Source organism: Haliotis rubra, unplaced genomic scaffold (genome assembly GCF_003918875.1).
Source record: "Haliotis rubra isolate DU_JTF1 unplaced genomic scaffold, ASM391887v1 Scf167, whole genome shotgun sequence".
NCBI lineage: Eukaryota > Metazoa > Mollusca > Gastropoda > Lepetellida > Haliotidae > Haliotis > Haliotis rubra.
Window position 1 is genome coordinate 637,834 of NW_025765636.1, and position 72,089 is coordinate 709,922.

General features: G+C 39.9%; 2 protein-coding genes and 1 pseudogene across 2 annotated transcripts in view; 2 read left to right on the forward strand and 1 right to left on the reverse strand.

The window, feature by feature from the left end:
- Positions 1–6,339: 6,339 nt before the first annotated feature.
- Positions 6,340–20,476, forward strand: LOC124272158 (annotated as a pseudogene).
- Positions 20,477–26,289: 5,813 nt separating this feature from the next.
- Positions 26,290–42,445, forward strand: LOC124272159. The gene is made up of 11 exons (XM_046707298.1): positions 26,290–26,406; positions 28,189–29,159; positions 30,164–30,470; positions 31,522–31,632; positions 33,863–34,057; positions 34,747–35,013; positions 35,693–35,916; positions 37,574–37,743; positions 40,024–40,084; positions 40,846–42,004; positions 42,160–42,445. Exons 2-10 carry the CDS (start codon positions 28,224–28,226, stop codon positions 40,945–40,947), a joined length of 2,373 nt encoding a protein of 790 aa, XP_046563254.1. The 5' UTR covers positions 26,290–26,406; positions 28,189–28,223; the 3' UTR covers positions 40,948–42,004; positions 42,160–42,445.
- A 21,084-nt stretch (positions 42,446–63,529) lies between these two features.
- LOC124272184 (sigma intracellular receptor 2-like) overlaps positions 63,530–72,089 on the reverse strand; it is a 17,591-nt gene continuing 9,031 nt past the window's right edge. Inside the window, exons 2-3 of the mRNA XM_046707325.1 lie at positions 65,785–65,935; positions 63,530–63,957 (exon numbers count right to left, since the gene is read on the reverse strand). Of these exons, the coding sequence (XP_046563281.1) occupies positions 63,707–63,957; positions 65,785–65,935 (402 nt within the window). The 3' untranslated portion in view covers positions 63,530–63,706. The remainder of the gene's footprint in view (positions 63,958–65,784; positions 65,936–72,089) is intronic.

The following is a 72,089-nucleotide window of genomic DNA, read 5'->3' on the forward strand; positions in this document are numbered from 1 at the left end:
TGCAATTTGAACTTTAAACGTATCAGGCTATACACCATAAATAAAACACATTGATTTATGGCTCGTGCACCTGAGCTCTGTCTCTGTCACATTATGTAATTACACAGACAGGCAGGTGTGATACTTGTACACATGACATGTTATTATGCCTGTGAGTTGCAAACAAACTGCATCCATTTTTCTCGGATGACTGGATCGGACGGAAACCAGTGCAAACTCAGATTGTCAGTTTCAAGTCCTGCTTTGTACTTGGACGAACGACAGTTTCCAGCCACGCAGTAGTTCACCATCTCAGTATTTGTTGATTGGATCGAACGCAAATGCAGAAAAAATGAGCATGTATTTACAAAACCCAACATCTCTATATACACACACACACAATGAGCCATCAGCGTATCCGCAAATGAACCAGCCAATGAAAGTTTTCGTTACACTTGAGTGCAATCCCACCCGCTCTGACTGAGTTCGGTCTCCCGGGTGCTTCGTTTCGAGGGAAGTAAACCCAAGTACAAAATATTGCACTTTTTATTTGCGATTGTACACTTATAATTTTGTTTATTTGTATTTTCATAATTAGCAATGTATATTATATGTCATGAATAAGTGATAATTGTGCTTTAATTATGTTTGGTTATTTTTGGTTGCATGTGACCTTTAAGCATTTACTTTAAACTCGATTATTTAATGTGTTTGATTTTATTGTATTTGGTGAATAATGTGTACGTTGTCGAAAGTGTTCGAAGTGTACCGCTTGTAATAAAATGTATTAAAAGCTGTTCTCTGTTCTATGGATACTGACCCCATTTTCTACGTGAAAAGGAATAACGTATGACCACATTTAGATATAGTACGTGTGTTAGCTGGGTCAAGTGTCACTTTGAATTCTGTCTTAAATTGTACTGTGTAAGTTTTCTGTGGACGTTTAATGTCAAAAGTGACATAAGGTGTAGGCGTTAACCACTTGTAAAGTACACCATGAACCAATAATGATATCTGGGATTCGAACCCATACTCACCAGATTTGCAGAGGGGATTGTGCCACGTAAAGGCGAAGGTCTACTGATATTTTCATCATGTAACATCCAAGATGTCTGTGTACGAGTAAGGTATAATGTCTGTGTACAAGTATTTAGTAAGGTATGATGTCTGTATGAGTAGGGTATGATGTTGGTGTACAAGTAGGGCATGATGTCTGTACGAGTAGGGTATGATGTCTGTACGAGTAGGGTATGATGTCTGTACGAGTAGGGTATGATGTCTGTACGAGAGTAGGGTATATGATGTCTGTACGAGTAGGCTCTGATGTTGGCGGACAAGTAGGGAATGATGTCTGGGTACAAGTAGAATTTATGATGTTGGTGTACAAGTAGGGTATGATGTCTGTGTACGAGGGCGGTGGGGTAGCCAAGTGGTTAAAGCGTTCGCTCGTCACGCCGAAGACCCTCGTTCGATTCCTCACATGGGTACAATGTGGGATACCCATTTCTGGTGTCCCCCACCGTGATATTACTGGCATATTGCTAAAGGCGGCGTAAAACTAATTTTACTCACTCACTGTGTACGAGTAGGGTATGATGTCTGTGTACAAGTAGGGTACTAGTATGTTATCTGTGTACGAGTAGGGTATGATGTATGTGTACGAGTTGGGTATGATGTCTGTGTACGAGTAGCTATGATGTCTGTGTACTTGTAGGGTATGATGTATGTGTACGTGTAGGTTGTGATGTCTGTGTACGGGTAGATTATGTTGTCTGTGTACGAGTAGGGCATGATGTCTGTGTACGGGTAGATTATGATGTCTGTGTACGAGTAGGATATGATGTTTGTGTACGAGTAGGATATGATGTCTGTGTACGAGTAGGATATGATGTGTACGAGTAGGATATGGTGTCGGTGTCTTAGTAGGGTATGCTGCTGATGAAGGTATAGTTAAGTATGACGCTAATATACATACCTTGCAAAACCGAACATGAGACATGGACAGAGACAGAAAAGTTAAAAACAACCTAGAACAGGATCTTCTAGACTAACATTAAGTGTCTCTGAAAAGAACAAATTGTAGTTTTTATATCATTTCAATAAAATTGAATAAGCACTAAAACTAAACTCGACTTGCCATATGTTGTAGACTTGCATGGTTTGCATTGAGTATATTAGTTCCAGGGTATGTATGGCTGACCAAGGATTTTGGAATTGGAAGCGCTACAAACGACACTGCTATTGCCTTTCCAAAGATTTGCCCAAAGCGCTCGATAGTGTACAGTGTCACTTGTTAAAAGTATGTTTTATAACATCTTTGTACATCTAACTTACATCTTGTTGTTTTGTTAATAAGTTTTCACTGTAAGAGTATTTGGAATGTTTAATGGGACCTAGACAAGGAGGAATTATTTGTCCTCTGTTGTTCACGTTTTTTTTAATTATTAATTTGGTAGATTGTTTTAAAATTAAGAACTGTTGAGGTTGTTGTCAAGGATTATGTTGAAAACATTTCATGATTATTGTTTACAGATGATGTGAGAGACTCAAAAAGAAATTTGTGGTCGCCTTCTGACTTGCCTGTGTCAAGACGACCCCACAGTTGTTAATGGGGTTCATAGAATAGAAGCGACAAAAACTCTTTCCCACATTCATAAGAAATCTCTGCCAGAAGCACAGTCGATTGTACAGTTGTGATAATATCATGAGCAGATGTTTGTTTCAGCAGTATTACATCTGTATGATGTTGTTTGTAAACACACCGGGTCTGAACCAGACAATCCAATGATTGTCACCATGCGATAGGATGATAGAGCATGTGTTTATGCATCACTATGAAATAGTGATGATACCAGGTGTTCGCGAAAAGGTGAGCATATCCTGCCCCACTGGTGGCACCCGTCCGAAACACATGCTAAGTCTAGTCAAGTGTTCACCTGAAATAATTCGTATGATATAAGTCAAAATAGGGAATTGCATCGGACATAATTTTTGTCACTGATGCATCAAATTTGGATACCCGTGAAAGTCCGGGTTAAAATATTGATCTTCAGTAACCAATGATGTCGTAAGAGGCGACTAACGGGATTGGGTGGTCAGGCTCGCTGACTTGGTTGACACGTGTCATCGTATCTCAATTGCGCAGATCGATGCTCATGCTGTTGATCACTAGATTGTCTGGTCCAGACTCGACTATTTACAGACCGCCGCCATATAGCTAGAATATTGCTGAGTGTGGCATAAAACTAAACTCACTCACTCACTCAAATTTGGAAATTTCCTCCACATGTCTACCATAAAACGTCTTGAAAGCATTACTGAGGCCTTGAATGGCATTAGTTAATGGGGTTCTGGTCGGGAGAACACGCCGCCCGTTTCAATACAATTAACCTTCGTTTTCCAGTGTCTTGTTTAACTATGTACGCTTAATGGTATCGTGAGGGAAGACTTTACCGTTAAACAGCATGGGGAATCAAAATATATGAAAAAAGCATTCAAGTTTGATATTCTGATCAAAATGAGCACAGAGGCAAAATCGCCTTGTACCTTATACAATCACTTCTGGGTCGCAATGAGGAAAATAGCGTCAGACAATATTGTATTTGAAAACTGTGTGATCAAATTGCAGCATTGAATTGTAATGAATGCAATCAGCCATCGCGTTCGTGTCGAGATGGAAAATATTTTGAAGGATATAGGATGTTCTTTTTTGATAGAAAAAAATATGTTCTTGGTCTCGTGGTATTTCTTCCTTGTTCGAACACTGATAGACCCGTGAAGATGACGGTTAGAACTGGTCTTCAGTAACCCATGCCTGTCGTAAGAGGCAACTAACGGGATCGGGTGGTCATTCTCGTTGTCTTGGTTGACACATGTCATCGCATCCCAGTTGCGTACATCGATGTCCATGTTGGTCAAGACTCAATTATGTACAGACCACCACCATATAGCTGGAATATTGCTGAGTGGGGCGTTAAACAACAAACAAACAAATACTGATATGATTACTGAACTACTGTCGGAACATATAAATTCGAAAAACCACATGTCGGAGTACCTCCTAGTGTGTTGTATTCACGCTATGAAAGCCAGGGGCCATGAGTTAACATCTCGTATTCACGATTTGTTCAATGGGAGTTGCAACGTAACACCTCCTATTGTCCAAGATTCACGGGATAGAATAAAGGTTTCCTTTTTAAGTTACACTGCGCTAGACACATGTTGTTGTGTAGACTAAGGCTTAGTCTCTGAATATATATAATTTTGATAGTAACAAACAAGCCCATTTAAATTGAAAAGGAGCCCTAGGGAAACCTGGGGAAATCTAGACTTGCTTCGTTTAGGGCTTTAGCACTACATGGAAGGCTAGGCTGTAGGGAAAATAATGTGGTTCAGGGACTGTGAGACAGACTAGTTGTTGTGTCGCGGGTTCACGAGTAGCTGAGCCGCCCTGGGGTGACGCAAGTGACTGTGCAGTGTTGCATCCAAAGGGCACGCCACAACCTACACAGTGGGTTCGAATGAATGAGTAGTTTTACGCTGCTTTTAGCAGTATTCCAGCAATATCACGGCGGGGGACACCAGAAATGGGCTTCACACATTGTACCCATGTGGGGAATCGAACACAGGTCTTCGGCGTGACGAGCGAACGCTTTAACCACTAGGCTACCCCACCGCCCCACAGTGGATTCGAACACAAGGTGGCAGCAAATGTGTTTCTGTGTCAGTCAGCGTAATACCCGTGTTTTACACAAAGGCGGTTAACGTATGAGGCCTGCATCACTCTGGACGTCCTTCCACAATACGCCGACACGCTGCAGTCGATAACCTCCGTCTGATCTAACGTGGGGGCACTAAAGACAATAATCAAAGTAGATAAACCAAACAGATCTAATACGATTAAACCTATAAATTCAAACCTGTACCACTGTAAGTAAATATAGGGGAAAGAGGCAGTCAGACCTTTCCTGAAAATGACAACCTACCGTCAGTGCAATCCTAATCTACTATACAGCTTGTCGCAATGTCGAGCTTTATTATCATTAAAGCCCCTTTTTCTTGATCTTCCTAATCCACAATGTGTGAAAATATCACCCACAGAACCAATATTCATGTTCTGTTCCGTTATGTCCATGAACAAACTTCAGTAAACAATTGTGTTAAAATATCCTGTTAGCGGGAACAAGGTCGCTACAGAGAAATTAAATCGACATAGTCATCAGTACCGACACTAATACTTGACCTTCTGTAGTACGTATCGTGCTTTCCTGTCTGGTATAACTTTACCCTCTGATACCTTTAGTGTCATGGTGTGCTGTGTTTCTGCTTTTATAATAATAATAAAAGACTTAGTGCATTTGTAATGCGCACAATCCAGACATAAGGCCTGCTCATGGGGCTACAAAATAACATTAAGAGTCTAGAAGTCAGCAGAAAAATGAGATGCATTGAGAGAACAGTTTGAGTCTTGATTTGAACAGTTTGAACGTGGGACAAAGTTTGACATCAGATGGGAGAGTATTCCACAGCACTGGGGCGATGTGAGAGAACGTTCTGTAGTCAAAGGATTTTGGTCTGTAGGAAGGAACTGTGAGTGAGTTGCTGTCACTGGAGCGAAGTTGTCGAGCTGGTACATATGGAGTAAGTAAGTATGGCTAGGGGGGTGGGGGTGGTGTGATGATGATTTTCATGGAGAAGCTCGTACAATGTGAATGACCCCCCACCTAAAATTTATGTACAAAGTAAGTGACCCCCCTGCATGTCATGTACAAAGTCAATAACCCCCTTCCCCCTTTCCATATTTTTAAAGCATAATTTTAAAATATGTTTATGTACAAAATTGCTGACCCCCCAAGAAACATGTGTACAAAATTGATGACACCCTCCCCCTACTTCCCCAGAACAAAATGGGTGCCCAGGTTACGTAAGCGGTCCAGGAGCTGAGTTGAGAGGCAAATGGGTCCATGGCCTGTCTGATCTTGAACAATAGTGATCAATCTATGCCGGCTGTAGCTTATTGTCATTGTCCCTTATTGAGCATGCATCCAATTTAAACTGAATTTTCAAACCAATTGCACACAAAATTGTTAAAAAAAAGTCAGCATAACACAGATATTTTCAGCTGAAAAGTGGATACAACATTGCAAGAAGTATCTTCCAATAGTGTGCCAAAATTCAGAATGGTAAGGCAATTGAAAACTGTGAAAATAGGCAAAAAGCAAGAGAGCTCTAAGTTGCTGCTGTTCAGCTATTTTACATTTGCTGACTAAGTGTTTCGTGCTAATAAACAAAATAGACAACAAAACAAAAAAACAACTGTCGCTTTAATCTGACATTGATTAGGTTTGAACTCATGTTGACTAGGACAGAGCTCAAACCACAAATAAAGAAAAGATGCAATTAGAATTATCTCCCTTTGATTCACTTCCGGGTATGGTTTCCACTGTAAACAATAATAAACAATGTTCACATTGACTGAGTTCCAAGCGTTGGTTTATGCCTACCTCAACATATTTATCTGATTCCCTATAAAACGTTTAACCAAGGAAAACAAATCTGTAATTTTAACACAGCCTATGCAACTGACTAAGGCTATATTATGGACAGAAGAAACAAGATGACGAAGTGACATAGATGGTATTACTAGGTGAGCTTGAGCCTATGCACTCGTTTATAGATATCAGCAACATACGTTTAGCCTTGTTCCCATCTGTCCAGTTGAAACGTCTCCGTACAGTTACCGTTATTAGCAGCACAAAGCACTGGCCTTTTTAATTATATAATTGAGGTACACGTGCAAAATTGTATTTATTCTCATTTTTCGCCTTTTCAGTCCCCAAACCGTGAAGGTTTTTTAAATTTTATGTATACACAAATGTCAAGCTACTCACAATAATAATGATAAAGATTGATATGTAAGTTACCTTGGTTACATTGAAAAAATAGAACAAATATGTCTTAACCTTTCCAGTGATTATGTTGTAAACTAACAAAACCATTAAATACATAAATGACAAGACATTTTCATGGTGAGGTAGATATAAGGCAACTAACTGCCTTAACTGTAAATAGTTGTCTTGTATATTACACTACACTATATATTGTCTGCAGGAATTGTGTTGCAAATTTGTCCCAGAAATTGCTTGAAACATAACAATTATGCTTCATGGTGCTGCAAAATAATTTTTGCCACAAACAATTTGTTGAAATATGTTTTTTAGAAAAATTATTTTGGCTCATAGCTCTAGTTATATTGTAAAAAATATAATGTGTGGTTTTGCAACTGTAGCTGAAAAATATCCATTCTCTATACAAAATTAAAATAGAGTAAACTGTATTAAAACCATGTTGAAATTTAATAGACTTAGTAGAAAATATTTGTTTTTGCAACTAAAACAAATTTACTTTGTATACTAATTTCTATATATTTCTATAATGTTTTAGAATGTCTGTATTTATAAACAATATCAGTGAAAAAAACAGAGAAATACAATATGTAAGAGGTACTTTAGTTTCATGAATCATGATAATTTTCATTCTTTCTGATTTGACCTTTGTACTACTTGTTGTCACCTTGCCTGATGCTCAGTTTATAAGGATTTGGCTTGGAGTTATCCTATTGTGTCCAAGTTGGGTATCCACATGAAAATGTGACATATCTTGGTGGCCAGGCACTACTAACCCAGCCTACCCGTGAAGGTCCGGGTTTGAATATTGATCTTCAGTAACCCATGCTTGTTGTAAGAGGCGACTAATGGGATTGGGTGGTCAGGCTCGCTGACTTTGTTGACACATGTCATCGGTTGCCATTTGCGCAGATTGATGCTCATGCTATTGATCACTGGATTGCCTGGTCCAGACTCAATTATTTACAGACCGCCGCCATATAGCTGGAATATTGCTGAGTGCGGTGTAAAACTAAACTCACTCACTCACTAACCCAGCCTTTAGGAATTTTATAAGCATAATAATAGTAACAAGTACCATAATCTTGAATGAGATGTGAAAAACAATTTCCCTTCATCTTTGCTGTTTTGTCAACGCTGTTCATAAGGATGACTATTCTTCAATTAAGTCTTAGACCCAAACCAAATAATACCGGTAATATATTTCAGACTGTTTTACTTAATCCTTCACGATTATATATTGGACTCAGTTAATTAATGTTCACATTCACCATTAAAAGATATATAATTTGCCACCAGGATACCAGTCAATGTAGAATTTGTAGAACATTTTTTGTCTTCCAGTTTAGTCAAATAGCAACAGGTGCAACTGGCAAATGACGACTTCTTTTGCCTTTAAATAGTTGTCTGTTTTCTGCAGAAATGGACATGAATAAATACAGCAATTGTCTTTTAGCAAATTAGAAACCAAGATGGTAAAAAACTTGAAAGAACTGCATTTTGGATGAAAATCATTCCATCACTCTTGCTTGGTAGACATGGTGAACTAATTTCATGGGTTGAACTAATTTCATGGGTTGGAAAGATAAAGAAATCTGAAATGCGGAGAACAAATATGAAAGACCTTTGGTTCATAAACAATAACATTTGTCGATTTTAAACAAGTTGTAAAATTTCTGCATTACCTGTAATACTGTTTATGTTTTTGAATTGTTTCAACAAGCTATAAATAATAGAGCGATAAATATGATAATCTGTGAGAAATGTCTTTGCTTTAAGGAAATATTATTTGTGAACATATAATCAAACTATTCAGTGAGAATATATATTGCAATGTTCTCACAAGGCTTCTGTACACTTAATACTCGTTTGATTTTAGCACTGGATGTTTGGTATGGTTGCCAGAGGGGTAGGGGGCAGTAAGATCTTAGCAATTTATCATAGTTTGTCTACCACCCCACCCAAAATAATTTTGTGTAGCATTTGTTCATAAACCAAACCCCCTCCTTGTAATATATGACAGCAAGTTAAGATCTGGGTTAGAACTGGTCTTCAGCAACCCATTCTTGTCGTGAGAAGCAACTGGCGGGATCAGGTTGTCAGGCTTGGTCAACATACCTCCAAATTGCCACTGATAAACAGCTCATGCTGTTTATCAGTGGATAGTCTGGTCCAGACTTGATTATTTACAGACTGCCACCATGTAGCTTGAATATTGCTGATTGCAGCATTAAACAATAAACTCTAATATGTGACCAAGTCCAATGTTCAAATGTTCATCTGTAGGTATATGTTATGTGAGACTGATAACTGATGCTATACTATAGAAATAAACCCATTTGTTTCATTTGCAGATGATCAGGCAAAGCACACAGAAAGTATTTTGGCATGGGATGTGGAACTTCCAAAACTTCCATTCATCAGTTCTCCAGGCAAATGTCAACCATTTCCAGGGACAAACAAGTTGCTAACATTGATATGCCCGAAATGAATTCCTCACAAACTGCAAAAAATATGGATCAAAATCAAGAGGCTGTAGGGGAAGTTCTGAATACCCCAGGTCAAGGTGAAAATGTTTCAGACCAAGATAAAAAAGATGCCAGTCAAGGTCAGAATGCTGTAGATCAAGATAAGAAAGGTGGAGGTCAAGGTCAAAATGTTGCAGGTCAAGATGGGAGCAGTCAAGGTCAAAGTTTTGCAGGTCAAGATCCAAATAGTCAAGGTCAAGATGCGAGCAGTCAAGGTCAAAGTGTTGCAGCCAAGATTGCTAAAAAGCAATTGACTGAGAAAGAGATAAAAGAACTATATGAGCGAATGATTGCAAAGACAAAAGGATCAATTTCCATGATTATGAGCAATGACGTATACACTGATGAAAACATTCCAACAGACACATTCAGATCTCACTTGTTGTCAGTGGGAAGGGTCTACTACTCCATGAAAGTAGCACCAAAACAAGATATTGCTAATTTTTAGACAAGAAGTGGCACAAATATTTGTTGACACAAATTTTATCAATTGCTTGTGCAAGTTTATGTTGTGGGCTTTGGCAGAAGAGAAGTATAAGGACTCTGAAGGCAAAGTGGTCCTTACTGTATTCAATCCCTTGAAAACAGGCCTCAGTACTGTGCTCAACTTCACGGACGCTGTGCCGCCTTTCTGTGAAGACGTTTGTAAAGTGGACAGTTTTCTGGGAGGTTTTCGCTCAAGTCTGAAAGACATGCATCCTGCCCATCAAGAACGAGATCAAGACCTGGAAATTGTAATTTGAATATCATTTGGTACCATTTGTATTAAAATGGTAATGTTTCTTGGTTAATCTTAGTAATATCATTGTTTATTTTAGGATCAGCTTTTCCAAAGTACTTTTTATTAGTTCTATTTTGATAGGGGTCATATTTTATATTATTGCAATAATATTATTATTTGATGCACAAAAGGGCAATCTCAGTGGAGTAATGGGTAATGTTGATAATCTGATCATACACATGCAATATAAGATTTCCTTTTGTTTTCTGTGATAATATATTTTCGTACATTCCAATAGATTTTTGCCTGCATGCTCAGTTATCTTCAAGTTGTTGCATGGACTTATTAACTTTTGTCCACTTCGATGTTCAACACGTGTACCTCATTCCGCATGTATATCAATTTGGGTACCCAAAGATATGTACTCAATGATCTCACAAATGAGAGAGGGAGGATTGATTCACTCTTCATTTGAGTAAAAGAAATTTCTTGTTTTAAGGCTCTGACTGAAAAAATATTCTGTCTTAAAAAACCTGTTCTCGATTGTCTGCCCCCACCCATAAATATCAAGTGGATGTTTCCTTGAATGTGATACTTGTAAGCACCTGCTCACAAACATAATTCTTTTCAGGCAAACGAGGATCGCCTGATAAAAACCATGCTGGGTATTGTACATAACATCGGTATGCACGATCCCTGTGTGCCCTACCTACAGAGTCGCAACTACACCCCAGTGCTTTTATTATACATGGACTCAAAACTGGACATGTGTCGGCTGTCGACCATAGCTGCTCTAGCTGACATCCTGGATGAGAAAGAAAGTGACCTGCTTCAGTCTCACAAAGATGGAATCAAGTTCCTCATAGAGATTTTTCGAAAGTCTTTAAAGAATAGAGAACACAAAGAAAAAGGCTGGTCCTCCAAAGAGTTGGGAAGAAGTAAGATCTAAAAAACTATTGGAACAAGCTAAAATAGAAAACACAGATTCAACTGATTTACTTTGCTGTCGTGGAACCTAGATACAGTTCATATCCTGCTTCAAGCATTGTGATACATTTCACACCCTGCATCAAGCATTGTGTTACATTTCATATCCCGCTTCAAGCATTGTGATACATTTCATGTCCTGCTTCAAGCATTGTGATACATTTCATATCCTGCTCCAAGCATTGTGTTACATTTCATATCCCGCTTCAAGCATTGTGATACATTTCATGTCCTGCTTCAAGCATTGTGATACATTTCATATCCTGCTCCAAGCATTGTGATACATTTCATGTCCTGCTTCAAGCATTGTGATATATTTCATAACCTGCTTCAAGCATTGTGATACATTTCATGTCCCACTTCAAGCATTGTGATACAGTTCACGTCCTGCTTCAAGCATTGTGATACATTTCATGTCCTGCTTCAAGCACTGTGATACATTTCATATCCTGCTTCAAGCATTGTGACACATTTCATATCCCGCTTCAAGCATTGTGATACATTTCACATCCTGCTTCAAACATTGTGATACATTTCATGTCCTGCTTCAAGGATTGTGATACATTTCATGTCCTGCTTCATGGATTGTGATACATTTCATATCCTGCTTCAAACATTGTGATACATTTCATGTCCTGCTTCAAACATTGTGATACATTTCATGTCCTGCTTCAAGCATTGTGATACATTTCATGTCCTGCTTCAAGCATTGTGATGCATTTCATGTCCTGCTTCAAGCATTGTGATACATTTCATATCCTGCTTCTAGCATTGTGATACATTTCATGTCCTGCTTCAAGCATTGTGATACATTTCATGTCCTGCTTCAAGCATTGTGATACATTTCACATCCTGCTTCAAACATTGTGATACATTTCATGTCCTGCTTCAAGGATTGTGATACATTTCATGTCCTGCTTCAAACATTGTGATACATTTCATGTCCTGCTTCAAACATTGTGATACATTTCATGTCCTGCTTCAAGCATTGTGATGCATTTCATGTCCTGCTTCAAACATTGTGATACATTTCATGTCCTGCTTCAAGCATTGTGATACATTTCATGTCCTGATTGAAGCATTGTAATGCATTTCATGTCCTGATTCAAGCATTGTGATACATTTCATATCCTGCTTCTAGCATTGTGATACATTTCATGTCCTGCTTCAAGCATTGTGATACATTTCATGTCCTGCTTCAAGCATTGTGATACATTTCATATCCTGCTTCAAGCATATTGTGATACATTTCATATCCTGATTCAAGCATAATGTGATACATTTCATATCCTGATTCAAGCATTGTGATACATTTCATATCCTGATTCAACATGTTCAATTACTGTGATATCCAAGGGTGGAATTAGAATCAAACAGTCTAAATAGTTTTTGTTGTTCTTTCATAGAATGTGTCATCATACAGCCTCAAGTCTGCTACAAGTTGCTTGACAACGGTACAAGAATCTGTATCGAAACGTCACTCTCACAAAATAAAGAAGTTGTTATCCATAAATAACTTGTTCCATAATGATATATTTCAGCTGTGGGAAGACTGGCCAGGAATGATGCCAACAAGAAAATGCTGGTGGAAGAGGGTGCTCTCCCTCTCTTGTTGGAACTCTTCAAATCTGGCGATGAGGAGGAAGAGAGGTGTGTATTCTTTTTCAAACAAACTTTTTCATTAAAAGGCTTGAATGTTGGAAAACACATTTGGCCAAACATGAAATATTGATGTATTTCCTATATTGGCACATGGAAGATTGGAGTAGGTAAATATTTTGTGTGTTTTATCTGAAGCAGTTTGAATTATTAGTTTACTTTATATTCACATGCAGCACCAGTGTCACCATTTATTAGACAAATGTGCAAGAAGTGAAATTACAATTAACACTTATGGTGTTAACACTGCTTGAGTAGAAGTGACATGAGTGGGAGTATTCTGATGATTAATTAGGTCTATATTATGCTCTCAGCTAAAAAACACACTTGTCATACACAAAAAAATAGCAGTAGTGATGCCAAACTAAAAATAATCACTCCTGCTTTGCATTTATGTTTTTGTTTCAAATTTTATGAAAAGTTTTCAACTTGAGTATCACTGTTTGTGTTTGTACAATCATTCTTGAAGGCTGCACTTTTACTGCCATTTAACGTCAAGATGTAATGACAGGTGAATCCTTTGCTTGTAGTGGGGGCCCCACTCTTATGTTCTCTTTATATTTTGACATTTCATATTTGGACCAAAATTTGCCCTTTATGCTTCTCTCAAAATGCATTTCATCTCAATGGAAACTTCATCCCCTCAGAAACACCTGTACTAACGAACTGTGATGTAACTTTCAAGTGTATCATCCAGGTAGTTTTGTGGAGGTGGTGATTTATCATGGTTATAATAATCAGGGTCAAACAAAAGCAATGAAAGTGAATGAATTCAGTGTATTTATCATAATTAAATGGACAAGCGAAAAGAAAGCAAAGAGGATGAATATGATATTGACAGATGGATTCAGAATATGATTTGTGTGGTTTGAGTGAATGTCAATATCCGCTGCGGTCAGCTATATGGCGGTGGTCTGTAAGTAGTCAAGTCTGGACCAGACAATTGAGTGATCAACAGTATGAGCATCGATGACATGTGTCAACCAAGTCAGCGAGCCTGACCACCCAATCCCGTTAGTCACCTCTTCGACAAGCATGGGTTACTGAAGATCAATATTCTAACCCGGACCTTCACGGGTAGTCTGAAATAAACACATCATGGACTATGTTTACTGTTTCAACTTGTTGATATTGTCCTTGTATATATCATCAGAAGGCGTCGAGTCCTTGTGGGTCCTGGCATTTGATGAAGACAACAAACAGAAGATGATGGAAGAGCCGGGGCTGATGGAGGCTGTGGTGAACAAATATCGCAGCTCTACCAACCAAAACATACGGAAGCCTTGTCAGGGATTGCTATGGAACCTGCGGGGGATCCTCCTGCAGTCAGAGGAGTATGCAGACATAGGTGAGCCATGAGACTGATTCCTACATATTGGTTCCATGCAACAACAGTTTGGTTTATGAAAAACTTCTGCCAATTCCTACAAATTGATTCCATGCAACAAAACTTTTCTCTAATTTGTTCAGCTTCTGTGTCGTTTGTACAATCACATTTGTATCTCATTAAATTAGGCAAAGAACTGTCAGAATCTTCATCGAAAAGCAACAAAAGTGAAACTGGAGGTAAGAAGGTCAAAGGTCACCTGATGATCAGCTACCAATGGGCCAATCAGGAGGTGCTGATCAAGGTGAAGGACTGTCTCAGACAGAATGGCTACTGACGTGTGGATGGACATTGACAACATGGAGGCTCCACACTACAAGCTATGGCGGAGGCCATCGAGAATGCATCTGTGGTGTTGATAGCAATGTCCCGAGGTACAAGGACAGTCCCAACTGTAGAGCAGGTGACTATTAATTTGTTGGCTAATGTTTGTTTATGTTGTACTGAAATCCATTAGAATTAGCATCACTGGAATAAAATGTTTTATCTCCCTGATAAATAAAGAAAAGAACTTATCCCTACTGACATTGAAACTGTCAATCAGGATGGAAACACAAGAAAAAGAAAATTATCATTTAGTGCTACCATAAATTAACAATAACATTGACAGGGGTCCAACTGAAATTTGACACGCTCTCAAAACTTTCACACAGACTTTTGTCAGTAACGGGTTTGGCCACCATTTGCGTTGAGTAGTGCTACACATCTTTTTCTGGCTTGAACCTGTTCCTTGATTGAGTGAGGACAATGTGATGACCTTTGGCCTGGATCATGGCACGTGGTTGCCCTGGGTGTGTTAGATCACATGTTCTACCAGTTTGTCTTAGGTGCTGTGATAGCTTGAATTGTGAATTTTTGAATTGTGACAATTAAACCTTCTGGCCACTTGACGTTTAGACAAACCAATCTCAAGAAACCAAACAGCTCTGTTTCTCTCAACAGCTATTAAACGTTTACAATTTAGTGCTTTTCAAAATTAAGGTGTGATTTTGGTTCACAGTTGATCTGTCTATTTGTTGTGGAACTGCCATGTTTTATGCATTTTCACAAAAAGAATGTTAATGAAGCGACATTGTCAGACATGGAAGAGGAATTGTACAGAATTTGTGACAGACTTGTTTTGAATGAGATGAGTAATATGTATGGCATATAAATGTCAATGAGATTGGGTATATGTTTTCAGGTTCGTTTTGATATAAGGGTTCTAGTGTCCTAATTTTGCTACATGTCAGAGGAATGTATTATAGAGCTTGATCACAATATAACTTCTGTTTACTACTGTTTATTACAGAGGCAGAGTATGTGTTTTCTCAGAGGAAGTCCATCGTCCCCCTGGTCATGGAACTGGGGTACCGCCCCGATGGCTGGCTGGGGATGATCCTGGGGTCCAAGCTGTTCTTTGACTTCAGCGGCAAATACAGCTTTGATTCCAGGGTGACGGCCTCAAGAAGGGAGGTGCAAAGGAGCCTCACGGATGGAGAACCTGGTGTGTCAGAGGGGCGTTGTGGGCTGGAATTATTAAGGTACAAAGATTTCAATTGATGACTATATTACTTTCTTTCCTAGGAAATCACAAACTGTTCCAAGTATCCATGGTCATATTCTTGTTCCTCACAAAGCAATCCAAAGCTTAAGATGCATGGCATGCAGGAAAGGATGGTTTGGGTTGCTGTGCAAGTAAATTCTGAATCTCGGTAAAACTTTCAGGAAGTACAGGGTTGGAGTACAGTAGATATGGTTTTGGGAGTGCAGTTAACTCATATACCAATACCTGCCTGGTAATGTTTAATTGCAAATATGTCGTCTTCACTGACAAAGTCGTTTTCTCCTATCATTCACGCAAGCGTTTGACGATGTCATTTTCTTACCACCAGAGAGAACGTTTGACAAAAGTGTAACCTGTAGACAAGCTGATCCTTCTACAAACTGCTTTTTGGTCCTCCAAATTCAGCTTATCAACAGTAATATACGGTACCTGTACTTGAACCAAGACATTATATTGGATATGACTAATCATTGACTAAGTGTTCCAGTAGAAAACTATTCACATTCACTCACTCACTCACCTCCATTCCTATCTCATCCCTCTTAGCACTAGCAGTCTATAATGAGCCTTTTCAGCTCTGTTAGTGAGTAGAGCGGTTCTTTGGGTGGCAAGGTTTCCTTCATTAAACTGTTGTATATAAGGTCATACAAACCTTTATTTTCACAGACATTTTGGTTGTCTATTCAGTTGCCTGTAGTCTGTATTTGGTACAGCCAGTTGAACGCGCACTCATTCATTTTCTTCTGTATTGGTACAGCCAGTAGCAGTTCCCAAGACAACCGCTGCCTTCCGGCTCTCCAGCAGAGAAACCAGATACAGACACCATCAAACAGTGGACAAGTGCTGATGTGGCTAAATGGCTGACTAAACACAATCTAAAGGGGTAGGTGTCTATCCTGGGTATACAGTATGTCTAGTGGATGTCTGTTATGGTGTTTAATTAAAATATCATGATATATGTTGTTGCCATAAAATATCCTGTCCCGTGCTGGGATTCGAACCACAGACCTTCTGATCCAAAATCGGACGCCTTGTCCACATGACTAAAGTGGTTAATCCCATTCACAAGCTGACAAAGTAAGGATGCCCTGCCCTGCTACATACTCCCCTGTCAACAGAAGGCACACCCATGGCTGCATAGCATGGTACTGAGACTTATTTTTCTCAAATTTGATATGAACGTGCTCAGCCCAATGTTGGATGCCAATTATGGCCCCTACGTATATATGAGTGAGTGAGTGAGTTTTATGCGGCACTCAGCAATATTCCAGCTATATGGCAGCGTTCTGTAAATAATCGAATCTGGACCAGATAATCGAGTAATCAACAGCATGAGCATCGATCTATGCAATTGGGATACAATGACATGTGTCAACCAAGTCAGCGACCCTGACCACCAAATCCTGTTGGTCACCTATTACGACAAGCATGGGTTACTGAAGATCAGCTCTAACCCGGATCTTCACAGTTCACATATATGAGACTAATATATATCTTCAAAGTATTACTGAGTATTTCAGAAATTAGCTCATTGTTTCTGGGAGTATTGAATTTTTAAACTATGTTTGAACTTTCTTTCAGTGAAAAATTGATGAAGTTAACAGGCCGAGAAGTTGCGTTCCTTCCAAGACTGAGATATGAGGTGGGTGAACAAGAACTTTGAAGAGTTAGTGAGTGAGTGAGTGTTAGCAATATTCCAGCAATATCATGGCGGGGGACACCAGAAATTGGCTTCACACATTGTACCCATGTGGGGAATCGAACCCGGGTCTTCAGCTTGCCGAGCGAACGCATTAACCACCAAGATGAATCAGCAGATGATTAACCCAGGAAGTAGGCACACAGTTATATAATGATTACAGGTGATTTTTCTACCTGTAGCAATGCCCACTGGTATTTAAACCCAAATCAAATGGCACACGAATCTTGATGTGAGTGAGTATGGTTTTACGCCGCTTTTAGCAATATTCCAGCAATATCATGGCAGGGGGAGACCAGAAATTGGCTTCACACATTGTACCCATGTGGGGAATCGAACCCAGGTCTTCAGCATGACGAGTGAACGCTTTAACCACTGGGCTACTCCAACGCCCAGAACTTTGAAGAATGTATAAGAGATTAAGAAAGTATTTTAAAATGATCGGTCAGTAAACATGGTAAAGCATCATCATCATTACAGAAAGACAATCTGCAAACTACAACTACCACCACTACCACTACCACTACCACTACTACTACTACTAGGACCTCCGTGATGTAGTGGTTAGAGCGTCTGCCCGGAGAGCGGAAGGTCGTGGGTTCAATCCCTGACCGCGGCATACCAAAAGACGTTAAAATATGGTACTTGTTGGTCCCTGTCTGGCGCACGGCATTAATGGGTACAACAAGGACTGGTCAGCTCGGAGTCAGTATAATGTGTCTGAGTTGGGTATTCATGCTTCACTGCGACATGGTATCTCAGTGGGCTAACACTATAAAACCAGCTTAAGTCTGGGCTAGTACAAGCAGCCGCACATACACATACACATGCATGCACGTCGTCATATGAGCGAAATATTCTCAAGCACGACGTTAAACCCAATTCCACCACCACCACCACCACCATTACTACTAAACCCAAGACTCACATTGTATTAAGATCCATTCTCGATATTTTGTGCCTTGTAAAACCTTAAAAAAAGGACAATCCCCTGTGTTTTGATGTCCAAATATTGATGACACATAGCAGACTAAGAAAAGCAAGATTTATGGATGTCAACTTCTTTATTGTGAATAACACGACGTTTCGGAGTGTATGCCTGCTCTTTCATCAGGCCTGTCAAGGCCTTGAAAAGAAAATGAATTTCCCACCAAAATACATTTGTTATGATCCTCTTTAAAAGATTGTTTTCAGTATAAAATAATTCTATGACTAAGTTCTCATGATGATCAAAATCTGTTATCAGGCACCAGAGTTTTTCTACCACACCGTGGAAAGCAAACTTGGGGTCACAGATCTCCTTGGTCTTGTCAACTTCACAGAGGCAATGGATGATCTCGCATCTTGACTCATTTGAGGAATCACAGAGGCAATGGATGATCTCATGTCTTGACTCACGGACTAATGGCTGGAATTAACTAATACCACTATGCCTGTCAAAATAGGGCTCACATCTGAGGTGTCACAAAGACACTTAATGTCAAGTAGTTGTGTCTATAGACTTTGTCCATCTCACTGCAATTATATACACATGGTTTGAAAGTAGAGTAGATAGATAATGTTTGTCAGCAGGATCATTCATATACTTTGCAAACAGGAGGGTTTATGGAATTTGTCTGACAGCATTATTTTTTTACAGACTTTGTTTATCAGGAAGATTAGATTATTGATAGCCTCTGGTTGTCCATAGGATCATTGGTACCGTATCGTTAATGAGAAATCCTGATGTAGGAAAAGCATAACTGCTTTATTGCCATGTGACATTTTCAAAGTGTGTCAGAGACCATCTATTATATGGTCTCTGCTGAGAGCACAGCTTGTAAGGTCAGGATTGAAAAAATTGCATTGGAACTGCTAATAACTGGACAGTTAAGAGTGAATTTGACATATTGTTTAATACAGTGCTCATCTTGCTCGCAAACCCAGTTCTAGGTTGTTGTGATATCTGCGCAGCAGAGGACTACAACCAAGTCTACAGGGTTCAAGAACCTTCTACACAGATGCACCATGTGGCAGTTACAGCATCCGGCATGCAGTCTACACTCTACAGCACTTCAACTGGTCCATCATAGACTACTTGCTGAAACTGGACAAGTTCAAGATGCTGCATTTACCTCAACTACGACATCTGATCAGACCTGGTGACTACCTAGCCAGCATTGATCTGTAATAGGCCTCTATGCACATCCCCATACATCCATCCTTGAGGAAGTATCTACAATTCCTGTATCAAGGGCAGCTCTACCAGTGGAGAGTGACCTTCCCTTTAGAATTTCCTCGGCCCTGTGGGTTTTTTACACACGCTCTCAACTCTCCATTACTAATAAGAGCGTGTCAACGTCTATTGGTTCTCGACAGTCAGCAGAGAATCGCCATTCCGCAGCACCTGAAGTTGTATCTACTCTGTGGACAGACAAGTTAAATGCCTGGGACGGAACCTGTTTACAAGAGCCGGCCTACAACCTACCGGTACATCTCTTTCATGGTCACATCTCTACAAGGATGGAGAGTGCACTTCAACCAGGAGGTCACATCAGGAACCTCGCCACCAGAAGAGAGGGCTCTACACAAAACCAGCTGGATCACACAGGTCATAATACTCTTCCTTTATTGCCTTTGTGAACAGATATTTAATAACATGCCAGTTTTCAAATCTCAGGTTTTTATTCATGTGTTTATTGCATAATCTGTGTATACTTCATCTGTTGTTGTTGTGACACATTTTATTTGCTCAACTCCCATAATTTACAGGGTTGATAATGTGTTCCCTGTTGTTGACTTTGTTCCCTATAATGATAGCTGTTTTACAATATATTTTCTTACCACAAGGAGTCCACAAGGTGTATTAACCTGTTGGTTTTTACAGGATAAAGGACTGTTTATACCATGTTCATTCCATAGCAAACTTCTTGTAAGCATTGTTAGAAATAATCTATTTGTTTCTAATTTGTAACATTATTATTGTTCAGATGTATACACAGGGGCTTGTACGTCCTCGATAATCTCCAGGGTATACATTACGATCATTCTCGACTATACCCTAGATGCATCCACAGCTTGGCCCGATAATTATATTACCTCCCTTGGCTGGCCACGCATTCTTACAGTAGCCAATCAGCTAAGCCGCCATTACATCCGAGCTTGCCAGTGGCAACAAAGATAGCGTGGGCAGTCCCGAAGGCTTGTTGGCAGTGCCGCTCATATTTTTTGAGGAAATAATACAGACAAATTGACAGATCTGAAACGTAAAAAAATATATAAAAAAACACCTTCTGCCTCTTTCAGAGTACCTCTGCATCAATTGTGTTGCCAAGTTTAAATGGTTAGATAATTTAAGAAGCGAAAGTGAGTTATGATTGGTTCGCTCAACTTCCCAGCGTAGACGCCTGATTGGATAAAAAGCCAGCCAAGGGAGGTTATAAAATCATCAGGCCAAGCCGTGGATGCATCCAGGGTATAGTGGAGAGTGATCGCAACGTATACCCTGGAGATTATCGAGGATGGGGCTTGTATTGCTGAAAATAATACGTCTTTGATCCAACACTCATTCAGTGATAGTAATCTACATATAAATAAGTTTACCCAGGACGTATTATTTTCAGCAATACAACCCCCCTGTGTATCTTTACTATACATGATGTGTTGTTTTATCTGTAGAATAGCTACTTCTGTGATACCTTTTACATCTGTTGATCTTTTACGTGTGTAGAAGCTGTTTAAATATATGTCACATACAAATGCTATTAATGAAAAAGTATTTCTGTGTGTGTAAACTGTGCAGTGATTCATTAAAAGAGTGTTGGTTTATTTATGAACAATTATTGTTTGGTACCGATATACAGACTTTGGGGATAGTTGGTCTGATATCACAAAGAACATCTCATAAAGTAACAGAGTTAAATAGTCAGTAATGAGTATGGCCATCTTTCTGCTGTGTGCATTCAGTCACTGATCGAACAGATATCCTTAATAAAGGATTGCTTGCCACACTTTCTGCATTAAGGAACCGGATGAAACAAGAACAAGCAACAAGAACAACCCAAAGATGCTCAAATGGTACCTGGTCCCGTCCGTAAACTGACCAATGGGATATTTGGATCTGATTAGTGTTTGTAAGGACAGTAACACCAGTAAATGGTGGAGTGTCTGGGTCCCACTGATGTTAAAGGTGTCATCCTGGTGTTCTGAACACTGCTACAGCAGAGCTGACAGCCTGATATCATCATTTGCATAATGTTTGCCAGACAATTCGTTTTTCAAGACTGGAACTGATATTGCCAAATCTGGGAAATATTGACAATGAGGAACAACATACCTTTAGTGAGATTTACATGATGTTTAGTGTCATCCATCTGGGGCGGTAGGGTAGCCTAGTGGTTAAAGCGTTGGCTCGTCATGCTGAAGACCCGGGTTCGATTCCCCACATGGGCACAATGTGTTAAGCCCATTTCTGGTGTCCCCCGCCGTGATATTGCTGGAATATTGCTAAAAGCGGCGTAAAACTAAACTCAGTCAGTCAGTCAGTCTCATCCATCTTCCTGCGAACAACAGCATTGTATTGAATATTAATGTTCTGACCCTTTGAGAGGAAGCTCAGTAGGACTCCTTTGGAATCTCACTGCATTGATTGTTGTTTAGTCTGTGGCTGATAGTTGATAAACATAACATTCACCATGGTTACAAATTACTCTATAAAAACAACTGAGCCTTCTTCAAAACCAGGTAAAGTTCTCATGAAAGTTGATTTACACCCATTGTTGCAGCTAATATTGACACTTCTATCACCCTTAATCATGTGATATATTTTGTCAACATATTCATATTGGGCTGGCAGTTTAAGGTCTTTAGACTCTCCATCCCTCTGTTGAACTCTGCTGTGCACCTCTGAACAATGGAAGTGGCAAGCAGTGAACAGTGGCAATGGAAAAACCATATGGTTGCCAATTACTGCAACAGAGAATGCACGGAGCTATTTTGATGTCTGTTGGTTGCATTGCTGTAAGCAAGGGAAGTCTTGCATTTAAAACATGACAAGTGTTTGTTGCATTTAATACATGACAAGTGTTAAGGATGTACTTGTACAATAGATTCTTTGTAGATGAACCGCCCCTCGCGGCTGTTCAAGGCAGCTATTGTAACACAGGGTCAGGGCCACATTCCTCAAAGCGATCGTAGCGCTACGATAGTCGTAGGTCTATGTTAAAGTATGGGAGTTACGATCACCTTAGCGCTACGATCGCTTTGAGGAACGAGACCCTGGGAGGAACGGGACCCTGGATGGATCGGTTGTGGTTACCAATGCCAGGTCAAGAGATAGCGCCCTTGGACAACAGCTGACTGATAGTCCCAGCTTGCAATCGTCCGTCTTGATTCGGGGGGGTCGGTAAGACTTGACAGTTGAACTGTTGCAAATAAACATCATTTGGCACCAGTTACATAGACTTAGTAGTCATGATTTTACATGTGCAGAATATGCACGTGCGTCGCAATATGGTTATTGTGTGGAATATTTTCTGTATTACTCTGTGGTTATGCAGTTAGTCGATGTCATGGATTTTATTATTATCTCGAATAATTACTTCGTCGAATTGTTAACGAAAGACATCATATTCGTGGTTTATGTTTCATCAATGTGAAATTTTATTTTATACATCCATATCACATATCATAAGTATAAGTATAGCTTTCTTTTCTTTTATAATTTTGATTTTTAATTTAATTATAATTTTGAGAAGTACACCAGTACAATTTACGTACAGAATATTAGACAATTAGATGTCATCTCCGAACGTACAGAGAATTAGACGTGAACAGGTTACGTATCGGTAAGAAATGAAGCCGGGGTAGCATATTGTGTCCCCAAAGTTTACATGTACAAATGCTCTGTCCTAGATCGAATTATTCACCAACCCAGCACAATGAAAAGTGTCTTTTTGACATCTACCCACCTACCTACAATCTCCCATTAACGACATAGGTCGTGTTAGTTACATGTGATATCACTGAGCACTAATCATACACTAAAACCAATTTGCTGAATAAAACGTAAGATTATCATTTATCAGTACGTTTAAAGAAAATTTTGTGTGAATATACTCTGATTATATAAATAAAGTATCGGAAACGTTGGTGATCTTGTTTATGCACGACTTCTAGAATAATAGTCTGCCCTTGCCCATAACATCCACGGGGATGAACGTTCGTGATGTGGCTTTAAATCAGTAAGTGCAAAGCCGGACACAGTTAATATTTTGCATGTAATGAGTGAGTAAGTGAGTTTAGTTTTACGCCGCTTTTAGCAATATTCCAGCAATATCATGGCGGGGGACACCATAAATGGGCTTCACACATTTGTGTCCATGTGGGGAATCGAACCCGGGTCCTCGGCGTGACGAGCGAACGTCTTAACCACTAGGCTACCCCACCGCCTCTGTATGTAATGAAGCTAGACGAATGTGCTACTTTACAATGGTCAAGGCATTCAAGGTTACCATTCTTCCTGAACAATTCCAATGCTACTGCTCATGTCAGGGGTGACCCTGTCGTCTAAGGCGTTGCAACTTGTGACACTGTTTGATGACCCTGGGATCGAATCCGGGATTTTAGCAATGATTGTGATAATTGGTTTGCTAGCGCCATGCCCATGCGAAAGTTTAAATCTTTACTCCCACATGACTGGCTGTGGAAGAATGTGATGCTTTTCAAACAGACATCAAAAACAACTCACTCACTCACTCGCATCGGACCGATAAACAAACGAATACTGTGAACATAAACAGACATTAAAATGGACATATTGGTGTATTTTTTTACAAGGCTGTGGTGAAAATATGTATTTCAAAATATTCAATCAATATATATCTCGGATATTTTACGGGTTAGAATTGGTCTACAGTTACCGATGCTTGTCGTAAGAGGTGACTGGATCGGGCGGTCAAGCTCGCTGACTTTGTCATCGTATCCCAATTGCGCAGATCGATGCTCATAAAGTCAGTCACTGGATTGTCTGGTCCAGACTCGATTATTTACAGACTGCCGCCGTATAGCTGGAATGTTGCTGAATGTGGCGTTAAACGACAAAGAAACAAATCTAATCTTCAAAATCACTTTGCATTCATATTTTCAGTCTTATTAAAACAAGCTCTTTAACGCCGATACTTCTCTGTTACGTTGTTACCTCTCTGTGCGAAGATCTGGGGACACCTGAAAAGGAGGTTGATGTGTGAATTTTCTCATCAGCCAATCACCATCAAGGCTAATAGATTCGTGGCATGAGTGAGTGCTGGGTGCAAATACGAAAGGAACAAACAAAACAAAGAAACCAAAATTATGTTATGCCTCTTCTACACAATGCTTTTAAAACCGAAAGATCGTGCAAGTAAATACATACCGGTAACAAATACAGTTCTAATTACAAAATAGACCTTTTTAACCCAAATAATAATTTACTTTTAAAATAATGATTGTAAATTTGCAAATAAAAAATCCCGCATGCCACTGGTGTGACTGAGGCTTGTTAATCATCAAGTCTGGACCAAACAATCCGGTGACTGACAAATATCTACGTCATCGTGGTTCTGTTTCTCGTGGTCAGTCCAAGCAGGGATACTCTACAACAGAGTCTCCCTGGTCCAAGCCACAGAGCCGGATCACATCCGATCCTTACTCGCCTGTCAATCCATTGCAAGATCATCATAGGTTGATGGGGACAATTTTGAAAATTAATCTATTCATTATGTCGTCCACGCTTTAACAGGAAGAAAGTTAACAATAAACGCCCAGTATACCACTAAGCTTTATGCCATTAATATTATTTATTTCAGGCCACACGTATATAAATCGTTTTGAAGTTCAAAATAGGCACTTAAACTGTCAGTTTTGATGATGATAATTTATATGTATGGCATCTTCTGGTCTCCCCTGTCGTGATGTTGCTGGAATATTGCTGAAAGCGGCTTAAAACTAAACTCACTCACTCACTTCAGTTTTTGACTTGACAGATGTAAGTTAACATTGATTCACGAAAAAGACCTAACCGTTGACTTGCCCAGTTTGTTTGAAACATTATACCTTTTCACTTTCAAGTCTTAACATTACTGCACCCTCAGACCCTCACATCCTGGCAGCTCACAGAATCACTCACCCTTTGCTCACAAACAGAACTCGGAACATGCACAGACAAGGATGGTGATTGTATTACGCTTCATGTAGTTTAACAAAGCAAATGCGCAAATCTCGCAAGAGAACATACATTTTCAATCTTAATCTTAGCGTATTTACATGAAATCAAGATTATGAATATTATTAAGAAAAAATGAAAATGAAGGCATTTTTTGTGGCTATAAACGTTGGATTTCTTTTTTAAATGACAACTACATACAGCTGTTAGATTAACCAGTCTGGATTATACATATCACAAAAATCCAAATATATGCATACCATATCACTTGCAAACAAGCGAAAATAATACCAGGACAGTCGTAATAATACCAATGAGCCAGAGGAGCATCTACGGAAAATAGCTCCTTTGGCAAGTACTGTATTTTTACCAAATGATTTACATATATGGCTTATCAATCTCGCCATCATAGTGCTTCTCGCCCATATCTAATCAAAGACAGAAATACATCTCAAGAATAAGTTGTTTCGGGGGATATTTCACTATTTCAGGATAGCTTATCTGCCTTTAATAGACATTAAGTGCATAGTGGCGACTCCTTAAAGTGGCCTTCCAGGCCATATATGCCATATTTGCCATAGCTTCAGGTACACCAATGCAAGAAGCTGAGACAACACCAAAGAGCTCAAAACAAAGTTGGTGTTTATACTTTTCAGTCGCATAATAGAGTTACCTCCCTTGGTACACTTCCGTATTGTGGTTTCCATTGTAAACAATACTGTTGTCCCGTTATAGTGCAGACCCAAGAACCATGAAAAGCAAATATATTCAAGACCTCTAAAGCGGCACTAGCAAAGTAGACGTTGGACTGCTTGTGTGAGTATATCTGTACATAGTCGGTACACACATACATTCACAACAGGCTTCAGTGCCGAGATCGATGCGATGGTGCGCTGCTTTTAACGCGTGCACAAGTACTTGTTTTGGGTACTGAATGGGTACCAGTCGAATTGCCCCAGCTATTCGACTGGTATCCGTTTGAATCCCTTGCCGGAAAGGTACGACAGAGCTCACTTATAGGAGTTCCTTCCATTCCCCCAACCATAAACCTAAACCTAACCCTAAACCTAACTTAAATTTTGGATTTTTAGTCATTTTGTGAGTTCTCTATGGCAATTAGTGTTTAGTTTTGTTAATAATTTTAGTATACATTGTATTTATAAATATTATTTCGGATGGGGCAACGGGAGGAACTCTTACCCACTTATAAATGCATGACGTTGGGCAAAGTGAAATATGAAAATGTATTATATTGTTTATGCATGCATCGATCATAACACAGATGTTATAATGGTTATGAACAAATAATTATTTTCTAGGTTTTGCACATGCCACATCTATGTTTGTTTTGTCAACATGTTTATGTCATATACATGTATCTCCGAGCGGGGAAGATTTTTTCAGGATACTGCTATTATATAAAGTTATAGTATAGCTGTACAACTTTATTTTGATTTTGTATTATATTGTTGCAGTTCTTTCTGGTTGATATTGCAATGAAAGGATGGAATGATCAGGCAAATATAGATGCTTTAATTGGATTATCAACTGGTTAACTCAATATACAAAAGTATTATTGAAGTGTTTCCTATTTTTGAATTATTTTTTTATTTTACATGTATCGATATATAGTAGCTGATATAAATAAGGATGGGGGCAAGGAGAGGGATCATATTTTTTATGAAACAGTTATAATGTGCATATTCATGGTGTGTTAAATCACGTTAATCTATGTATGGTCAAAGCATTATTACAATACCTACATTATTACCCTGGTCCATTCAGATATTCTATGCAACAAGCACTGCTTAACTTACAATATGTGTAACAATGTTAACCAGTTAACTAATTATATTGCAATGTGTGCTTGTCTTGATAGTCTTTCACTTCATCATCTGGATAAAGAGAGTTTATGTAAAAGTTAAACATATTATCAGATCAAAGTAATGAGAGATGTACTAACCCAGCTTGATGATAGTGTTTCATCGTTTCTTAACACTTTTAGCTGCATAAACTGGCACCAACCTGCTATGCAATTAATTATTCTTTCAGAAAAACTAATAATTTATGTTAACATCTTTTATCAATATGCAGATATTATGTGTTTGTTTATGGAATAAAAGACATCTCAGATTATATTTTACACTTGGAAAGTCAGCCAACTGTCTGCAGGGTCTATGACCTGAATATATTAATCATTAGATTTTCATGAAAATGTGTAAGAAATGTAGGTATTTTATTTTACAGATATATTTTAAGCAAAAAAGCCAGCTCCTTTGGATATTAACTGTAATTTACATGTATCATGAATGTTTTGCTGGCCACAAATTTAGTATATTTTATCAAGTAAAGAAGAAATTGAACAGACATTTTAATTTCATTGTAGGTAAATGGGAACAATATAATGATTTCTTTCAGTGGCATTTAGAAGTTGTACATTGATGTCCAAGATATTTTATGGATTAAAAAGAAGTTTAATCCATAAAATATCTTGGACATCAATATAATGATTGTTTAACGACTATTATGGGAGAATGATAAATGATGCAATGTTACTATAGACACTGATACAAATAAACCAATTTCTTGCATTTTCAGAGTGATCAGGACAACCCTAAAGAAAGTCCTTTGGCATGGGATGTGGAATATCAAAGACATCCGTTCAACAGTTTAGGTCAGGAAGTGAAATTTCAACTAAAAGCCTTGTGATTATTCGGACCACATCACAAGAAAATAACAAACCACAAGTATCGCCAGAGAAGACCACACAGGTGGAGGCAAGTACAGGTACACAGTCACAGAAGAAACCTTCCAACATGGATGCTGACAATGAGGTAGAGCACAGAGAAGAACCTGCTGAAGAGACCGGACATGCTCAAGGAAGTGCCAGCTCTTCTGATGTTGAGGCCGTGAGAGAAGAGGCAGCTCAAGATACTAGACACAAAACAGGAAGTGACAGTTCATCTGATGGTGATGAAGTTGATGAGGATAATAACCAAGAACAAGAGGATGGAGATGAAAATGGTACAGGTCAAGGTCAAGGTGGTGAAGTTCAAGGACAGAAGAAGCCCCGCAAAAAGCTAACACCAGAAGAAGTAACAGAGCGATATCTGAAAAAGATTGCAAGGACAAGAAAAATAACTTCCAACATTATGGACAATGACATATATACTGATGACAACGTTCCCTCTGAAAGTTTTAGAGCTAACATACTGTCAGCAGGTAAATTATACTATTCATTGCGAGGTGCACCAAAATCAGATATCAACAAGTTAAGGCAGGAAATCGGACAAATATTTATTGACACAAATTTTCTGAATTGTTTGGGCAAGTTTGTGGTAACAACACTGACTGAAAAGAAATATAAGAACTTGGAAGGTACGGTGATCAGTGACTTCAATAATCCTCTGAAGAATGGACTCAAAGCTCTGATCAACTTCACCAATGCTGTGCCTGCTGTTTGTGAGTGTCTTTGTAAGCTGGATGGCTTTCTGCATGGTTTTCGCTCAAGTCTGGAAGATATGGTTCCAGCTGATGGAGGAGATGCGGAGGCAAAAGCCCCCAAAATTGTAATGAGAATCAAATCTTTATTTCTTTTTGTTTAAAATTTGAAATTTATGGTAAAGCACTAGAAATGATGATTTTAGATGAATACTTCATTTATTCATTATTGCTTCCAGTGAACTGGAACAAGAGTTATATGAATGGTGTAGAGTCAGATTCGATCACATTTGTAACTTAAAATGAAAACTCTTTGAATGAAGATGCAAGGACACCTCTGTCGATGGTTGAAAAATTGTGTGAGGTGAAGCCAAAGTGAATGTTGAGCTCTCATTTCAAGGATATGTTGGTCTCATAGCCAATTCTCAATCTTTGCCACAAGAAAACTGCTAGCTAGAATCTATTAGCCTTGATGGTGATTGGCTGATGAGAAAATTCATCCATCGACCTCGTTTTGAGGTGTCCCCAGATCTTCTCACAGAAAGGTAGCATGTCACAGAGACGTATCGGATTTATAAGAGTTGATTTTGATAAGATTGACATTATGAATGCAAAATGATTTATATATATTTTCAAATCAAAACTTTGAAGATTCAGTTTGTTTGTTGTTTTATGTCGCACTCAGCAATAATCCAGCTATATGGCGGCATCCTGTAAATGAGTCTGGGCTAGACGATCCAGTGGTCAACAGCATGAGCATCGATCTACGCAACTGGGATACAATGACATGTGTCAACCAAGTTAGCGAGCCTGACCACCCGATCCTGTTAGTCGCATCTTACAACAAGCATGGGCTGCTGAAGACTTATTGTATCTCATATTTTCACGATTTTGAAAATTAGAACTAAACATTTGTAAAAGTAAATCCCCTCAAATACATTTAGACTCAAATCAATCAAGCCTGGTGCAAATAAGTACCATTATTTAACCTAAGAAGATCCAGAGTAAGGATGAACGACCCCATTTTTTCAACAAAAAAAAAATGTCAACCCATTGTAAGTTTTGTCATTTTTGTGACTTTCATGTCATGATAAACTCCCTGTTTCAAAATCCTTGATCTTTTTGATTTCAGAAAGGTGAAACTCTGTTAGTGAAGACCATGCTGGGTATTGTACATAACATTGGTATGCACGATTCCTGTGTGCCCTACCTACAGAGTCACAACTACACCCCAGTGCTTTTGTCTTACATGGACTCGAAACTAGGCATGACCCGGATGTCAGCCATAGCTGCTCTAGCTGACATCCTGGATGAGAAGGAGTGTGACCTGCTTCAGTCCCGAAGAGAGGGAATCAAGTTCTTGATAACCATTTTCGAAAGGTCTTTGAAAAAACGCCAACACATCAATAGAGGTTGGTCGTCCAAAGAGTTGGCAAGGAGTAAGTACCTGTATTCTTCCTTAGGCCTCAAATCATTGTTGTTGTTTTTTGTTGTATCTGCAGCTCTAGTCATTTTCATCGTTGCCATCATTATCATCATCATCATCATCATCATCATCATCATCATCACATCACTGTTATAGTTTGTTGAATTTAGTCAGATAAAGGGGGGCAAGGTGTAGAAAAAACAAGCTGTATTTGTTTTTTGGTCAGAGCAATTGGTTTTGGCCTATAGAGGTTTTGGCCTATATATTTGTCCATGACTTCCGATATAATTATCAGATAATCTGAATTTGAATAGCTTTCCCTCTGTCTATGACAATTTCTGAAGATTGCCTGTAATTTTCTAAATATTACAAACATGGATGATCCTTTTCTTTGACAACACTTTTCGAAATGTATTTCATATAACATGAGACAATATGGATAGTATACATATATAGAAGAGTGATCAGACCTGTTATGGCAGGCATGATTCCAGGAGGAGGTCCAGATTGGTCTGAACCATAACTACTGTAGGTTGAATCCATGGGTTGATGGATGTGATCAGTGTTAAATTTCAGTTATTTTGGTCAATCTAAAATGTGTTGAAACAAAACAGCTATCACCCTAGGAGTTTTTGTTGATAGAGATTCCTGGTTAAAAATAAATTAAAAAGATGTTTGGATTATGTCAGGAATCTACTGAAACACAGCAGTGATGTTCATTTCCTGTTAAAGCACAAAATCTATGAAGCAGAAATATAAAGAGCTGTAAAGGTCTGTAAATAATCAAGTCTGGACCAGACAATCCAGTGATCAACAGCATGAGTATTGATCTACGCAATGGTGATAAGATGATATGTGTCCACCAAGTCAGTGAGCATGACCACCCGATCCCGTTAGTCGCATCTTACAACAAGCATGGGTTACTGAAGATCAATTCTAACCAGGATTTTCAGGGTTCAGAAATATAAAGACATGGATAATACAGCAATACTGTAAAGTCCAAGTGGCTTGGTAAGACACTAAACCACTATATATATCTTAACTGAAACTTGGATCTATTTCAGCTGTGGGAAGACTGGCCAGGAATGATGCCAACAAGAAGATGTTGGTGGAACAGGGTGCTCTCCCTCTCTTGTTGAAGCTTTTCAAATCTCACAACACTGAGGAACAGAAAGGTATATATATTCCATGGTGTACATGAACTAGTGGTTTGGTCAGAATAATAGTGGTACAATAGAATAATAACTTTGCAAATAAGTCTGTGTTAATGAATTGTAGATTATTCACCCTTTGATGATAATGAGGCAGTGAGTTGGGATTTACACAGTTTTAGCAATATTCAAGCAATATCATGGTGGGGGACACTAGAAATGGGCTTCACACATTGTACCCATATGGGGAAATGAATAATAATAATAATAATAATAATAATAATAATAAATGTGAACTTATAATGCGCCTTTTCCATGCACAAGGCCCATGCTCAAAGCGCTAACAAAGAGAGTGGATAATAATACATATATACAATAAGGGACTAGTTGCTAGTCATAATGCAGTGACAACAGATGAGTCTTGAGAAGTCGTTTGAAGGAATAAAAGTCAACTGCTGATTTAATGGTGATAGGGAGAGAGTTCCAGAGTAGAGGGGCAGTGCAGACAAAGGATTTCCTTCCAAAAGTTTGCAGTTTGAACCGAGGCACAGAGAGTAGGTTCAGATTCTGAGAACGGAGCTGTCTTTCTGGAGTGTACGGGGTAAGGAGTTCTTTCAGGTATTCTGGGCCTATGCCATTGAGGCATTTGTAGACAAAACACAATATTTTAAAGTCAATTCTTGATTTAACAGGCAGCCAGTGGAGGTTTTTCATGACAGGTGTTATGTGTGAGCTTTGAAGTTCTGCTTATGATTCGGGAGGCTGTATTTTGGACATTTTGCAATTTTGATAGCAGCTTCTGAGAAATACCAAAAAGGAGGCTATTGCAGTAATCAATTCTTGATATAACAAGTCCCTGGACCAGACCGTGTGCTGCATCACGACTGATGAGATGGCGTATTCTGCCAATGGCTCGTAGATGAAAGAAGCATATTCTGCAGAGTTGATTTACATGAGTGTCCATCGCCAGGTGTGAGTCAAGTGTAACTCCAAGGTCTTTAACAGAGTCGACAGCTTGTATCTCTGCATCTGCTACCAGAACAGTTTTGGTGGTAATTTGTTTTTGCATTTGCCTGGATCCAATAACCATCACCTCAGTTTTGTCATCATTTAACTTGGCATTGCAACTTTGTCATGGCATTCGGTGTTACGTGCAACCATTTTAATCATACGGCTACCCTGCAGCCACTTGATAATTATGTCAAGTGACACTCTTTACAAAATTTGTAAATATATCCATAATATATGTTAAGAATTTCGGCATACATCTTATTGTCTTAAATCAGTTTTATTTGTGAAGGGATTTCACTTGAGTGAATGGGTTGGAGCAAGCCCACCTTTGAACAGTATTTCAGCTGTATCAAAGTGTGTTTCCTGATGTTGGTGGAAGCCCAAAGTGATTAAGGTCTTCAACTTTCATGACACAGTTGTGATTAAAGGAGCTAAAGGATCCAGGATTTTGGAGAGAGAGGGGGTGGAGGGTGGGGGTGGTTTTGCACACATAAATCATGAAGTCCAAAGGTTTAGAGAGGGGGGGGGGGGATGGGGTTCCGCCCCTGCATAAAAGGGGCAAATCTATGATATGAACCTATGATCATCAGATACTGACTTCAGCATGCAGGAAATGGTGGTCATGAGTTCATATATAGGGACACAGCACTGTGAAATGTTACACAGTTAGACGACTTGGTTCCACTCGATACCCAATAGGAATAGGATGAGGCTGCAGGAATAGGATGGGGCTGAGGATAGTTGGTTTCAGCATATCAAGAATAGTGTCCTTTTGTCTATTTTGAATTGTCCACATCCAGTTGATCCACAGTCCTAAAAGATTTTAAGTTATGTTTGTTTATTTGTGGGAAAACAAGAAATTAAGCAATATTCCACCTGTGTGAATTCCAGTCAGTAAATAATTGAGTCTGTACCAGTAAATCCAGTGATTGACATCATGAGCATCAATCTACATGGGAGATGATGACATACATCAAACATGTGAGCAAGCCTGACCTTCCAGTTCAGTTAGTGTCACCCCTTACATCAAACCTGAGTTGTTGAAGACAAATATTTACAGGGATATTCATGGATTCTACTTTAGTAAGTTATTTTAGTTTCTATTAATCATGTTAAGTGGGACTAGTCAATGGCCATAGCACATCAAAATTGATGTCCTGATGTCTCTACTGGCTGGCCAACTGTCTTGTATTGATGATGTGTTGACAACTGATTAATATTTTTCTCCACTGCACCTCATCAGAGGCGATTGAGTCCTTGTGGGTCCTGGCATTTGATGAAGACAACAAACAGAAGATGATGGAAGAGCCGGGTCTGATGGAGGCTGTGGTGGAAGAATATCGCAGCTCTACCGACAAAAACATCCGAAAGCCTTGTCAGGGGTTGCTGTGGAACCTGAGGGAGATCCTCCTGCAGTCAGAGGAGTATGCAGACTTAGGTGAGGTGGATTAGTGTAGATTAGTCTCATACAACATCAGACAGTTGTGTAAATCCTTGTTTGGTGGTTGAGTCAGTCAGTCAGTAAGCAGGACGGTGGGCAGTTAGGCTGGTGGGTGGGCATTAGGATGGTGGGTGGGCAGTTAGGCTGGTGGGTGGGCATTAGGATGGTGGGTGGGCAGTTAGGCTGGTGGGTGGGCATTAGGATGGTGGGTGGGCAGTTAGGCTGGCGGGTGGGCATTAGGATGGTGGGTGGGCATTAGGATGGTGGGTGGGCATTGGGATGTCTTGGATGAGTGGGTTGGCCGGTTGTTTACTTAGTTATGAACAGTATTCCAATTGTATCAGCATTTCCACTTACTGTAGCAGGAAAGCCTGAAGTGATGCAGATCTGAGACTTTTATAACTTTGATGAAACCCACAAGCAACATAATTGGGATATTTGAAGATTTGAACCCAGGATTATATGTTCCTTGCATGCCAAGGGGGCACAACTCTGTTTTACATGATGATGCCATCCATGCCCCAGTGTGAAGAGATTCAATATATCAGTCATGCAATTTAGATTCTGTTTTCATTTTTCACCTTTTTTAGGCCTGGCAAATCTGTAACCTACTTAAAAAATGTATTTCATGGCATGTATTATATATTATATTTATACATGCATATTTCTTTCTTTTTCTGAATTAGGCAAAGAACTGTCTGTGTCTTCTACAAAAAGCAAAGAAGTTGATCAGAAGGCCAAAGGTCATGTGATGATCAGCTACCAATGGGCCAATCAGGAGGTGCTGATCAAGGTGAAGGACTGTCTCAGACAGAATGGCTACGACGTGTGGATGGACATTGACAACATGGGAGGCTCCACACTACAAGCTATGGCGGAGGCCATCGAGAATGCATCTGTGGTGTTGATAGCAATGTCCCGGAGGTACAAGGACAGCCCAAACTGTAGAGCAGGTCAGTTGGTCAGCTGTCTGGGGACTGTAGTGACTGGCCTATGGCCTCACCTTGACCATGTAAACATTGCCCAAGTGATGTGATGTGTCATTGCTGTATAAATACGCTAATATGTATCTGCTTTGCTTTCTAAATGCCAATACTAAAAAATATTTATAATAATTTTTCCAGAAACAGACCTATCCCCTAATGGCAGAAAAACCATGTTAATGATGATATGGAATTTTTATCCTGAGTTTTAAATACAATTAAATATGGTTTATCATCAAGTTCCTTGTAGATCTCTTTAGGCCATGATACAAAGGGTCGATCTTTAAAGCATGTCACATGGTCAGCTTATTGGAGGTCACTTGGAAGTGACCAGAACTAGTCTGTCTCACAGTCCCTCAACCACATTATTTTCCCTACTGCTCAGCCCTCCTTCCAATGCTAAAGAACTAAATGCAGCAAGTATAGATTCCCTCAGATTCTGAATTTCCCATCTGACTGGGGCTCCTTTTCAATTTATATGAGTTTATAGTCTAGTGGTTAAAGCTTTTGCCTCGATGTACCATCTAACTCTCACTCACTCAACTAAGCTCACTCACTCACTCTTCCTTATGTGTATCACTTCTAAATATCATTCAAAGACCCAAAGAAAAGTCATAATTTTTCTATTCTTCCATACTCTTTATTACAGAGGCAGAGTATGCGTTTTCAAAGAGGAAGTCCATCGTCCCCCTAGTCATGGAACTGGGGTACCGCCCCGATGGCTGGCTGGGGATGATCCTGGGGTCCAAGCTGTTCTTTGACTTCAGCGGCAAATACAGCTTTGATTCTAAGATAGACGGTCTCAATAAGGAGCTACAAAGGAGCCTCACGGATGGAGAACCTGGTGTGTCAGAGGATGCTGGAGTTAGGAAGGTACAAAGATGTTTTTGTAGTTTAGGTGTCAGCAATATTCCTGTGTTGTTTATAAAAGATTATTATTATTTATTACTATATTATTATAAACTATTTATATAGTGCCGAGTTCCAGCTAGGCTGCTCACAGGCACTTCGGCACTTCGAAGATTATCAACTCCCTGGGGATCATACAACTCTTGCAGCCACAAAGCGCACCGAGTTAATGGGTCTTTCCCATCCTTACGAGGGTACTAATTCACAGCTGAGTGGATTAGGATACATAGTCACAGTAGTTTGTCCAAGTATACTGCACGTTGCTGTACCCGAAACTAGGTGTTTGCACGTATTCATGTGGCCACCATCTGGTCATTTGCCAATGGATTTGTGGGTTCTTTTAAGTGCACAGGGTTGTGTACTGTACACTAGGGGTTGTGACAACACTGAAAGAGTTGACTCACAAGTTGCACACAAAGTTGAATCCAAGGTTTTTACACCTGGTCACATGTTTGCTCGATCCCAGCACCTCAAGCTCGCTGGATCACTAGCTTGGCGGCTTAGACAACTTGCCCACCACGCCCCCATAGAGTTTTGTTTTACGCCACACTTAGCAATATTCCAGCTATATGGCGGAGGTGTTTATAAAAGAACCATATGAGAAAATACAGTGATGATATTATTAGTGAGTGAGTAAGTTTAGTTTTACGCCGCACTCAGCAATATTTCAGCTATATGGCGGTGGTCTGTAAATAATCGAGTCTGGACCAGACAATCCAGTGATCAACAGTATGAGCATCGATCTGCGCAATTGGGAACCGATGACATTTGTCAACCATTTCAGTGAGCCTGACCACCCGATCCGTTAGTCGCCTCTTACGACAAGCATGGGTTACTGAAGATCAATATTCTAACCCGGACCTTCATGGGTTGATATTATGAGCAATTTCGTCTGTTGTAGGATAATATGCAAATGATTTGACACACTGTGACAGTGTTTCATGGCTTAATCATAAGGCGAGTAAAGTGTCTTTTTCAGCAACAACATGTAAAGCGTGTTTTTTTATGTATATGTAAAGGATGAGTGAGTGAGTTTAGTTTTACGCAACACTCAGCAATATTCCAGCTATATGGTGGGGGTCTGTAAATAATCAAGTCTGGACCAGACAATCCAGTGATCAACAGCAATAGCATCGATCTACACAATTTGGATACGATAACATGTGTCAACCAAGTCAGCATATGTATAAAGGATGACTGTGGAATATTACTAAGGACAACATCAAGTAATACTAGGGTGAAGGGGTAGCCTTGTAGTTAAAGCATTGATTCATCACTCTGATAAAACCTGGGTTCGATTCCCCACATGGGTAAAATGTGTGAAGCCCATTTCTGGTGTCCTTTAGCTGTGATATTGTTGGAATGTTGCTTACAGTGGCATAAAACTAAACCCTCTCACTCATTCAAGCAATACTCTCTTACTCCATCATGGTCTTGGTCCAGATCATGCTGTCTTGTAACCTATCATCAATAGCTTTAATACCATCTTTACATCCTTAGACATGAATACATTTATCATCCTGTCCTGTAGAATGATTTTCCATGTAAGTCGTGAACACTTCCCCTCCACCAAGTGCACTGGATATTAGTTATTAGTTATTATGGATATTATTTTTGACAGCCATTTGATTTTTTGTGTTTATTCACTTGCTCACATTGTTCTGTATTGGTACAGTCAGCCAAGACAACCACTGCCTTCCGCTCTCCAGCAGTTAAACCAGATACAGACTCTATCAAACAGTGGACAAGTGCTGATGTGGCTAAATGGCTGACTAAGCATAATCTGAAAGGGTAGGTGTCTATCCTGGGTGTTCAACATGTTGTCTCTCTATGCAATGTGTCTCTACTGTATACAGTATCACTCTCCTGTATACTCTGTTGCTGAGACTACTGCATACAATGTTTCATATCTTTATACAATCTGTCTCCACTGGATACAGTATCTCTCCGCTGTTTCTCGACTGTTTACAATGTCTCTCTACTCTATACAATGTTTCATCATCACTGTATACAATGTCTCTCCACTCTATACAATGTTTCATCATCACTGTATACAATGGCTCTCCACTCTATACAATGTTTCATCATCACTGTATACAATGGCTCTCCACTCTATACAATGTTTCATCATCACTGTATAAAATGGCTCTCCACTCTATACAATGTTTCATCATCACTGTATACAATGTCTCTCCACTCTATACAATGTTTCATCATCACTGTATACAATGTCTCTCCACTCTATACAATGTTTCATCATCACTGTATACAATGTCTCTCCACTCTATACAATGTTTCATCATCACTGTATACAATGTCTCTCCACTCTATACAATGTTTCATCATCACTGTATACAATGGCTCTCCACTCTATACAGTGTTTCATCATCACTGTATACAATGGCTCTCCACTCTATACAATGTTTCATCATCACTGTATAAAATGTCTCTCCACTCTATACAATGTTTCATCATCACTGTATACAATGGCTCTCCACTCTATACAATGTTTCATCATCACTGTATACAATGGCTCTCCACTCTATACAATGTTTCATCATCACTGTATACAATGTCTCTCCACTCTATACAATGTTTCATCATCACTCTATACAATGGCTCTTCACTATATACAGTGTTTCATCATCACTCTATACAATGTTTCATCATCACTGTATACAATGTCTCTCCACTCTATACAATGTTTCATCATCACTGTATACAATGGCTCTCCACTCTATACAATGTTTCATCATCACTGTATACAATGTCTCTCCACTCTATACAATGTTTCATCATCACTGTATACAATGGCTCTTCACTATATACAATGTTTCATCATCACTCTATACAATGTTTCATCATCACTGTATACAATGTCTCTCTACTCTATACGATGTCTCATCATCACTGTATACAATGTCTCTCTACTCTATACAGTGTTCCATCATCACTGTATACAATGTCTCTCTACTCTATACAAAGTTTCATCATCACTGTACACAGTGTTTCATCATCACTGTATAAAATGGCTCTCCACTATATACAATGTTTCATCATCACTCTATACAATGTTTCATCATCACTGTACACAATGTTTCATCATCACTGTATACAATGTTCCATCATCACTGTATACAGTGTTTCATCATCACTGTATACAATGTCTCTCTACTCTATACGATGTCTCATCATCACTGTATACAATGTCTCTCTACTCTATACAGTGTTCCATCATCACTGTATACAATGTCTCTCTACTCTATTCAAAGTTTCATCATCACTGTACACAGTGTTTCATCATCACTGTATACAATGTTTCATCATCACTGTATACAATGTTTCATCATCACTGTACACAGTGTTTCATCATCACTGTATACAATGTTTCATCATCACTGTATACAATGTTTCATCATCACTGTATACAATGTTTCATCATCACTGTATACAATGTTTCATCATCACTGTACACAGTGTTTCATCATCACTGTATACAATGGCTCTCCACTATATACAATGTTTCATCATCACTGTATACAATGTTTCATCATCATCATCACTGTATACAATGTTTCATCATCATACAATGTTTCATATACAATGTCTCTCTACTCTATACAAAGTTTCATCATCACTGTACACAGTGTTTCATCATCACTGTATACAATGGCTCTCCACTATATACAATGTTTCATCATCACTGTATACAATGTTTCATCATCACTGTACACAATGTTTCATCATCACTGTATACAATGTCTCACTACTCTATACAATGTTTCATCATCACTATATACAATGTCTCTCTACTCTATACAATGTTTCATCATCACTGTATACAATGGCTCTCCACTATATACAATGTTTCATCATCACTGTACACAATGTTTCATCATCACTGTATACAATGTTTCTCCACTGTGTACATGTCTTTCCACTCTACACAATGTAAGTGTATTACTTTATGTTGTCTCTTGTGATTGATTTGTATTATTTAAGAATGATAACATAAACTTTCCATCAGACATGTTTCAACTATCACAACAATACATTACCCTTTTGTTTCAGGAACAAATTGGAAAAGTTAACAGGCCGTGAAGTTGCTTTTCTGAAACAGCTGAGATATGAGGTGAGTGATCAGGTGTATTTAATATCATTTAAGTATCTATCACAGATTAATATAGAATGTATTCAACATGTATCAGTCAATTATGCATTATGTCACTATCAGAAATGCTACTGCTTAAAGGGAAATAACTTGTGTCAAGCTGTGCACTCATTTGGTGATCAACATACCCGAAGCTCCAGTAAAATCTGTGGAGCTTATATTGTCTGAAGTATGTCAGTTAGTGCCATTGATTTATCGTGGCACTAGTTCCAAGGCGATTGAAAAACTGGAAGGTATTGTGTTGCATCAACAGCTAGTCTGGAATGAAGATTGAATGAGTAGGACTTGACTTTCCCTCTGTGAATGGCAATATATTGGAACATAGGCAGACACTGTCCCTTAGAGTAAATAATGTATGTGACAGTATCTTGGAATATGGACAGAGAGTGTTTATGACAGTAGTTAATGTGATAATCCATATGGAACAAGATGACTGAGTTGTGTGGATTTTAAGTACTGTTCAGATTAAAATGTCATGCTGGCTCATATTGTATTAAGATCCATTATCGATATTTTATGGCTTGTAAAACCGGGAAGAAAAATGACGATCTCCTGTGTATTGATGTTTAAATATGGATGACACATGTCAGACTGTCAAAGCCCAGAAAGGTAAATGAACTGCCTCCCCAAATATATTTGTTATCAGCCTTTTTAAAGGATTGATTTTCAAGATGAAATAGTTCTATGACCAAGTTCTCATGATCATCAAATTCTGTTATCAGGCACCAGAGTTTTTCTACCACACCGTGGAAACCAAACTGGACGTCACAGATCTCCTTGGATTTGTCAACTTCACGGAGGCAATGGATGACCTCATGTCTTGACTCAGTTGAGGAATCACAGAGGCAATGGATGACCTCATGTCTTGACTCAGTTGAGGAATCATTGGAGCTGATCGATGTCACAATGCCAAAATAGGACACTGTCCAGTGCATCTGGTGTTTGTCAGTAGGTATTGTGCCTGTCTTTCCAATAGGAGTTTTGCAAGCAATCCTTACATGGGAATATCGTTTTCTAATACATTCTAAAATAGCGGGCGGTGGGGTAGCCTAGTGGTTAAAGCGTTGGCTCGTCACGGCGAAGACCCGGGTTCGAATCCCCACTGTCAGTCTAAAATAGCAATTGCTTTTACAGTGCGAATTTCTTCTTGAAACTTAATAGGGTGTATATGAACCTGCACTATTCATCTTGACTGAAATGTTTACTTGTATATTTTGTATGCATTTATGAAATCAGCTGAATATTATATTATTGCCAGAATGCCAGTTCGATCCTACTGTCTTTCCTTTGCACAAAAATGTTCATACTCTACTGAGTTGACTGCCAGAGGCTATGTCTTCCAAGATGTCATTTTTGAAAATTCATTCACAGTATGTGTTGAGTTGCATTGGTGTTATTTTGACATACATATACTAGCACATATTCCACATAGCAAATTAGTCACATATGTCTATGGTTACTTGGTGATATTGTTGTAAAATGGTATAGAAAGACCTGATGAGATTTGAACAAGGATTTACGGGACGCGAATTCCTGCGTCCTATACACATAAAAAATGACAATGGACGCTACGAAATTTAGCATTTCCACAGGGATGCAGAAAAAGTCCAAATACCTTTTTGTAAAAATTCATATCAGGTAACAATAAGTTATCAAAGAGCTTGCTACTAGATGGATTTTGGTATCATTTGCAATTCAATTACTGTAACAATTAATGTGATGATCATCATACAAAATACAATAACAATATTAATAATAATATTTAAGTGTCTGGGACCCCCATTTTGTTGTCCAGGACCCCTTAAAATTAAGAGTATGAGTCCCAGGGACCGTAAAAAAAGGACTCACGGTAAATCCCTGTTTGAATATGTCTGCCTTCAGGTAATTACTGACTGACTGAGTTTGGTTTTACGCCGCTTTTAGCAATATTCCAGCAACATGGGCTTCACACATTGTGCCCATGTGGGGATTCGAACCCAGGTCTTCGCCGTGACGAGCCAACGCTTTAACCATTAGGCTACCCCACCGCCCCTCAGGTAATGATGTCAGAATGACTGGTAGATGATCAGATAGGTGAAAAGGCAAACAATCAAATATGAAAAGATGTGCAAGATTGGAAACTGTGTTCTCTTGTGTGAGTGTCGCCTAAAGAAGGAGTCAGACTGTATATAGTACTTAGTATTTATTTATTATTTAATTTATTAACATATCTTTGATATTTACCTTTTTCATACATTTGGACTGCATGAGCAGTCTTGCATTTGTATAAAGTTTATGTATAGAAAGAGCCCCTTTTGGCTGAATAAACTATAAATTAAGGAATTCGCTGTGTGTTTGTAGTGTATAAAGTATATTTTTGTGAGGTTGACCTTTGATGACCTGCAACCAATGGCACCTTGGGATGAAAATATCTAATGTCAGTAATATATATATATATATATATATATATATATATATATATATATATATATATACACACACACACACACACACACACACACACACACACACACACACACACACACACACACACACACACACACACACACACACACACACACACACACACACGGAATATGTTGGGTGCCTTAGAAATATCACAGATGGTGGTGGCAGCTGTCAAGTTCCTACTAGCCATTAAAGCAGTCCAATTTGGTGGGCCTGAGAAATGGCATGAAACATTGTTGCTCTCCATGGAGACTGCAAGTTAGTTGAGACTGATATGTAGTCATGTGAGAGACAAGAGTAAGTGAGTGGGTATGGTTTACAATCCTTTTTGCAATGTTCCAGCAATATCCCGGCTGGGAGCTCAAGAAATGGGCTTAACACATTGTACCCAAGTAGGGAATCGAACACGGGTCTTCAGCATGACAAGCGAATGCTTTAACCACTAGGCTACCCCACCACCCATATGAGACAAGAGGAAAGGATACTGTTGTTGTATTGTATGTAATATTTATTGACAGTGTGATGTAAATCAATTTGATATTTAATAATAATAATAAGTCATCTGCAATAGGCACTGTCTCCAAACACCAAGTGATTGCTCGTGGCGCTTAATCAGAATCTGATGATTATTACCCCGGATAACCCAAGCTGCCTGATAGGCGCTAGAAGGTTATAGTCACATGACTTTATCCAACCGGGTACCCATTTTCTGCTGTGTGAACAGAGGCATTTTTGAACAAACTCATTTGCCTGAGGTGAGACTACATGTATCACATGTGCTAATGGAACTTTAACACTGACAGTGGTGTATCTGATGTAAGGGTATGTTATGTAGGTGGGTGGGTATGAGAGTGAGATGGGTGGGTGTGGGTGGTTGACTATGGTTTGTCTGAAGTGGATGTTTCAGGTGGATGCTGAGAGAATGGTGTCTTTGAGATATGTGGGCATGAGATAGGCGGTTGCTTCACTAAACTGAAATTTTGTTTTAGTTCTTTGTGTAAGATTACATACATTATAATTACATAATATCAAATGAAAGGAACCCAGAGAATCTCTTCATTTTCAGATACTGACTGATATCTACTGTAACTAGCAAAGAGATTCTGCTGGTTATTTCAAGAGAAAAGCTCAAGAAATATGTTTGATCTGCAGTGGGGGCAATTGGTATTTCCTAATCAATTCTTTTGAAGTTGACTCATCATTGATAACTGCCACTCAGCTAATGATGAAACTTGGGACCTATCCACCAAGCTCAATAAATATAAAAGGAGTGAGTGAGTGAGTTTAGCTTTACGCCGCACTCAGCAATATTCCAGCTTTATGGCAGCGGTCTGTAAATAATTGAGTCTGGACTAGACAATCCAGTGATCAACAGCATGAGCATCGATGTGCGCAGTTGGGAACCAATGACATGTGTCAACCAAGCCAGCGAGCCTGACCACCCGATCCCGTTAGTCGCCTACCACAAGCATGGGTTACTGAAGGCTCATTCTAACCCGGACCTTCACGGGGAGACAAGCATGGGTTACTGAAGGTTCATTCTAACCCGGACCTTCACGGGGAGACAAGCATGGGTTACTGAAGGTTCATTCTAACCCGGACCTTCACGGGGAGACAAGCATGGGTTACTGAAGGTTCATTCTAACCCGGACCTTCACGGGGAGACAAGCATGGGTTACTGAAGGTTCATTCTAACCCGGACCTTCACGGGTCAGGATTAAAGGTCAATCAATGCAAGAGATTAGTATTCTTCAGGTCGATTAATTTTGGCCCAACGGGCAAACAAAATATACACCAGGTTTTCGCGTAAACAGTAAGTTTATCATCCTTACTTATGTTTTTATATTTCTAATGCACGACTTCAAAATGGCTAATGTGTATGGCCTCGGTGACCTAATTAGGTGCCGACTGGAATTAATAAGGAAATTGCAGCCCAGAGTAGGTTTCGAGTTCAGGATCGGGAACAGTCTGTCTCACAGTCCCTGAACCACATTATTTCCTTCTACGACCAACCCTTTCTGCCATTACAAATCTCTAGATGACGGTAATCTACATTTCATCAGTTCCAAATATCTGAGCTCTCCGGGGCTCCTTTGCAGTTTAAATGGAATAATTTGTTTGCATCAGAATGTAAAAAAATATCTATTAAAAGACTAAGCGTTAGTCTAATTTAGTAAGGTGACGGAGGGAGGATGTACCAAATGAAAAACAACCTTTTTGGCTACTGAAATGCATTATGAAGCCAATCTGCGCTACACTGGTTAGCTCCGTCTAATCAGCGGATAGACCCCCTGTGAGCGTCACATACAGAGTGAAGGTCATACCACGACTGTTCTGTCAATGCAAAACAATGGATATGAGTCACCCTATTTGTTGTTGGTCTCAAATAGAAGTGCATTTCCGTTAGACTAAAACACAACGGTGAATATTCCCTTGTCTATATATATACAACGATGAATATTTCCTTCTTGTCTATATAAATACAACGATGAATATTTCCATGTCTATGTAAATACTTCCTGTATCCTTCCTATGAAGACCACTGCCTGTACTCAAACTTTGATGGTTTATTGTGAATTCAACGATGTGTTTATATGTGCATCTGTGTGTGTATTCCTTCGAAAAAAGTAATGGGGTATTTGTTTGATTTGAAAATACAGGAGCGTACACCAATGTTTGGCAAGTAGTGTAGGCGACAAGAACATTTTCCGCAGAAATCAGAAATTAAACTTCAAAAGGCAGCATTGTGACAGTCATGAATCACGTGACCTGACGTGACAGCACGTGCCGGTGGTAGCATGTCAGATTTACCATTGTCACTCTGACTTGCATATTGTTTTCTTGGAACCAAATGCTTAAACGCCTTTAATCATTAAGGTAGTAACAGAAATGATCATGCGACGGTTACATAATACTGAACGTTTACCTGCCATAGGCATGTTGAAGTTGGGGCGCTTCCACATCGTTGTCAGAAGCATCTGACATCAGTTGACTGTAGGTGCCATACACCAAACACATTTGTCGACGATGGTCGACGCCGTTCTGGACTACATTTTGTTTTGTTTACGCCGCACTCAACAATATTACAGCTATGTGACGGCGGTCTGTAAATAATCGAGTCTGGACCAGACAATCCAGTGATCAACATCATGAGCATCAATCTGCGCAATTGAGATATGATGACAGGTGTCAACCAAGTCAGCGATCCTGACCACCCGATCCCGTTAGTCGCCTCTTACGACAAACATGGGTAGCTGAAGACAAATTCTAATCCGGAACTTCACGGGTCTGGCAACAAGTCCTATTAAGAACCTATTAATCACATGGATGTAATTTAGAAGTCGGTGACAACAGTACATTTACTCAAAACACCTTGGTAGTACATAACTGCATTCAATAAAATAGCAGACGATCAAACAGAAATAAAGAAATTTTGATGATTAGTTTATTTTGTCGTAAAGAGTACATTTTAGAGATTGCCTCAGATTTGTTCGACACAGTCACATACTGTATAAATATGTTGCTTTATGAGTGCAATAACCTCGTTGGGATTCCCATTTCATCTCACCCCCACACACGAGGGTACCAACCTCGCAACTCTAAGCAGACACGTAATTTGTCGTGGCATCCATTTTTAGAACTATTGAGTCATTACGGTGTTCTCAACTTGTACAGGGAAATGATATTAAAATATTCAATTGGAATGCGTACTTTTTCACATCCGTAGCGGAACACTGCAGGCATGATCTGCAGGCATGATCATTTTCTGGCGCCAGGAATTTACCTCTACAATGACGTCATTTTCAGGAATCTATCTCCTAATTAGGACTTAGCTATCTCCTAATTAGGTGATACTATCTCCTAATTAGGACTTAATATCTCCTAATTAGGACTTAGATATCTCCTAATTAGGACTTAGCTATCTCCTAATTAGGACTTAGCTATCTTCTAATTAGGTGATACTATCTCCTTATTACTTAATATCTCCTAATTAGGACATAGCTATCTCCTAATTAGGACTTAGTATCTCCTAATTAGGACTTAAGGATCTTATAAATATGTTTGAAAAAGTCAACCAGTAGTCATTCACTTCTTCTGTTTGGGTTAAGCATCTTGGATGAAGTCATTGATCAAAACATATGCATTTGTTTCATGTTTAGCATGCAGTATTCAGAAATTGTGTCTTGTTTGGCCCATGTAAATGGCTTCATTATCAGCATGAAGACTTTAAAAAAGGAAATCAAAACGACTGAATCTGTGTAGGCGAAGACATACTAGTGAAGGAGGTAGAAGAGGTGGCAAAATCAGTGATTACACAGTGCCATTTAGAAAGTGGTCAGATGTAACTTAGTTATATTTGGGATTACACTTTCTTAGTAAAGTACAAATTCTAGTTCTTTTGTTGGGTTGAGTCCCATCCGGGTTTCGAACCCACACCCTCAGAGTCAGGCACCTTATCGCCAGCGGTGGCTGGAAGTCGCGGTGGCTGAGCCGGCTGACTTTGTGTGCTGGCGATTGGATGCCTGATTCTGGGTTCGAATCCCTGATGGGACTCAATCCAACAAAAGTACTAGAATTTGTACTTTACTGAGAAAGTGTAATCCCAAATATAACATATGTTATTGAAGAATCAGGACAAATATGTGGTTACAAGCTTATGCATCTGAAATGCACACAAGAGGGATTCGCTGTCAGTCAAGACACGGTGCGTCTTTGCTGCATTTAGTAGTGGTAGAAATAAGAGTACCAGAACACCCAACGCCAATGAAGTCACCTGTTCATTATTATTTATCCACAGTGTCGCATAATCCATATAATCTATGAGATCAACAGTCACATTTTTTCACATCGTCATGTAAGCATTCCTTGTCATATAAACACAGTCCTTACTGTCCTACGAATCTGTGACAGGCTACATACATAAGTCTTCCCAACTGAACAGAAGGCTGTCCCAGGTTTATACATAGTTTTACATATCGTGTAATGTCTGTCCACTTGTATCCAATAATATATTTCGAGTCTTAGCCTGTGCACACACGCCTGGCTATGTACAACAGACGTGACCTGTATAACTAGGTCAGTGGGTTAGTATCCTACCTTTCACATCGTCTTGCACAACTATATTGTAAACCATGTTTATAAAAACAAACAAAACGTAATCACTAAGTTTTACAGTCATTTTTACACGTCCAATCACAACAATTAATTTAATAGTAGTTCCATTAGCATTTCCCATATTACCCCATTTTATGCACTGATATGTTGTCGTCTCCCTTCAATGACAAGCGATATCTTCCCGAAGATGGTGTAACCAGTCTGGCCTATGGTCATTGGAGAATCAGAGAAGAGCCAATGAATGGAGGTATGAATAGCCCTGAACCTTGTTGTTCTGTCACTGACCTTTGGAGGAGAAACATCAAGATGAATATCTGTTCTTTGTGTGGAAATACTTATACATGGTCTTATGATTTGAAGACTGACTGACTGACTGAGTTTGGTTTTACGCCGCTTTTAGCATTCCAGTAACATCATGGCGGGGGACACCAGAAATCACACATTGTAACCATGTGGGGATTCGAACCCGGGTCTTTGGAGTGACGAGCCAACGCTTTAACCGCTAGGCTACCCCACCGCCCCTATGATTTGAAGAGACACATGAGAGTCAAACATTCTGATGAATGCCAAAGTGTGGTTCCACTGACGCTGACGACGACGCAGCAGCAGCAGCAGACACAGCGACACCACCATAAACTAACTACAACTACACACACAAACACATACCACCACACACCGCCACACGCTACACGCTACCACCACCCACCACCATCACCATCACCCACCACCACACACCACCAGACACCACCACACGGTAGAGAGATGTGTATAGTGTTTTTGTAGATTTCAAGAGACATTTGTATATAGATTGTAATGGTGGATTGGGGAGGCTCTCCGACCCATGCACGGGGATATTAAATATTGTGTATAGAAGTTGTATGTTGTCATTGTTTATTTCGCTCTATAAATGTGCATTTGTGCAGGCATGTGTCATTACACAAACGGACGACAATGAGTTTTTTTCAACATTGCGTCGGCCATGCTATGGAGGAAACAAGGAATGCAGCAAATGCAGCAAATGAAGCACCATGTCTTGACTGATAATGAATCCCTCTTGTATGCATTTCAGATGCATAAGCTTGTAAGCACACATTTGTCCTGATTCTTCTACCTCTTTCACTACGAACATAGCAACTTCTTCAATATCACTATTTTGTCTTCGCCTAAACAGATTCAGTCGTTTTGATTTCCTTTTCAAAGTCTTCATGCTGATAATGATGCCATTTAAATGGGCCAAGCAAGACAACATTTCTGAATAGTGCATGCCAAACATGAAACAAATGCATATGCTTTCATCCATGACTTCATCCAAGATGCTAAACCCAAACAGTTGAAGTGAATGACTACTGGTTGACTTTTTCAAACATATTTATAAGATCCTTAAGTCCTAATTAGGAGATACTAAGCCCTAATTAGGAGATAGCTATGTCCTAATTAGGAGATAGCTAAGCCCTAATTAGGAGATAGTAAGTCCTAATTATAGTATCACCTAATTAGGAGATAGCTAAGTCCTAATTAGGAGATACAAAAATCTGACTGTGGCACTAGGACGCTTCCGTAGGAATCCCCATGTGTTTCGAATAAAAGATGTCGATACACATAAATCACGCCAGGGATTGGTCTTCAGGCAGCCTATGAGAACGCGAGTATTCCCGGATGGATGGAATCATAACATAAACCCTATCTTGTTTCTATATTTTGCAGGATTTCCCGTTTCACAACGCATACCTATTGACCCCTAGCATTAATAGACCTCGGCATCACAGGCGTACTGTGACGGATATGTCAACCCGTCATGTGTATTTCTTACTAGAATATACGGGTTTTGCTCGGTTAAGTATGTTACTTGTCCGTTTTTTATGATGAAAAGGGAGGAAACTCCAGTTTTGTTGTGAACTGTGAGGTTGGCGCCATGTAACACTCACTGCGAATAAAGAAGAATGTTTAACTCCCCACAACGGGTTGAGGTTTATGTGTTCACAAGTAAGACAGCAACACAGCTGTCACATATATGGTGGAGATGCCAACGATCCCGATAAATTAAGTATGAAGGACATTGATTCACTCTGTTTACGTGAGTAAACCCTCCTTGTAGGGACCGCAGACCAAATTTTTAAATGTAAGGGATATTTTTTTGCCTATTTTTTTAGGTGTAGTAACCACTGAGAAGTAAAGCAATGATGTCTCTTTTACAAAAATGTATGTACTTTAGCCTACAGAGGTCCCCCAAGCGGAACCGCTGACGTCACCCATTTTCGCATTTTTAAAAACAATTTTGGCCACTCAACTGCTCCAAGGAAATATAAGTTTTCATGGAAAAAACTGTTCCAGTCTGTTGAGTAGAAGTTGTTGCATATTTCCCCAAAGTTTCCTATGAAAATATTCATAATTTTTTTATCTACTGGTATGTGTTTGCATGGAAATATCGCTGTGAGACAAAAACAGAGACAATATCAAGTCAAAAAATCATGTTTATTATCATATTATATTTTCTTCTAAGCAATTATGCATATAGTATCACTGAATGTTGTCACTTTTAGTTCAGAATAAAATTTCTTCATCCTATTCATGTGTATTTACATGCATTCAAGAACCAAAGTAAATTTTTTATCATGTTACTTTTAATAAGGTTTTCGGCCAAAACTACTTTTCAAAATTCCAGAAATACGTGAAGAAAATACTTGAGTGTACAATAAAACATATAGACAAGACAGTTGCCATCACATCAGCACTGCTAAGACCAAATATATACACATGACATCAGCTTAGAATCATTGTGAAAATAATATGGACAAATACGTTTCAGAGTTTGAAACAGCTCAAATGAATTTTACCTTGATGCATTGTGTCATTTGCACTGTTCTTCAAACCCATGTGTTTCCAGTATCTAGCTACACTTTGTAATACATGTTATCATAAACAGTCATAGCAATCCTTTGTAAAAATATTTTACTATGTCGTAGGTACCACGATTTTACAATCCACTACGACTCCACGTGGAGAGGAGTCGTATTACATACTTTCAACAGTTGCCACATTCGTCATGTGTTGCATATTATAAATTGAGAGAGAGAGAGGAGAGAGAGAGAGAGAAAAGACACCGATTTTAAACAATTCTTAATTTTCTCTACTAGATATATGCATTTTACGACACCATAATGGAGCTTTTAAATGTATCTTTTTATAATTGTGAATTGTGGTGGTCCGATTAATTGAAATAATCAAAGATTGGTTGCAATGACTAAACGACCAAGCAATTGATCATGTTTTCTCATAAGCGAACACAAACAATTCTGGAACACTTGTTTGCATTAACAATATTTTTCACAAGGTTGGTTTCGTCTGTTACATTTCATAAGCACTACAAGTTCGTTCCTCATCATCATTGAATTCTGTGCAATGTAGAAAATAAACCCAAAGAACTACATGTTTTTTTTCTAGATTTTTTGTGCATTAAAACATTAAAGCACACAGTCAGGAAGATTTGATAAACCAATTATTTTCGATGATTGATCGGTTGTAATGAATCAATCATCAATTATGAGATTGAAACCAATTCCCAACATTAATTGTGAATAGGTTATTGACATGTTATCATAGACAGTCATAACAAGTTTTCATAGTTATCTTCCACAGTATTTTCTTCGAGATGAGACATTCTTCAACCCTTGTAGCAGGAATCTCTAAAACACAACTATTTCAATACAATATATAACATATGTATGTAATATAATGCAATAATATATGTGCATTCTTAGCAGCCAAACACTTGACAGTTCAGAAAAAACCTAAAGCACATAAGAGAAGATTAACTCTTAAAAGATTCAATTGTCATCTGACATTAAACATACATGCCCCCACCCCATTACCCGACAATATATGGCTATCACTTAATTTTTGTTCAGTTTTTGTTTTTGTATATAAAAATGAAATTTTCATACATGCAGTAACCATTTATTAAAAACACTTTCATTAATTTGTTTGCAGATAAATCTGGGTTTAAATACTAAACCTCTATGCAATACATAACATTTCACAATTTATTAATGATCCTTCCATCATCATGATCATACATTCAATCTGGTTTTCAATAAATATAAAAGTCAGCTTTAAGTGAACACAGTTAAAACACATTATTATACACGCAAGTGTTACCACTATTTCAACACACTAAAATGAACATGTAATGAGCCTTGTCTTTGCTAAGGCACGGGGATTGTTTACATGCATATAGTTTGAAAAAGATCATACTCTGGTTACCATGGTTACTAAATTGCAATTTGTAAACACAAAAAGAGTGACAACTTCCTGTTCTTGCTCAAATACGATTACCACAACAATAAAAATGTTCTATGATCAGGAGAATCCAGGAAACGTGATAAACAAAGACGTTATTTATAAAAACTTTCGCTGTGAAAAAATAGCTGAATATCTGCGTCGACTTTACCCGCTTCATGTCAAGGGCAGATAACTCTAAATGACCAAGGTACGCGAATCGCGGCAATGACACAAGAAAAGTTTAAGGTCTCATTTCAGTAAGTTATATACTTCCTAAAAATACCAAACTTTGTGTGTGTGTAAATTAATGATTATATTAAGCGTATTTGCCCATACTTCAAGAAAATAAATATTTTTACAATATTTGGCATACATTTAAAAAAGAGCAAAGTTTAACTTACCGTGTGTCTTTATCTTTCGTGGTCAGATGCTAGTTTTGTGAAATACGCGCACTTGAACATGTGTACGACGCGACACCATAAAAAAAAATCGCATACATTTGGTCAAAATATGCGTTCTTGGACCTTAAACGTCAGCCTGTCCGTGACCCAAAATCGTCCGCAATTCTAAAAATAACGACACTAGCGCCCCTAGCGGCGGCTGCGGTCGCTACTCCTTGCCTTGTATATCTTTGATTGCCGCAATTTTCCCGACCATGCCGCCCAAGAAATCCAAACATCAAGAAATTAGCGATGAAGATATTGAAACATGTAAAACCACTAAGCCCTTTTCTGGTGTAGGCAATTTGAAACCGCATTGTTTTACCGGGGATGTGTCAGAAGACCCTGAACTATAGTTGGAAAAATTCGACGCATGGCGCCAACTGTCCCGCTTATCTGACAGTGATACACCAAATGTTTTTCGTCTCATGCTGGATGGGAGGGCAGTTCAGTGGTTCAAAACCCTGTCGGAGGATGACAGGAAAATAGAAAAACTCTTTACCATCGGTTTATAACAAACTTCAAGAGTTCTCAACAACCTTGGTTGATTGAAAAACAATTATTTGAAAGAGTAATGGGTGAGTGTGAACCACTGGAGGACTATATAAATGCCATCAAAACCAAATGCAGCACACTGTCTAAACCGGACGATGAAAAGATGCATATCTTTGTAAGAGGCCTCTTGCCTCATTTAAGACTGACTGACTGAATTTGGTTTTACGCCGCTTTAAGCAATATTCCAGCAACATCACGGCGGGGGACACCAGAAATGGGCTTCACAAATTGTACCCATGTGGGGATTCGAACACAGGTCTTCGGCGTGACGAGCCAACACTTTAACCACTAGGCTACCCCACCGCCCCGCCTCATTTAAGAACATTTGTAATTCAACAACAACCCACAACATGTCAAGCAGCCATCCAATCGGCTCGAATAGCAGCTGAATCTATCGCTTATGGGGGAAACAGCACCCCACAGGACCAAATCTCATTTACACTTAAAAAGTTAGAGGACCAGGTGAACAAGCAGGACCAGACTTTAGCAACCATGCTGGACCTTATCATGTCCTTGAAGGGCAAACCCCAAGAACAGTGCCCTGTGAACATGGTGAATACCGTGACCTCATCCACAGTTACGTGTCAACTGTGTCTCGAACTTGGCCACACAGCGAGAAATTGCCCCAAGTACATGAAAAAACCAATGGCGAAAGTAGTTTGTCGACGTTGCCAACAGAATGGTCATTTCGCAAGTCAATGCACTTCTAATCAGGAAAACTAACAAAGTCCACCCAGAACGATGGGGCTCTAGGTGGACTCGGTGAAAACAATGATACCATTAAGCTATCAACGACTTCTTTACCTGTCTTAAAGAACTTTGTCCCAATTTCCATAGGTCAGAACAAACATTATGCCCTCCTTGACACTGGTGCAGATTTTTGTGTAGCAAAATATGAAACCATTGCCAACAAATTATTTCATTTTGCACCAATTCAGAAATCTGACAAAACATATATAATTACTGCAAGTGATGAAAAGGTAGAAATTCAAGGGACTGTTACTTTGCAGGTGAGATTTGGTCAGACACCATTAAATGTAAAGTTTTACCTTGTTCCAGGGTTGAACACAGAATTTATTTTAGGTCTGAACTTTCTGTCAAGTCACAACACACTGCTTGATTTTAGCAACAATACACTGTCTATAGACCCTAGGAGACAGACTGTTGCAGCAGAAAATGTAACTATCCCTCCACGTTCAGAGATAGTTATTCTTGCAAAGCTTAAAGGCAACCCTCTTCCCAACACTGTGTTAGGCATTAGTGAGACTGGAAATTGTGCTTATGCTGAAGCTGTTTTATGTGCCAAAGTGTTATGTCATGTACATGACAATCATGTATATCAGCGCCTAGTGAACTTGTCTGATGAACCAGTTGGAATTTCAAAAGGAACTTATATAGGAAAGTTTGTGTGTCTCAGCAAGGATGACAGTTTGTACTACCTTGGAGAAGAAGGTGTGGATGAACAAACCTTTAGCATAAACAGAGTTGCGAATGAAACTATACCTATCTCTCATCGTGATAAAGGTTCAGATAAAGCTTCTCAGTTCGTCAATCTTCCTCCAGACAACAGTGAGATAACCGAACATCAAAGACAGGACCGAACATCTTTGATTGATGAATACTCAGATGTGTTTGCTCTTCATGGTAAAGTTGGATCATGTGACATTATTACCCATAAAATTAGAGTGAAGCAGGAACAAGTTCCAATTAGATCACGATCATACAGATTAGGCCCTCAACAAAAAGCTGCACTTGAAACATGCATCAATGATTTGAAGGATCAAGAAATTATTGAAGATTCAGTGAGTCCTTGGCAAGTCCATGTTTTCTTGTGACAAAGAAACAGAAGAACCAATACAGATTTGTTGTCGACTACAGGAATTTGAACTCTGTCACAGAGCTATTAGCCCATCCTTTGCCAACCACCGATGAGTGCCTTGAAAGTCTTGGTCATGCACAACCCAAGTTCTTTACCACCTTAGACTTACAAAGTGGGTTTTACCAGCTCATGATCGACCCTGAGTCGAAAGAGTATACTGCCTTTAAATGTCATCTTGGACTATTCCAGTTTCGAAGGCTTCCTATGGGGCTCAAGAACTCTCCTGCCTTATTTCAGAGAGTGATTGAAACAGTATTGAAAGGCTTGACATGGAAGTCATGCCTTATCTATTTAGATGACGTCATCATCTACTCAAAAGACTTTGCTCAACACATGACTCATATCAGAGAGGTTTTAGAAAGATTGCGGACTGCAAACCTGAAACTGTCTCCATCAAAATGCTTCTTTGGTCATAATAAAATACAGTATCTTGGCCATATCGTCACTCCACAAGGCATTGCTCCAGACCCTGACAAGCTCTCTGCTATTCGTGAATACCCTCAGCCAACTACCTTGAAAGATCTTCGGGCATTCTTAGGTCTCAGCGGTTATTACAGAAAATTCATTGGTGATTATGCAAAACTTGCTCATCCTTTGAACCAGTTGACTAAGAAAGATACACCATTCACCTGGACTACAGAGTGTCAAACATTATTTGAAAGTCTCAAGCAGAACCTCATGAGAGCACCTGTAATTGCATATCCAAACTACAATGCCCCCTTTGTATTATACACAGATGCCAGTTCCTTTTCCGTTGGATCAGTTCTGTGTCAAGAACAGCAAGGAGTGGAAAGAGTCATTGCATATGCGGGCAGGTCTATGAACAAACCTGAGCGAAACTACACTATCACAGAAAAGGAATGTTTAGCCGTTATTTTCGCGGTAAAGCATTTTGATTATCTGCTTCGACATGCTCAATTCACAGTGGTAGTTGACCATTCAGCGTTAAAGTGGTTGTTGTCTGTGAAAGAACCAACCGGTCGCATTGCGCGATGGGTAACATACCTTATGTCTTACGATATGACTGTTGTTGTGCGACCAGGAGTAATGCATGGCAACGCTGACGCCATCTCAAGACGAACATATTCAAATGCAGGAGAATCCCTGGAGAATGAGGAAGATGATCACTCTGTCCTTACCTGTGACGTTCCAGATAACACACCAGGCTCACCCATGATTCAACAACAATCATTGCAGGAAATCAAACAAGCTGCATCAAATGAGGTACATGTCAATGTACTGGAAGCACGACAAGAAAACCCTGAACGTCTTGTGAAAGGAATTCCTGAAGTAGCGACAACTGGATATGCTAACTCTGCAGACACAGTGTGTTCAGACATTACACTCAACAGACTGAGAGTGGAACAGTGCAAAGATCCACAATATCAAGACATGATCAAATATCTGACAGATGGTGATCTTCCTGATAATGAGAAAAAGAGACAAGATATTTTCAATACCTCCAGGTTTTATTTCCTACACAATGATATCCTGTTCCATGTGTGGATACGTGAGAATCGAAAAAGGAAAGATAGCATGGCCTGTATTCAGCTTGCCATCCCAGCTTCAATGAAGTCACTGATACTTAAAGAAACCCAACCCTTGCTGGTGGTCATTTCGGAATCGATCGAACAATCAATAAGGCTAGGTTGAAATACTTTTGGCCTCTGTGTGCAGATATTATGAAATGGGTGACTTCATGTGATGTTTGTAATCAACGTAAACGACCATCACAACCAGTGCGAGCTCAGATTACACCCATAACTGCATCTGCTCCCTTCGAGAGAGTTAGCACAGACTTCCTTGGACCTCTACCACTGAAAACAAACAAACTGGAAACAAATACCTATTAGTGTTTGTAGATTACTTCACCAAATTTGTCGAACTTTTCCCTGTTTCTGACATGAAAGCAGTGACTGTGGCAAATAAGTTAGTGTACAACATCATATGTAGACATGGTGCTCCGAAATATCTACATAGTGACCGTGGCTCAAACTTTCTCGCTGAAGTTGTGAAAGAAACCTGTAAGTTGATGTCAGTGAAAAAGACTCAAACTACAAGCTACCACCCGAGATGTAATGGGCAAAGTGAAAGGTTCATGTCTACAGTACAAGCTTCACTTTCAAAATACTGTGACACAATGCATGATGAGTGGGATTTGCATGTACCTTTCATACAGTTTGCCTACAACACTACTCCATCACTTGACACAACAAATTATTCTCCCTACTTCCTTGTTCACGGACGCCATCCTCGATTCCCCAGTGATGCAACACTCGATCTTGGCCCCGGCTGCTCTCTTGCAACTGCAGACTATGTATCGCAGTTAGTAAGCGGTTTAGAACAGGCAAGGACATTCGCTGAAGATCATCTAAAGGAAAAAAAAGAAGGTCATGTGTGACAAATTTGCAAGTAAGGTAAACGTACCAGATTTCAAGGTTGGTGACACTGTGTTCGTGTACCAACCAGTGATTGTCACAGGTCAAACAAGAAAACTGGCCAGGCCTTGGTCTGGTCCCTACTATATCATAGAAAAACTTTCAGACATTCATGTTCGCGTACGTCGCAAATGTGATGGGAAACTTATCAGAAATAGACTACATGTGGAGCGACTGAAGAAATCAACGATTCGTCTCAATGAACCAGACGACCATGAACCTCAGACCAGTTACCACCTGCTATCTTGTCTGGTGACGAGATTCCGCCCCATGATCTCCAACCTGACAAGGATAGTCAAACTGTGTGTGACACTCCACAAACAACCAAGAGTGCCCAGGACGCTTCTGACAATCCAAAGTACTATGAGATAGAAAAAATCATCTCCATGAAATATCTCCATGGACAATGGTATTATCGCGTCAAATGGTTATCATTTGACCAATCCTACAATTCTTGGATTTCATACAGTGATCTTTCTCCTGATTGTCAGAAAATGGTGGATTCCATACATTCTCAGTTGAGAACAGATAAAAGAAGCCAGCGTAAACAGTAATGCTGAACTCTGAACTAAATAATCATTTGTGAAGTTATTTCAGTGATGTGAACAGACATGTGTATGAAGTGGCGAATTAATCATTACCTGTTAACCCAAGAAACCATTTGTAGTGTTACTTTAGTAGTTCATTCAAAATTACTAGTGTTAGTTCAATTATTGTGTTATCTTATTCAATTGTTGTTGTTTATCATGCTAGTTCAAATGTTGTCATTGCAACATTAGTTTGCAAGAAAATACTGAAGTGTGAATTTAAAGGTATATTCATGTTTTAATAATTCTCGTGTTGAAAAGGAACAGAAAAAAGAATTATAAACACATGAATAATGATGAATTAGTTTTCCCTACCCGAAACACAAAGCTAATGAATGGTATTGAATATGTGAAATCTTTTTTCTCAAAAGTCTATGACTTTAAGACGAATATGATGGTACAATCAAATACCAAAATCAGCGTTGTATTTTGTTTTCTTGGACCACAGGGACTAACCATAAACATATTGAAACCTTGTGAAAAATTCTGGTGAATATTGTATCATGTTTTACTCTGTTAGTCACCTATGCATCTATCATGATTCTGGTTACTTATACAGTGTATGTTCTACATTTTGGTATATTATGTGTCTAGTCAAATTGATTCCTTTGAAACGAAACACTCAGGATTCTAGTACATGGTATTACTCCTTTTAATAGTATTATTATTCATTATTATTATTATTATTATTATTATTCAATATTCAGTATTAATCACTTTGACTTTGCATTTTATGCATACTTGCGGTTTTACTTCAAACATGTAGTTTAGTTTATTACATATATCACATATTCTTCGTAAAGGAAATTTCCTAAATAAATTGCATTCAGTTAAATATTTCAAAACATTTCATCGGTAATTCAGCATGTTTGATCCTTTAAGCTTTATGTATCCTACTTATCTCACATTGGTGCTAGGGCCCTGCACTGTTGTTAGATTGGTATCATACTTACCATTTATTATCAAAATTTTGTTACTCACCAAACCTTTCTTTAGGGGGAGGGTGATGTGACGGATATGTCAACCCGTCATGTGTATTTCTTACTAGAATACTCGGGTTTTGCTCGGTTAAGTATGTTACTTGTCCGTTTTTTATGATGAAAAGGGAGGAAACTCCAGTTTTGTTGTGAACTGTGAGGTTGGCGCCATGTAACACTCACTGCGAATAAAGAAGAATGTTTAACTCCCCACAACGGGTTGAGGTTTATGTGTTCACAAGTAAGACAGCAACACAGCTGTCACAGTACCAAAGAGTGTTAACATTCACAACTTCAGATATTCTACTAGTGATCCTTTGGTGAAGTACGGTGTACTGCAGAGTTCTTCCTGAGTGATACATTAATGATGGGGTTCTCTCTTCCCTTTCGCCCTGAGTACTAAATAATTGTTCGCGTGTATGATCCAAGTGATGAAGATCAACCGCGTGGACTTGGGTCTCACGATTCAGATCATGCTATTCCAAGTGGCTTTAAAGACTAACGCTTAGTCTCTGAATATATGTATATTTTTGATTGTAACAAATAAAACATTTAAATTGAAAAGGAGCCCCAGGGAGACCAGAGATTCAGAACCTGGGGAAATCTAGACTTGCTTCATTTAGGGTTTTACCATTGCAGGGAAGCCAGGGCCCCGTTTCACAAAGCTCTCGTAAGCCTAAGATCTCGTAACTTTTCTCGTAGCAGTCGTATCTCCTATGTTACAGTATAGGAGATACGACTGCTACGAGTAAAGTTACGAGATCTTAGGCCTACGAGAGCTTTGTGAAACGGGGCCCTGGGCTGCAGGGAAAATAATGTGGTTCGGGACTGTGAGACAGATTAGTGGCTTTATTACTACCACGTTTTAATCGTAGAAATGTGTTCTTTCAATATGCGGCTAAAGTTGTGAGGCTAAGTCGCCTCCAGCTGAAAGGATAGTGTCACTCCTGGTGGGGTCCAGCTGGTAGTAGAGGCACGTTAAGTCCCCACGGTCATAATCATAACGGTCTAACTTTGGTTGCCGGCAATCTCTAGCCTGATTTGAATTTGTTTGGCAAAAGTTTCCGCTTTTAAATGTTCCATATATAGTTTGATAAATAGATGTGATACATTGCTACTCATTGTACTGCTCACCGGTAACATGTTTTGCACAACATTTTGTAGTCACCAACTGACTAAAATACAGCGGGGCTAAATTGTAACTCACCTACTCATGTTAAAATGCAATATGGTTCAAGGCGTCCGGGGTTCCAAACAAGGTGACAAAAGTGCAAATCCTGTTTTCGTTCAAATACCTTATATGTCAAACAATTTATAATTTACATCACCTCCACGGGTTTAGTGGCTCACAGGAAACTGAAAACAAGACAGTATTCATCAGAGGAAACAGAGTGGCGACTAGCAGGGGTGAGTCGAAAGATAGCCGAATAAGGACTTGTTCAGTAGTGACTGTGTTTAACGTTGGTTGGTTTGTTGTTTAACGCCACACTCAGCAATATTCCAGCTATGTGGCGGCGTTCTGTAAATAATCGTGTCTGGACCAGACAATCCAGTGATCAACAGCATGAACATCGATCTACACAGTTGGGATACGATGACATGTGTCAACCAAGTCAGCGAGCCTGCCCACCCGATCCCGTTAGTGGCCTTTTACGACCAACATGGGTTACTGAAGACCAAATCTAACCCAGATCTTCATGGGTTTGAAAATTTGAACTAAAACGTTTGTAAAAGAACTTCCCGTAAATACGTGAAGACTAATAAAATCTTGAAAATCTGGTACAAATAATTATCATTAGTTCAAGTCACGTATTCCAGTTATATCCCAGCGTGTCACCATGTCGTGCAGAAAGGTCAACGTGACGCATGCGCAGGTCTTGGACGTTTACTTCATTAGTGAAACCCGGTTATGGTGCTGATAAAACCACCAAGGATCATAACCGGGGCGATCACAGAGTGGAATCCATGATCATAGGCTTCTGGCGTGCCAAAGGGACGCAACTCTGTTTAACGAATTGCGCCGCAACAGACGAGTTGGTCACCTGTGGTCCCTTCAGACGTATTTGTAGGTATACTTCCGGATGCAGTAACAAGTCAAATTGACAACGCCAATTAGTAATACTGTTTAATTCAAAATGTTTTCACAAATAACAATAAGACGAGTTTGATAAACATTGCATAAAATATGAAAATACTGCTACACAACGTGAACCTGTCCATGACAATCATGCATATGTGTATATGTATACATACCACCTCATGCAAATACACCGATTATCCAGCGTATCCTATCTCCTTTCCATCCCAATAGATACCATATACCCATTCGCCATCATGCTTTCGTCTTGAGCCTGGTTTGAATGGCACTCATCTTAACATTATGAGAAGAAACAGCTGATATCAACAGAAATGATTTGCTTTGTTTCGTGCTGTATCAGGCAAAACTTGGTTTCGCGTGAGGGCATTCCTCCCCGTCTTAATACTCAATAGACCATTAGCAATCTGATAAATCAAACCTTAGTTATCTCCAGACAAAGATATCCTATCACAGCTAGGTCATGTCAAGTGACCGTTTGCGACCGTTCGATTGACCGACCGTTGAAATTATATCTACGTGTACATAATCCAATCAGAAAGCCGATTGCTCAACTAATACGGCACCTGTTTCAAGGGTCGACTAACATTCACGACTAAAGTTTGAAAATATTTTAACTAAGTTCTCATTCCAAATTTGAAAATTGAAAAATAGAATAACATTCTGGAATGTCTCATAGATGACCGACATTGTAAGGCAGTTCTTTTCGAGGAATATGCAAAGTCCCTTCCGTTGAAATGCTTATCCTATTTAACCGTGAGATGGAAGTCAGATGTTTTTGAAGTATTCATTCTTAGTGTCAGTAACTGTCGTTCGGAATAACCCGTGTTTACCTTTTTCGAGGTTGCATGATATGAAAGAAAACATTCCGACTGTTTCTTCCCTGATTTTGGTTTGCGACGTCCTGATTGGTCGAATAATAGGTCGTTCTGACGTGACCCGTATACATGTATACATGAGATATTATTAGACTTTAAGGAAGATCATATTTTAATGAGACAACACCATTACCAGCTATAATTAGATATGTTACTGCCTCATACCATTGATTGTATCGATAGCTCTCTCGCACGAACGCGAATTTTGAACGATAATCTAGACTGAACTCGCTTTCACAAGGGGTATTTTGATTGGTTGCTCATGAACGGGAGAAAGTTATTCGTGACCCACTACATTCGTCACCACTCGCCCCTTTCCGTAACCTGTCGGTATTCGGCTTGTCCCGGAATAACACGAGTTGGTCACGAATGGACCCACTAATGTTATTCCGGGACAAGCCGAAGGTTACGGAAAGGGACGAGTGGTGACGAATGGGGAGAAAGTATGCCTGTGACGTCACCACGTTTTGATAATTAAAAAGTTGATATACCACACTGGATAATCGAGTATGGCAAAATAGTGTCCTCTTACAACCACTGAAAAATACAAACCAAAAAAACAACAAATACATATATACAGTATAGATGACAACGAGGTCCTACATCCGGACAATTCAACAAAACTCTGGATTTCCAGGTAACGTGATACATCGAGCTGCCAAATACAACGATGCTTTCAACAGCCTTTCAGTTTCACTTTAATTAGGATAACAGCTTCGACTAGACAATGTTCTAAAACCAAGCAACAAGGGTTTAGTGTTCCACGAACGTGCAATGGTTGAAGAACAGTTGCATGTCGCTATATTATTGCTTGGATATCGTCAGAACATATAGTAAACCGCCCCCCTTATGAATCGGCAATGAGCTTTAAGCAGTTGCGTGCTTAAGATTTTTCTTGTAATGAGGCATGGTATAATGGACTGGGAATTGAATATTTGATCGGTGGGATTAATATTTGGTCCATATCATCGACTGTTCGTTTCTTCATGACCTCCCCAACCCCGCCCCACCAACTGCATGTAATACACACCAATACATGCAACATTTGTTATGCTGTCTCCTGTCTGTAATAAATAACCTCCACAAAACGTTAGAATTATACAAATAAATTTTGAAAAATAATCGAATTTTGTATGCACCCCCCACAGTTGTGTTATATTTTCACGGCACCCCTTTCGGTATAACTCTTTCATGATTCACATTACTCCTATTAATCTCACCTGGGCCTCAGATTGTATTGCATAAAGCGGCGTAAAACTGAACTCACTCACTTACTCCTCAAAATTGTGTTCACCAGTAGTGATAAATGAGATCAGGCCCCGATTTCTCGAAACAAACTTAAGTTTGTACTCAAATATCAAACTGAGTTTGACAATTTGAAACAGCTGAATTTTTAACTCAGCTGCATGTTTAAAATAAAAAAGCCCAAACAACTTAAGTATTCTATTCACCGAACTCAAATTGTCTACTATGTTTGAGTTTGATATCGATTTCAGTTCAACAATGGGAAATGCGTTTTCTCAATTTGAGTTAAAATTTGAACTTAAGTAAAAACTCAGACTTAAGTTTGTTTCGAGAGATCGGGGCCAGATTGTACTTAGATCGATTATCGAACTACTGAGCTGAAGACAAATATTTGTTATACATGTATCCGCAAATGTCTATTATCTTTTTCAGATGTGAATTTAAAAAACAAGTTGGAGGGTTTTTTTGTCAAGGAGGGCATTACTTTACTGTTTGCATCACGACATAAATATGCACCGTCCTGTTAATGTGGCTTTGCATGTGTATTAGTGCACCCATTTGACCCTCCTCGCACCCTCATCTGAATCACTGCACAACACGTGAATCCAGTGTTAGCCTCCCTGAACAACACAGAGATCATTGCCCTCATCATGCTGCCTTCACCTTGGGTGTATAGGCACTGCTGAATAGTGCATCCAGGAGATTGGTTAGAGGCACAAAAAAGAACAGACTGTAGTTGGTTCCCAACTTCAGCCTTTCGCCCAAGTTTCTTGGTGCCAGTAGCTTCGATTTTGAGAAGTCGTCAAAGAAGACACCAGCCTCGACTGCCGTTACGAAGGTGATGATCTGGACACAGTACATGATTACCGGAATACGGATCCAGGGGCACTTTGACGGACCTGTGGAATACAAATAAGTGAGCGTTAGTGATTGAGAGAGTGAGTTTAGTTTTACGCCGCACTCAGCAATGTTGAAGCCATTTGGCGGCCGTCTGTAAATAATCGAATCTGGACTAGACAATCTAGAGATCAAGAGCATGAGCATCGATCTACGAAATTGGGATACGATGACACGTGTCAACCAAGTCACGAGCCTTACCACCCGATCCCGTTAGTTACCTCTTACGACAAGCATGGGTTACTGAAGATTAATTCTAACCCGGATCTTCACGGGTTATTAAGAGAGCGTGTACGAGTACGATTACGTTGTGGTGAGATTTGTTTGTTTGTTGTCTTACGCCGCATTCAGCAAATGTCCTGCGACATGTAAATAATCCAGTCTGGACAAGACAAGACATGAGCATCGATCTACGCAAATGGAATACGATGACATGCATCAACCACGTAAGAAAACCTGGCCCCCTGATCCCGTCAGTCGCCTCTTTCGAGAATCGTTAGGGGCGGTGGGGTAGCCTAGTGGTTAAATCGTTGGCTCGTCACGCCGAAGACCCGGGTTCGATTCCCCACATGGGCACAATGTGTTAAGCCCATTTCTGGTGTCCCCCGCCGTGATATTGCTGGAATATTGCTAAAAGCGGCGTAAAACTAAACTCAGTCAGTCAGTCAGTCGAGAATCGTTGAGTGCTGAATAGTGTTAGAGGAAAGTCCGTGATGCACGCCTCACACGGTTATCACACTGATGGAACTCGCGTGTACGGGTCTGATACTGACAAACCTAGACCCAACCGGAGCGAACAGGAATCGGAACCCATAATCATTGGTTTCTGGTGAACCAAAATAGCGAAATATTCGATTTTCGATTTTAGCGTTTATCAGAGAATTCTTGTGGCAGTAGAAATGGTTTTGTCGCCTTTGCCCAACCATGGCAACTTTGATTAAATGTTCTCCACTCAGAGGTGCGTCTGATGTATGTTTCTACAGTTTGTGATTTCAGCAGTATCAGGGTGATTTGGGGATCCAATTTGGACCATAACCATTGTTGGTATCAAAAGCGATCTATTGCGTCTAGCGGGCTGACACACAGTGTCACACTCGCACAATCAACATAGTACAGTGTTTGTACACTGTTTCTCGTTATCCCTCCAGAACTGTTTAGGTCAATTTAATAAGTAAACCATACACCCGCTACGTGTTGCAAGACAGACGTTGGGGGATCACAGATCCGTTGTCGTGTGGACAGACCGTTTGCCTGCAAAGTGGAAGATGGTTCGATTCCACTAGTAACGCATGGAACTTGTTGTTGCCCTGTCTGATCCTATGGGGCATCATGTTAAACGGCGGCATTGTATCTCAGTAGGGTAGCTCGATGACACCGGCATACGTCCGTACAAGTACAATGTGCCACGCACGCACGTACGAAAACGGTGTGTGCTCAGTTCTTACTATTGAAGCAGTTCGTGTTTGTAATTACCACAGGATCTAGTGGTCGGGTTCGCTGGCTTGGTTGACGCATGTCATCGTATCCCATCGTAGATCGATGCTCATGCTGTTGATCACCCAATTGTCTTGGGTGTCACCCAATAATCCAGATTCAATTATTCATTGCTGAGTGTGGCGTAAAACTACTCACTCACTACTACGGGAATCTGTGATAAAGAATAATATAAATATTATTACCGCCTCAAATGTTTTATGTTCATTCGTAAAACACCTGTTGTATATATACATGAAGTGTAGATAGGTAAGGTATGCAGTAGTGTATCTATTGTATGTCAACCAACTCTAGAAACTTCAGATTCGGAGGCGATTATTCGTCAGGGGAAATACCTTTATAGTATGCATAGATGGCGAAGAAGAAGAAAGGGATGTGCGTGATGAATTCCACGATGCAGAAACTGGCGAACCAGGGCATGTTCCGAGCATTTGCCATGTATGGATCCCTGAAGTGTTGAGTGTACCACTGGAACAGGTCAGTCAGCTGAAACAGACAGGATTATTGAACAGACCAGTCAGCTGTGACAGACAGTATTCTTGAACAGATCAGTCAGCTGTGACAGACATGATTCTCGAACAGACCAGTCAGCTGTGACAGACAGGATTCTTGAACAGATAAGTAAGCTGAAACAGAGGATTCTTGAACAGATCAGTCAGCTGAAACAAGAGGATTCTTGAACAGATCAGTCAGCCGAAACGGAAGATTCTTGAACAGATCACTCAGCTGAAACAGAGAGAATTCCTGAATAGATCAGTCAGCTGAAACAAAAGGATTTTTAACACCGACTGACTGAGTACGGTTCTACGCCGCTTTTAGCAATATTCCAGCAATGTCACGGCGGGGGACACCAGAAAGGGGCTTCACACATGGTTCCCATGTGGGGAATCGAACCCGGGCATCAGGCGTGAGGAGCGAACGCTTTAAACACAAAAAATTACCCCACCGCCCCGATTCTTAAACAGATCATTCAGATAAAACAGACAGGACACGGTGGTCTGGGTAACACCATCCAGGTTGTGACTTCATCACGAAGGCATGTGTTTTCATACCACCTGCCGCTAGTCTCCTGACCATGAGTCATGGAACACCATAAACTGCACAGACGATAAACACAACAGCACAATAATCGTTATCGCAAACCGAGTTTATGCTCATTACAGCAGACCACGAACATCGTTTATATGTCATCCCAAATGTATGCTTGCCCAATTACAAATACCAGCTATTCAAACCAACTTCCTGAACCGCCGAGCAGCAGGTCGCTCTAAATGTCTCAGAGCCCCAGCAACGAGGATATTTGGTTGGGATGTAATGATATGTTTGCATTCGCTGTCAAATAATTGGTTATTTAGAAAGGATGTATTGCGCCTGACCTAACCCACCTAAGATAATTACGGATGACTTTTCCCGAACTAACAATCATCCTATTTCCTAAGACTAACATAACGTTTTTGTTCATTTTTTCATCGTTAAGATTCTCTCCGTTCCCAAAGGTTTGTTTTGAAATATTGGACAGAAAAGGGAATACATGTACTGTAGACCGCCTCTCGCCCGTAGTTCTCCAGGGGACGTGCTTGTAAAGTAAACGACGGATGTGAATGATTATACAGGGCAAGAAGTAAGATTACTTTCTATTAATAGCTGTCTGTGTGCCAAATTCCAATATCTAAAAACATTGAGCAGAGTAAGTCGTGCTCTTGACGCTTTTGAAGTGTCCCTCTCCCTACGGACCAATGATAGACGAACCATCTGGAAAACGTTCCGAAATGGAAAAAAATCCAATCGTATTGTGTTTGACAAAGATATGATTCGTCTTTCAAATCTGGCAGTTATAATTTGCTTTGTTTCAATCGATCACCCAACGAAATATGTTTCGATTAACAGATAGGTCTTTTAATAATGCTTAAGGGGTCGTTGTCGGTACGAGAACGGGACCGCCTCCGTGGTGTAGTGGTTAGAGCGTCCGCCCGGAGAGCGGAAGGTCGCGGGTTCGATCCCCGACCGCGTCATAGCAAAAGCCGTTAAAATATGGTACTTGTTGGTCCATGCCTGGCGCTCGGCATTAATGGGTACAACAAGAACTGGTCGGCTCGGAGTCATTATAATGTGTCTGAGTGGGGTATTCATGCTTCACTGCGGCGTGGTATCTCAGTGGGCTAGCACTATAAAACCAGCCTAAGTCTGGGCTAGTACAAGCAGCCGCACATACAAATACACACGCATGCACGTCGTCATATGAGCGAATTGTTCTCAAGCACGACGTTAAACCAAAATTCACCTCACCTCACATCACCGGTACGGGAACTACAGACGGGTAACCAAGGTAGCAGAAATCAGAATACAGAAACGTACCCAAGTACGAGTCCATTCCGCATTGAGCCAAGTCAAAACATTGATTACACAACAGTCTCGTTTCCTGTTGACTGGGTTCCGTCCTATTGCGCAACTTAGTACAATACCAGTCCAGAATTTTGAGACCAGTTCATTTAACTTGATACATAAATATTAATCAGTATTATTTGATACATCTAAGCACTTGAATATTGCAACACTACGCTCCTTCTAATCCTTGCAAACAAGTCGTGCAGCGTGCTCTGTCGTACAGCACTGACAAACGGAAATCGTGGAAATCTCAAAACGAGGTTTGTGATGTCTATTTTCACTTTGACACGAGGAAATTCGGATCGGCTGAAAATATGTCATTGTCTGAATAGGTTAATGTTTCATGACTCATGTTTCGGTTTGGTGTTCTTGTTCGGAACTGTCTCATGTATTTAGTTTCGTTATATAAGAAACGAACACACACAGTAACGATTATTTCGTGATGCACAATACCACTCGAAATCAGTTGTACGGGAACAACTACATACGGTTTCGGTTTGGGGTTGCGGAACGTTTCTGGGGTTGGGTACGTTTCTGTATTTTGAGTTTGTTTAGCGTACATTTCTGTATACAGAAACGTATTTGGGGTAGATATCTGTAGTACCTGTGCCGACAACGACCCTTTCAGCTTTAGCAACACACCCAGTAGTTTTGTCTGGCACGGCTTTGCTCCAAGACTCTTCGCAATGATAAGTCCATGTGTGCACCAGTAAGTCTTTTCTTACGTGCCAGTCTGGCACCCCTTGAAGAGCAACCTCCTCGTGGTGGGTGCTGGGTAACGCCAATGGCTCTTCGCCCCCGTGTGGACCCGGGGTCGAATAGGTCCACAGCACCCCATTGCTGGTTGTAAGAGGCGACCAAATTGGGCAACCCGTTTGCCGTGGGTTGCACCCCTGTGTCGGCAGAGGAAGGGAGTCTGGTGGTTGAGGATGACGGAACCGGCAATAGTGTTCAATAATCCAACACACCACTTTGACCCTAACTTTGCCTAGACGGGTGGTAGAATAGGCCCGATTCTACCAATCGGCTGGTCACGCCTTGCCCTGTGCATGGAATGTCTATACAAAACGTGGTATTACATAACACTTTTGACCATGTTCAAAATGTTAACAAATATTCCACCAAAACAAACTAGCCTCGCAGACCCATGCACAGAAGGCGGTGGCTCATGGGCCAATCTGGTGATGCTGACCTCCGATTTCTGTACGTCTCCAATTGATTGTCATGGACAGAACCATCCTGACCTTTAATCTGGTAGGCAGCTACAGCATTTCATGTCAAATTCGCTGGAGTATAACACCCCCCTTATCCCTGGTCTTTGCAGCTTGGAGACCCGCTGCAGTATAAGATCGTCCTTGTTGACACTCCACGGTGGGTGGGGAGAGGGGATGCTGAACCACATTACTAACGACATGGCTTCTCAATACCCCGGTTCAAAACGAAGACATATGGATGATGACAACTCCTCGTCTGACGAGAGTACGCCCCTCCGACCTGACTACTGGCCACGTTTCCTGATCATTGAGGCTTGTGACAAGCAACCTTTGCAATTGAATCCTTTTGCAATCTCCAAAGGTATCGCTGGTATCTGCGGAGAGGTTGCCAATGTTACAAAGCTTAGATCTGGCTCTCTCCTGATAGAATGTACCCGGAAACACCAATCCTTGAATCTCCTCAAAATAAAAGAATTTGTCAATATCAAGGTCGCTGTCTCAGCACACAAAACCCTTAACTCGTGTAGAGGCATTGTACGGGACAGAGCTCGATGCCTGTCTGACATGACTGAAGAACAAATTGTCAAGGAACTCTCTCAGCAATCCGTCACAGCCGTCAAACGATTCACCTTCAAAAAAGGATGGTGTTGTTCAACCAACGAACACCTATCTCTTCACATTCGCGCGAGCAAACATCCCTGACTCGATTAAAGCTGGTTATTGTAGCATTGGTGTGGAGGTGTATGTCCCCAATCCACTCCGGTGCTACAACTGCCAAAAGTTTGGACATGGATCCAAGTCCTGTCGTTCCTCTGCTGTTTGTTATCGCTGTGGTGACAAGCATGAGGGCAACGACTGTACTAAGGAAGTGAAGTGCACAAACTGCGGTGGTAACCATATGGCCTCCTCCAAGTTCTGTCCAGTGTGGAAACGCGAATCCGAGATACTAAAGATCAAGCACAAAGAAAATATCTCCTTTCACGAAGCAAAGAAGAGGGTTGCAAGTTTAACTGCAGCCCCTTCAACCATCACCTACTCTTCTGCTGTCTCCCGTCCTACTATCACTACTGCAACCATCTCATGTCAGACCGACCTGACATGGATCATGTCTTCTCAACCAACTGAACTCAACACAACTGAGCCCATCTCAGCAACTCCACCTCCAACGCCCAAAGTCAAAACCTCTGAATCACAAACACCAGAGCAAATGCCAAAACCAGAGACAGAAACTGCGCGCAGAAAAAGGGGAAAAAAAGAGGCTAGAGAGACTAAAGCAACTCGAACAACCGCCAAACACAAAACCAAAGGCCACCTCTCCCTCAGAGGCCCCCATCGAGGTCCATAACTCCTTTGGCCCTCTGGATATGGAGGTAACTCCATCTCCACCAGACACCAATAGGAGTTCATCAAACGCTTTCTCACGTTCACGTGACATGTCACCAGTGGAAGCACCATGAATCCACAAAACATGATCCAATGGAATTGCAGAGGACTTAAGAATAATTATAATGAATTACAGTTATTGATTCAAGACTTCAAACCATCTGCGTTTTGTCTCCAAGAAACCTACCTAAAAAGGACCGATAAATTTGACATCCGTCGGTACAGTTCCTACCACTCCTTTTCTCCTCCCGGTGTAAAAGCTACAGGAGGCACTTCTATCCTGGTGAGGCAGGGCATCCTCCATAGCCCTGTTCCACTTAACACCAACCTACAAACTGTTGCTGTCCGCATAACTCTGAACATAGGGTTTACACTATGTTCCCTCTATCTCCCTCCCACCTCAACTGTCCGCCTATCAGATCTTCAGAACTTATACGATCAACTCCCAAAGCCCTGCATAATCATGGGCGACTTCAACGGCCATAACCCCCTATGGGGGGAGTAATGATACAAATAGTAAGGGAAAGATCCTTGAAGAGTTTCTCTCCAATAATGATGTATGCATCTTCAACGATGGATCAAACACCTACCTCCATCCTGCCACTGGATCATACTCTGCTCTCGATCTATCACTTACAGATTCTAATCTTTTAAATGAGTTTGAATGGTCGGTCCATGACGACCTTTGTGGAAGCGACCACTTCCCAACAATTCTTACTCCTATCAACCCCACGGATGAACCACCATCAACAAGATGGAATTTTACTAAGGCCAATTGGCCTTTATTCCAAACCCTATGTTCAGAAAACTTAAGCCGGACAACTTCAGGAATGTTCCTGACCCCATGGAACTATTTTCAGACGTCCTAAATGCCATCGGAGACAAAACTATTCCTAAGTCCTCTGCAAACCCGCACATACGCAAACCATGGTTTGATACAAACTGCAAACAAGCTAGGAAAAATAGAAAGAAGGCGGAAAAATATTTCCGACAACATCCTACAGTGCATAACCTGAATGCTGTTAAAATGACAAATGCCAGGGCAAAACGTACCTTCAAACAAACTAAACGCCGCTCATGGAGGAAATATGTGTCCAAAATCAACTCCCGCACACCCATGTCCAAGGTGTGGAACATGATTCAAAAGATCAAGGGCAAAGGGTCAAAATCAGGAGTTCACCACCTGAAAGATGGTGACTCCCTTCTAACAAATAAATCTGAAATTGCAAATAAACTTGGCGAAACTTTGGCAAACCACTCCTCCTCATCAAATTATAACCCTCTGTTCCAGAAATATCAAACCCAACAAGAAAAGAAACCAGTCAATTTTAACTCTGATAATGGGGAGGATTACAACGAAACGTTTTCCCTCCATGAATTACGTACTGCCCTAGGACAGGCTCACGACACTGCGGCAGGAGCTGATGAAATCCATTATCAGCTTCTGAAACACCTCCCTGACATAGGCTTGGAAACACTCCTAAATATATTTGATGACATCTGGACATCCGGACACTTCCCCCCTTCGTGGCACAATGCCATCATCATCCCTATACCAAAACCCGGTCGCGACCATACTGATCCCTCAAACTACCGTCCTATATCACTAACTAGCTGCGTTTGCAAAACCATGGAGCGCATGGTCAACAATCGATTAA

Coding starts and splice junctions, on each gene's coding strand:
- LOC124272159 (XM_046707298.1), top strand. CDS start 28,224: ATGGGATGTGGAATATCAAAGACATCCGTTCAACAGTTTAGGTCAGGA. Junction 31,633..33,862: donor CAACACTGAGGAACAGAAAG/GTATATATATTC, acceptor GCACCTCATCAG/AGGCGATTGAGTCCTTGTGG. Junction 35,014..35,692: donor CAGCCCAAACTGTAGAGCAG/GTCAGTTGGTCA, acceptor TCTTTATTACAG/AGGCAGAGTATGCGTTTTCA.